This window comes from Benincasa hispida, chromosome 8, assembly GCF_027475165.1.
Source record: "Benincasa hispida cultivar pf3 chromosome 8, pf3_genome.v1.1, whole genome shotgun sequence".
Lineage (NCBI taxonomy): Eukaryota > Viridiplantae > Streptophyta > Magnoliopsida > Cucurbitales > Cucurbitaceae > Benincasa > Benincasa hispida.
Window position 1 is genome coordinate 67,865,110 of NC_143485.1, and position 72,089 is coordinate 67,937,198.

Sequence of the window (72,089 nt, forward strand, 5' to 3'; positions counted from 1 at the left end):
CTTTTTTACTGGCTCTTAAGTCATAAACATTTCACTCAAATCGGTTCTATTAGTTGGTCTTTATTGAAATATTTGTTTAGGAACCTTCCTCTAAACTTTTGCATATCTAATGTAAGTAGTTCACCACAATTTAGTCTTGTAATCTTTTCAAAGTCACTTAAACCAAACTTTACAATCTTCCCTCCAAAATTGAATGTTAGTTCTGTTGGAGTTGATGCCCTAAATCTCGTAGGGTTCTATAGTTTGTAAACATTGTATGAACAAACTCTTATGTCATTAATAATATATGATATTTTATTCACATTGTCTATAAAATATATGATATTTTAGTTACATTAACCACAAACCAATAAACTAACATCCAAGGTTATCGTTGTAACTTAAACATGTATGTGGAGACATACAGGTGAATCATATTTAAGTGATAACCTAAATGGTCTGTAGTATATGGATAAAGTTGGGTACCTTATCCTGGTGACATTACGAGTGTGGCTCGCTTTGTAGGTGTTACAATTTTTGTAAAGTGTTACAAATGATCTGATGTTGATCATTCATGATTAGACATACGAGCGGGATATTCAATACAAAGGAGTTTGTATAAGACTGGACTACGAAATGTTTAGTCTCATTATATAATACCGTTCATAATAGAGACTTACATTTCACCAGGATGACAATAGATAACACGACCTGAATCCTGAGTGATTTGTGAACTCTTACCTATGAGGGCGGTCCTTTGGTTTGTATGGGTGAGAGTGACCAGATCGTCAACTTAATAAACCTATCATTTTGAGGATTCGTCTAATTGGGGAGCAGGGAACACAGCTACACAAGATAAAATTCACTCCTTTCCCGAAATAGGGGTAAGTAGATAAATTTCTCCCTTAAGGGTTGATTCTAGGTCTTAAACAATGTGATACCACACCCTCTCCTGGCCGGAGAGGGGTTTAGTCATAGTAGGACTATGATTTATTGTTCATTAGAGGAATCAGTGGTACTTAAGCAGTTAGATGTAACTATAGGGGCAAAACAATAATTTGGCCCAACTGTACTTATGAGCAATTTGTGAAGGGTCATCGTACTATTGATTGATTATATCCAATGAACATAGAAATATATTTGTAGTGTCAGTCTTTAGTGGAGTGCCCGATAGTTAACGAATGATGGATAATATAATTAAAGAGTTTAATTAATTATTCATGTACCGTTGGAGCTTCAAATTACAAGTCCATAAGGTCCCCTTGGTAGCTCAAAAGAATTTAGTTGAGAATCTGTTTTTGAGTTAATTTGAATTGTTCAAATTAATAAGAGTGATTTAATTATATATGATATAATTAAACTGTTTCAATTATATATTATATAATTGTTATAATGTATTTGATATATTATAGTTTAATGGGAGGAAATAAATATTTGAATGAGATTCAAATATATTTTCTATGAATGTGATTCATAGAGGTTAATTTAATATAAATATGATTTATATTAAATGCCAAAAAATAGAAAAAAGAAACTATAGTTTATATTGTATATGATCCAATATTAAAACTATAGGTTATATATTATATTTGATATAACATATAGTTTAAAATAAATATAATATGATAAGTTAGTTATCATATTTATTTATATGATTCTATTATTTTGAATAATAACTTCCCTAGTTATCATATTTATTTATATGATTCTATTATTTTGAATAATAACTTCCCTCTTTTTTCTCCTATCACCTTAGTGGGTGGTTATTATTTTTGTGGCAAGAGGAATAAAAAAAAAATTGTTTTCTCTTCTTCCTACACGATTACGCATTGGCTGAACGATTGAGTTTACAGAAAAGTTCTGTGTGTTCCTCAATCTTCTTCCTCCACACTAAAATTATCCCTCCTAACCAAAATAGTCAGAGCCCACCACTCCTGGGTTCTCACCCCGAGAATACCAAAGTTTCATTGCAGTAGTGTCCTCTTTGTTTGGTTGTTGTGTTCGAGGCTTGTGATTGTTCTATGGATACATGAAGAGAAAGGTTCTTCAAGGGTAATGTATCTTAAACCCTTTTTCTTGTATCAAGCATGCTGTAATTTATTTTGAATGCATATCTTGTATGTTTACCATAAATTTAGTTCTCAATAACTAATGGAATTTGGACGATCCACTTCCGCTCAAGGATCTCCTTCAAAACATGTTCCTTCAATTGGTATCAGAGCCAAGTTGTTGGTTTCTTATTCTAAATTCCATTCTTGTATTGAATTCATTTACAATACTGGTGGGTTTTACAATTCTGTATTGCGTTTATATGATAAATCTTATTGGATGGTTTGTTGATGGATGTTTCGGGATAGAAATATTTTTTTTGGCTTTCAGTTTATTTTAAAAAATTAATTTGTAAGGGCCCCTGCGTTTTTTGGCAATAAATTACAATCGAGTTTGTATTTGTTTAAGTTTTGAATGGCTCGTGAGGCTTCAGAAGAAGGGTTGTAGTATGTTTCGATGGAGAAGACGAAACGGCGAAACGAAGGTTGTCGCATCATGTAGCTAGAGCTAAACGATCGTTTAGATTTTGTTATGTGATCGTGTAAAGTTTACTATATGATTGTGTAGCATTTGCTAACAATCACATAGCTAATGTTACGCGATTGTGTAGAGTTTGCTACACGATCGTGTTGCATTGGTTGCATGATTGCATAGGCACTTGATGGGTAGACAATCGCGTAGTATATGATCCTTGACGCGAGCTTGCATACTAAACGATCATGTAGATATCATGCTCATCGCATTGTCATTAGCTACACGATCGCATGGTATGTGATACCCGATGCGCGCATGCTAACTACACAATCGCATGGGCTTTCAGGTTCATCGCATAGTTGTAAGCTACGTGATCGCATATAAACGATCGCTTATACTCGACGCCTCGCTGCTCGACGATCATGAGTTTTCTACACAATCAACTGCAAGGGTTCTTAGTGGAACGGTTTGAGGTGAGCGGTTCAAGACCCGGTTCACTTCTTCCGAATCGATAGACTCAATTTTGTAATAAGTTAGCCTTTAATTTCCGGTTTTAGAGATGTTCTATACCGGTCCATCAACTTTAGTTTAAATATACATGTGATATATGTTTATTTGTATACCATAATGTATGTCATATAGTTTTAAAATCCACCATAGTTTATGCATTTATTTTCATGCATCATATTATATTAAAAGTGTTATAATATATATGCATGATTTAAATTATATAAAGCATGCTCATGCATCATATAATATAAGAGTTATAATATATGTATGCATGCATTATAACATATCCATACATCATTTATATTATAAGTGTTGTAATAGGAGATTGAATAGTTGTATGAAATGTATGCTATAGCATAGTTCATTACTTAGTTATATAAATGTTATATATTAGTAATGAATGAACACTGCATGAAGCATGACACTACCTTAGGTTAATTTATAAATGTTATAATTAACTTATGTATGTTATTCATGTGATGATTAGTTTTAATTGTTTTATTTACTTATAATGTTATAATAAATGAAATTAGAATTAAAATCAATAATAAAGAGTTACATCAAAACCTTAGGCTATAATCATTTTTTAAAAGTGTTTTAAAAGACCTAAGATCACATTTCTAATGAGATTAGAAATCTAAGTTTAATCTTTTAAATCGGTTTAATATGATTAAATTGATTCCTAATAAAATATTAAATGTGCAACAAATGTATCTATAAGGGACCTTTTGTCTAAGGCTGGCTTTGGCTAGGTTGGGGTACTTAAGTCGATGGAAACGTCGCACCCTTACCTGGGAACCTACCTGGAAAGGTGATTTAGATAGATTTGTTACATGCATGCAAATTTGATGAAAGTCTGTTAAAGAGTTTAATAAGACTTGAATCAAAGTTGTTTAATCATCAAAGACAAAAGTTGTTTTTTAGCAAATTAAACAAACACTTAGATAAAATCAGTAGCTGGATTTTCTAAGTTAATTAACCCTAGGTAGAACACTCAGTGGAAGAAAAATAGGGTATATGATATTTCACTTTAATCTCTACATGTTTCTCCCTAAAAGTTCATACCATGAGATCTACTCTTGACCTCGAGGCACCATGAGTGTCCCCCTACGGGTGGCATTTGGGTAGGTCAATACTAAGGTGAATGGAGAGAGTGTTTATATTAAGTGAGAACGGGATGTGTGATATATTGGATTTTATGTCCTAAAACTCGTAGTTTGTAAATTAATAAACATATTCTGTTTTTTTTTTCGATAAAATTGTTATTGAAATTGTAATCTTGAATCCAATAAACTAAGGTCCTGGGGCTATTTAATGTAGTTTGAACTTTATGTAGTGACATAAATGGGGATTAAGTTCAAATATATAGCCAAAATGGTCTATAGTATATGAATAAGATTGGGTGCCTTATTCTGGGGACACTATGGATGTGGCCCATTTTGTAATTAGTACAAACGATGTGATCCTAAATCGTTCATGTGGAGACATGAAAGTAGAGGCATTCTATGTAAAGAGTTTACATAAGACTGAACCATGAAATAGTCATTGCTTACGTTCTAAATGTCGTTTTATGTATAAAATTGACTATTTTGTTAATTGATGACCTAGGTAACTTAATCTTAATCCTGAGTTAACTATGAACTAATGTTCACTCGGAATTATCCTTAGATCTGCATAGGTGAGGGCAGCTCATTATTGCCGGCCCAATAAGTCTCCCATTTTAGGGGTAAGATCAGGTGGATAGCTGTGAACATAGGGTGCAAGATGGAATTCACTCCTACCCATTATAGGGATAGTAGAAAGGTTGTTTCCTTTAGTACTGAATCCAGGTCTTGAACAAGGGGCCCCACCCTCTCCTTGGCCCGATAGGGGTTCGGTTTATAGGTTGGACCTTAAACCAATTGTTCATTAAATGATCAGTGGAACTTAAGGAACAAGATGTAGTCTTGGAGGTAAAATGGTTTTTATGACCCAGTCGAGATTACGAACAACCTGTGAAGGATTAGCTTACTAATCATGGTTATATCAAATGGACACAAATATATCTATAGTGAGGGGAATGCAACTACGGAACTATGGTGGAATGATCTGTTAGTTAACGAATATTGATTAGCTCCGTCTAAAAGAGTTTTAGCCAGCTAATCTCAGATCGTTGGAGCCCATGATCTATAGGTCCATTAGGTTCCCCTATTAGCTCATATGGAATAAACTTAGAACAGTATGATAGAATGATTGAAATTGTTCGAATTAGATGAAGAGAGAGAAACCGACAAGATATAGTAGTCAGTTTTCAGTTTAGAGATACAGCTTTAATATTTAAATGTGATTTAAATATCAAGAATATGAATACGTTCATATTCGGAAGCTCGAAAATAATGGAAATGGTTAAAGATGTAAAAAGTCAAAGAGTTGACTTTTGACTTTGAAAAGTTAAACTTTGACCGATCTTATATTCAAATGTGATTTAAATTTCGAGAAAATGAATGCGAATTCATGCTCGGGAGTCAAAATTAGTCAACACGGAAAAAATCATAAAAAGTAAAAATGTTGACTTTTTGGTCAAAGTTTGACTTTGACAAAATGACTATTTTGCCCTTTGACTAAAGTTAGTGGGAAAATCCAAAATTTTGTTAGATAATTCTACTAACAAAATAGTGGGCTAGATGTTAGCTTATAGTGGAGACATTAAGCTCACTTAGATAGTGGATTCTAGGTGTTGGGTTTTTATGAATTTGTTTCATGCAATTTTGCATTGCCTTTTTCTATAAATATGGACTTTTCAATTTGGATTAAAAACTTTTGCCACTTTTGCCAAAATAGTTTTCAAAATTGGGCTGAAAAATAAAAACCCAAACCCAACCCAAAATCTATCTTCTAATTCTATCTCTTTCTCTCTCTCGGGTTCTTCATCCATCTGGTCCCACAACCCGGTTCTGAGTCTAGAGGATAGTAGGTCAGCTCTAGTGGTGGTCCGGAAGAGTTTGTGTCGAGATTCAGCAAGGAAAAACGTTGTTCGGGAGTTACAAATGTTGTATTCTATCCCTCGGTCTCTCTCATTAGGTTGGATAAAATTCCATGCATCGCCTCGTGGCATCGTGGGTGTCCCCCTAAAGGATGATAGTTTTGCATTACACTTTATTTGATCTCCATAAATGGATAGGATTGCTTTAGTCTCTTGTTCTAATCGACTTTTCTCCAAGGTTGGCTCATTAGGGCAGGACTCTAGAACTTAAAATGAGGGGTTACACTTACACAGAATTGATAAGGATGTTAACAAATTCTAGACCGAACAATGGTGACTATTAGCTACATTTACAAGGAGTCATTTATGTCTAATGGTTGAGAATGTCTCATTTCAATGAAAGAGCACTTGATCACCCTACGATGAATTTTTTCCTACCTCACTGAAGCATCATTGCAAAATAGATGACACTTAGGATACATTAGACTATTTTGTTAAAACTTGATTGGTTTTCTAAAAGTGGTTTAATGCAAGTAGACTAAATTAAGTTTGTTCTTATTTTAGCAATTTAATATGGCTACCGCAACTCTTAGTTTACTTTTCATCAATAAATTAACTGGTGAAAATTACGCTAGTTGAAAAAATACCATAAACATGATTTTAATCGTCGATGACTTATGTTACTCCTGATAGAGGAGTGTCCTCCCATTCCACCCCCTACTACTCCTCAAAATGTTCAGGAATCTTATGAGAGCTGAATAAGGGCAAAAGAGAAGGCCCGAATGTAGATCTTGGCAAGCCTTAACAAAGTCTTGGCCAAGAAGTATGAGCCCAAGCTCACTGCCCGTAAGATCATGGAGTCCCTGAGGGGAATATTTGGACAACTGTCTACACAGCTCAGGCACGGTGCTCTCAAATACATCTTCAATGCCCGTATGCAAAAGAGGGCATCTGTTCGGGAACATGTTCTCAACATGATGATCCACTTCAACGTGGCGGAGATGAATGGGTCAAGCATCGATGAGGCCAACCAGGTTAGCATCATTCTGGAATCTTTACCAGAAAGCTTCCGTAGGAATGTTGTTCTGAATAGGATTGACTATAATCTGACTACTCTGCTCAACGAGCAGCAGACTCTCTAATCCTTGTTGAAAAGCAAGGAGAAGAAGGGTGAAGCAAATGGTGCTTCATCATTTAAAAATTCCATAAAAGTTCAACCTCTGGAACTAAGTTTGTATCTTCTTTCTCTGGCACCAAAAAGTGGAAGAATAGGAGGGGGGAAGGCTGGTGTTAACCTAGGAGTTGCTGCTCTAAGGGGTAGATAACAAATGAGGGTTGACATGGGAAAATGTTTCCATTGCAATCAGAACGAACACTGGAAGAGGAACTACCCCCAGATATTTGGCAGAAAAGAAGAAGGCCAAACAAGTAAACAAGGTAAATGTGATTTGCTTGTTTTGGAAACTTGTTTAGTGGAGAATGATGATTCTGCCTGGTTTATTGACCCTGGGGTCACGGGGTCACTAACCATGTTTTTTCTTCATTTCAATGAATTAGTTCCTAAAGGCAACTTAATGCTGGTGAGATGACGATGCGAGTTGGAACTAGGCACGTCGTTTCAGTTGTAGCAGTGGGAGGTCTCCGGTTATCTTTACAGAACAAATTTCTCATTTTGAATGATGTATTTGTTTTTCCAGATTTAAAAAGAAACTTAATTTATGTAAAGTGTCTTTTAGAACAATGTTATCAAATCAACTTTTCTTATAATAAAGTGTTTATTACTAATAATGGTATTGATATATGTTCTGCTAAACTGGAAAACAATTTGTATGTGCTAAGGTCGTTAGCAACAAATTCCCTCCATAACATAGAGATATTTAAATCTGTCGTAGTTCAACATAAGAGGCCTAAAATTTCTCTTAAGAAAAATGCCCAACTTTGGTACCTAAGACTAGGACATATTAATCTCAATAGGATTGAGAGGTTGGTGAATAATGGACTTCTAAGCGAGTTGGAAGAAAATTCTTTACCTGTTTGTGAGTCATGCCTTGAAGGCAAGATGACTAAAAGGCCTTTTACTGGAAAAGTTCATAGGGCCAAAGAACCTCTAGAGCTAGTGCATTCAGACCTTTGTGGTCTGGTGAATGTAAAAGCTACAAGAGGTTATTAATATTTCATCACTTTTACTGAAGACTATTCAAGATATGGGTACGTTTATTTAATGCAACATAAGTTTGAGTCTTTTGAAATGTTCAAAAAATTTAAGGCTGAAGTTGAAAATGCGTTAAATAGAATGATTAAAACATTTCGATTTGATCGAGGTAGAGAGTTTATGGATTTGACATTTGATAAATGACAGATGCCAGTTATTATAAACCTTTTATTTAGAATTATAAGGGCTAACAGGTAGAAAACGCAGTGATAATACTTAGAATTTGTGAAAAAAATGAGTTTTGTGTCGATTAGCACCTAAATCTTCACTGACTCAATATTATGCGTTATTCCGTGCCAAAGTGTCTATATTTGTAGCTATCGCAGGAATCACATGCACGCATTTGAAGCTAACAATCACAGACAAACGCATACGCTGAAGCCAGTCCACCGTAAAGATGACGCAAACAACAATCACATGTGTCTAATGCATGAAAGTTGCGGTAAACCCATGCGTCTAATGCATGGAGAAAGCAATGAACAAATAGAGAATGTGGCCACGGATTGACAACCATAATAGAAGATCGCAAGATGGGTAGAACACGTTGATAACTTCAGCTGAATTCAGCTCGGACGCATACCTTGGGAGTATCAACAAGATAAGGCGATGTGACAATGCCCATACCGCGACAAAAGCACCAGTGAGTCATACCTTCATCATTACAGTTGTCGGAATCCAAACTCTATAAATAGCCCTTGAGACCCTCATTTTAAGACATCCGAGCTTCTGCCTCAAGGCAGAAGTTTGTGATCACAGATGAGAGCCTGAAAGAGATTTCCAGTGAGAATTCTTCATCTCCACAACCCAGACCGAGTGACGATCAGAGTATTCGCTGGAGATAGAGCTTGAGAGAGACATCTCCACCATTCAACCATGGCACTACCGGCAGCCTTGACGCAGAGTCCTTCATCACCCTTCTAATCTCTGTATTATATTACATTTTCGCTTGGGATATTAAGATATTTTGTGATAAATGAAAATCTTAATTCCTTCATTACCGTCTTCTTCATCATCTTCATCTCCATCATAAGTTTATCTTTAGTGTTTATTTATCAAAGTCAATCGCATGCTTAATCGTGTAGCCTAGAGATAGGACGCATGTAGCAACCCACTAAGAGGTGTGTGTTGTGTGAGTATAGTGAGTTAATCATCTTTGCTTGGTGAAAGGCTATAGCAATGCTTGTCTATGGGACGTTACATTACTTGTCTTAAGTTAAATCACCGCGTCTAACTGCCTGAGAAGGTAAGAGAAGGAACGCACTAAGCAAGGTTCGCATTGTTCCTAGAGATAGGCACAATCTTATGCTCAACGCAACCATGCACTATAGATATATAGTCATACGGCTAACCACCGAGAGGTGTGATACGTTAATGCAATGAGCTGGGATTACTCAAGCGATTTAAGATAGTAAACATTACTATGCGTTATTGGTTATTGTGTTTCTACTTATTCTCATTGCAAGTCTTCTATTGCTCAATCTGTTTAGTTAGGAGTAGGAGTAGTGTGTAAAACATTTAAACCTTCTTCGCTTTATTTTTATTCTTATTCATCGCCTCAAGCGCACCACTTCACAAATATTATTGAGTGACAAGTCCCCGTGTTCGACCTCGAATTACTCGAGAAGCTTGCGTTTGTGTTATACTTGGCGCAAGCGTAAGAAAACTTGTGATAGGAACGCGTGGTCATTGCATGCTAAGATTAACGCATCATCATTCCGACGCATGACCTCAGACGCATGGGAGAAAATGCATCAGTTATGTCTAACGCATGATTTCACGTTCAAACCCATCCATCTTTAAATGATAAAAATAAAACAAAACAAAACTCGTTCCTAAAATATCCCAACAACATTCCATAATTATTTGATAGAACATGGAATAGTATCCTGACTCTTAGTACCTGGTACACCTCAGCAAACTGGTGTATCAGAGAGGAGAAATCGAACCTTGTTGGACATGGTTTGGTCTATGATGAGTTACGCTTCCTTACCTGACTCGTTTTGGGGTTATGTAGTGGAGAGTGCAGTGTACGTCTTGAATTGTTCCCTCCAATAGTGTTGCTAAAACACCTCTGGAGTTATGAAATGACCGTAAAGCTAGTTTACATCATTTTAGAATTTGGGGTTGCTCAACACATGTGCTTAAGGCCAATCCTAAGAAATTGGAACCACGTTCGAGGTTATGCCTATTTGTAGGCTACCCCAAGGAAACGAGAGGTGGTTATCTCTTTGATCCTAAAGAAAACAAAGTATTTGTATCGACAAATGCTTCTTTTTTTTAGGAAGACCACATAAGAGAGCACAAACTCATAAATAAAATCGTGTTAAATGAGATTTCTAAAGAAATTACTGAATCTTCAACAAAAGTTGTTGGAGAACCTAGTATCTCAACAAGAGTTGTTGAAGTTGATTCATGTAGTAGGTCAAATCCACCTCAAATGTTGAGGGAACCTCGACGTAGTGGGAAGGTTGCGAACCCACCTATTTTCTATATGATTTTAACTAAAATCCTAGCTATGGTAGCTGATAACGAGATTGAGGATCCATTGTCTTACAAGAAGGTAATGGAAGATGTTGACAGAGATAAATAGATCAAAGCCATGGATCTCGAAATGGAGTTTATGTACTTCACTTTAGTATGGGATCTTGTAGATCAACCTGATGGGGTTAGATCTATAGGTTGTAAATGGATCTACAAGAGGAAACAAGCTGCTGATAGAAAGGTGCAAACCTTGAGACTAGATTGGTGGTAAAAGGTTATACCCAGGTAGAGGGAGTTGACTATGAGGAGACTTTCTTGCCTGTTGCCTCATATTATGTTGAAGTATATCCGGATCCTCCTATCCATTGCCTCATATTATGACTATGAGATATGGCAAATGGATGTCAAGACTGCTTTTCTAAATGATAATCTTAAGGTCAAGATTCATAATCCAAGGTCAAGAGCAAAAGGTTTACAAACTTAATCGGTCAATTTATGGAATGAAACAAGCATCTCGATCTTGGAATATAAGGTTTGATACTGTGATCAAATCTTATGGCTTTGATCAAAATGTTGATGAGCCTTGTGTCTACAAGAAGATCATCAACAGTTCAGTAGTTTTTCTAATGTTGTATGTAGATGATATCCTACTTATTAGAAATGATGTAGGCTTACTGACTACAGTTAAGAACTAGCTAGCGACCCAATTCCAAATGAAAGATTTGGGAGAGACTCGGTTTGTTCTAGGTATTTAGATCTTTCGAGATCGAAAGAATAAAATGCTAGCACTGTCTCAGGCGTCATTTAAACAAAATGTTAGAACTTCAATTTGAACAAGATTTCATCAATTTTTACCTTTTACCACACTGTGGTTAATCTATCAATAGTTATTTTTGTGGATGGTGTGAAGGTAAGGTGTGGCGATGGGGTGTAGAGGAATCAATATAGAGGAGGGGCGATGGTGATGTGCGACCGTTATTCAAAACATGTAGAAACCCTAGGTTTTTTACGGCGACGGTCAGAAGATCCAAAATCGTTGAAAATTTTTTCCTCATTCCGCGAACAAAATGCTAGTCAATTGCAATGAGATGGTAGTTTATTTCTTTGTATGAATGTTTGAAAATGTTTAAAAATCATTAAGGAGGCGTTTGGAGCAAGGGTTATAATTAAAATATAATAACCATCTCTTGCTACAGTAAAAATTATTTCAAAACCTCCAATTAACTATCATCAACACTATTTCAAAACCTCTATTTGCCTATATAGTATTTACTATTTACTACAGTTTTTACTATTTTACATTCATCATTCTTTTATTATTTGCTACAATGTTTATTATTTTCTTCTCAAACTAAAATAGTTTACACCTCAAACACATACTATTATAATCGAAATTAAAATAATCTACACCCCAAACACAAACTATCCTAACCCAACTATAATAACTTAGTACTATAATAATAAACTTCCCTAAATGGGCGTGTGGGAATAGGAAGTCAAACAATTCCCTTTTTTATTTTTTAATTGGTAGAAGGATTAAAAGGTAAAAGCCCAATAACTTTCTTGAAAATAAGAAGCCCAAAAGAATTTTTTTTTCTGAACATTTTAGGATGAAGTAGACATAAGTATAATATTCGGCTATTTAGAAGGCTGTCTACGTGGAAAGCCCTTGAAAAAAATAAAAGAAAAAGGAGTTTGGGCCGGATAATTGAGTGGGCCGAAGCCCATAATTAGAAGAGAGAAGGAGAAGAAAGCAAGAAGTGGTAATCAGCGGTTCCCGGAGTTGAAAGGAAACGGCTGCTGACATATCGCAAACCGACCACGCATGAGAATGTTTTCAAGTTCGTTATTTTGATTTTCTCTTGAGGAGAGGGTGATGAATTTTATGAGAGCAGCTTAGTTACGTCTTCAATTTGGGATTCTAGGGTTTTAATGGGTAGGGTTTTTCTCGTTGAATTGGAAGGCAGGTCTTACCGATGCCGATTCTGTAACAACAATGTTGCTCTTGCCGATGACGTTCTCTCTCGGGTACTTTCACTCTTCACCTTTTCCCTTTTATTTCCCCTCCCGATTCTCCCATACATGCTTCAGTTTTGTTTCTTGAATTTGGGGGATTGAATTTCTCAACAATTATGACCGAAAACGGGGGTTTATTTACTCCTCGAATTATAGGTTTGGATTGATTTGCCTTGTATTGGCATTATGTTTTCTTTTTTCTATCATGGGTTGCTGCTTTAATTGATGTTTCGTTCGTATTTGCTTCGAATTGTGCTCTGAGTCAAGTATTGATCATGAAACATCAAGCGTATTTTGGTTGCATGGTTAAAATTTGTCTGTTGTCACCACTTGGCGGTAAACTGATGCTACTGAGTCTCAAATGCTAAGTTGGAATTATAATTTCTACGATCAATTTCCTACTAAATCCTTGAGGATGGTTAATCTTAATGCTGTTTACATAATGTTATTTGCGTAGCTCTGTTTTTCCATTTCCTATCAACTTGCCGATTTTGATGAACTTTTATGGTTCGGTTTTTGTCCCAGACTTTCAATTGCAGTCAAGGGAAGGCATATCTTTTCAGCAATGTGTGAGTGGCCCTGTTCTTATTTTTATTTTATTTTCATGTGCAGCTTCAGATCCAAAAATGTTTAGATTATTTGTGAGGCGCCATTTGATGATAATTTCTGTAAGAGGGGGAGGGATTTGATTGATTTCCCTTTAAAATATGTTTTCTGTAATTGAAAAAATTTATATGTAGATATATGTGGTATTGGTTCGGGATTTTACTAGTATTTTTTAAGCAGTCTTCATAATTCAAAAATTGAGTTTAAATTACCTTACTTTGATCAGTTTTTGGCCTCACGTCTATAATTTAACATAAATTGAAATACTTTTACCTTTTGCCAGAGTGAATATAACATCTGGACCCAAGGAGGAGAGGCTGATGCTTTCTGGTATGCACACTGTGGAAGATATCTTTTGTTGCTGTTGTGGACAAATTCTTGGATGGAAATATGTAAGCTTTCTCCTCTCACTATCTATGCGAAGTGATCAGTTTTACACCTTCTGTAATAGAACTGATGACTGTTCAGTAGTTAGAATCGTAAGAACTGGCTCAACTGTCAAAGGAGCGATCTATAACTTGTATATTTAAGTTTGTGGTTCTGTTATCAACTCTGTCTCTAGCATATTTCAACTTTCAAAATTAGAAGATGAAGACAATCCACCGGAACAAGATGAGGTGAGCAGAAGTTGGTTGATGCCCTCAAGTATCAAACATATTATTATTAGTAATAATTATAAAGAATGGACATAGATTCATGGATATCATAACATGTTATTCTATTTCAAATGAGGAAACTTCGAGAAAATATATTGGAATATCATGAGTTCTGACCAGTTAGAATAAACCAAAAACAGAGAGAGAGAGAGAGAGAGAGAGAAATCTCTTGGAAGGAGCCAGCACAGGCATACCTCAGCTTTAAATCTGCTTTTAATATAATTTTAGCCTAAGACGAGCTGGGGGGGGCATCTTCAACCAACTTCTATTTCTAAATATGAATAATGAAAAATATAACAGACAAACTACTTCATTCGTGCTTAGTGCACATGTAATATTCATTTCTAAGGACAGATAGAAAACAACAATATGCTTAATAAGTCATCACAAATAGATGTAAATGCAATACGGAAGGTAAGGTGCAACACTCATGTCTGCCTGGCTGGTTGGCTGTCTGTCTGCTGGGCCTGTCTCAACTTGAGCAGCTAAATAGGCAGGTTTGCATTTAAGCAGCAGTTAATATGCTGAGTTTGAAAAAAAAAAAAAAAAAAAAAAAATTATCTTTTCGTTATTACCTCTACCAGAAAGGATGGGTTGATTTTAATATATGCATGTGTATGTATGTGATACCACCTTTCGTCTGCCTGAAATTCTGAAAACATTAAGCTAGAGTTTAGAATGGCATAATTTACGGTGTGTATCTGAAAATATCTGTGGGTTTTTGTTTTTATGAAAGAATTTTCTGTTGACTTGTTGACTGGAGTATTAGTTTGCTAGATTGATATTGCTGCACTTCAATAGGTAACTACACACGACAAATACCAAAGGTACAAGGAAGGGAAGTTTGTTCTTGAGAGGTACACGGAATTTTCCTCATATTTCCTAATAACCAAAAGTTTTCTGTAAATATATTATTAGTCATGAATTTATTTATACCTCTAACAGATGGACAATAGTTGAAGAGATGATGGAAGACTTAAATGGAGATGCTCATACTGGTCCAAGCGATATGGAAAATCCTTAGTGAGTTTCAACCATATTCTCTCAGAATAAGGAAATTAAAGCGTACATGTCAAAAGTGTTGTATCTAAAAATAATTCTAGCGGCTGTAGAACTACTATTGTAAGTGCATGACCATAATCTATAATATCATAAGCTTTTTCTAGAATCGCGTTTTGAATGCTCGATTCTCCCCTTGACAATCCCTTTTCATACGGTAAGTACATCTTTGTAGATTGCTCATGGAACCATCAAAGATAACTTTGTTTCTAGTTTATTGAAAACGTGTTCTCTATGTAGACATGAAACCAGAGGAATGCGTTTCACAATCCCATTTGTAAAAAGACAGTATATGAACTTGTTCTTATATACCAAACATCGTGTTAATCGTTCTGAACTGGTTGATGGACACTAGTTGACACAAATTTAAGTCTACTTTCTTTTCATGTTGTGTCATCTGTAAGACTGTAATGTTGATAAAAGGAGAAAAAGCAAAAAGAAGGAAGAATTATAATATTTTGTTGATTGTATGGTTAGAAAATGAGTGGGAAACCAAAAGGCAGCCATTGGAAAAGGAAAAGGCCACTGCCATAAGTTGTTTTTGCTGTAGAAGCTGATGATTAGCTTTCTGAAGGAACAGAGATGGCCCACAGGATGAATGGTTGAGGCTGTGACTGCTTCGAATTTATCTGCAGAGCCGTGGTATTGAGTAATATATAATAAGGACAAAGAAGAGGCAAAGTGGCCGCATTGAGCCGTCTTGGTTGCTTGGCTGTTCGGCAAAACCCCGCCCGTACACGACGAGTGGGACATTGGCCGGCTTCTCATTTAAAGCGGTATTGGTAGAAAGGGAAAACGAATTATGGTATGAATGAATCTTCAATGTTGTTCACTTCTGTCCTCCCTCTTTCCTTTGACAGTAAAGCAAATTTAAATGATTTTAGACTACTTTAAAGTGAGATGATTAAAATCTTTCCATATTATAGAATTGAATACATGATTGTTAGAACTAAAGACAGTCTCTAATAGAACCCAAACATATTGAAAGATAAAGGAAAACGGAATTACTAGATAAACTAAGTGTTTGAGATATTTGGATTCTCAAAGTCTTGAGAATACTCTCGAGCCTTAATATATTTCATTAAATATTGCCTTACCTACCTCATTCTCTTTCCTCTGTTTATAATCAAATTCCATACACAAACTCCTGTAACTATCCTTAATAATATTCCTATCAGTCTCATGTACCCAAAGGAAAACTTCTAAAGGATATAAGTGAGGATAATGAGATCTTTTTAAATATCATATTATTGTAGAGTTGTGTCAAAGAAATCATTTTTTATAATCATACAAAATTGTGGAAGAAATTCTAGATTGAACAAAAAGTGCTGAGTGGTAAGCAAAGTATAACTCTATCAATCTACATGTGGAGTAGGACTATTAAGTCGGGAAGACTAATAGGCAAACTATATCTTGGGTTTATGATCCCAAAATATGTTTAAAGTGGACGATATTACGATAATATGTCGAGTAGTAGAATCGAACTGGATACCGAAGAATTTTGAGAAGGAGGGGAGGTGGCTAATTGAGGTTTGGGTGGGGTTCAATGTATTAGGATTATGAGTCAGAGTTAGCAGCAATATGTAATTGTAAAGCCTTGTGATGTCACCATCTTACACCAATTTCACTTCTTTATTCCACAAAAAACGTGGTCTCCCCATTCTCTCTCTCTTTCGATTAACTTCATTTAGCACATTACCATGGAACAGGTCTCCAAATTTTCTTAACATTCGGTGGCTCCAATCCTCCTAATCCACCTCAACAATTTCGGCCCACTCATAATTATATTGTTTTTGGTTTTTTATTTTAAAATTTAAGTCTATTTTCTCTCATTATCTTTCTCGATTTTTAAATATGTTGATAAAAAATAGATAACAAAACAAAAAATTTAGAGATGGATATGATGTATATAGATTTGATTTTCTAAAACTAAAAACAAAAATTCAAATAGTTACTAAATGAGATCTTCGTTTTTTTATTTTTTTTATTTTTTTTTATTTTTTTTTTATTTTTTTTAATTTTTTTTTATGAAATGTATATCTGTTTTCTTTCATTTTTTTTTTTCATTATGGTTTGTGCATATTTTGTTTAGAAACACTTGCACTTCTATATATATATTTTTTAAGTTTTTGGTAACTACTTTTCTTTAGTTTTTAAATTTTAGTTTGATTATTTAAAATGTTGATAGAAATTAAAACTAATTTCTATAAATTTAATTTTATAAAAAAATTATAAAATAGAACCTTAATATTTTTTATTCAACTTTCAAAGGGGTAATCATTTCGAGAAAACTTTAATTTTATTTCTTTAATTTTAGAAATTTTAATTTAATTCTATGTGCATTTATAGCTTTGTTTCAATTTGATAGTTATGATTCAATCAAATTTTTAAAATCATCATGATTATTATTATGTTTGACCGTGATAATATGGTTGTAATTGGTATTAGATTTTCTATTTAAATAGTTGTGTGAGAAAATAAGTGGGTGTTTCGATAAATAAAACACAATTTAAAAAAAATCGTAAAATTTAATTCACAAATTGAAACATTCAAAACTATATATATAAAAAGGAACAGAGTGAAATTGATATCAAACCATGGGGATTGAATATCTAATTTTGTATCAATAAATTCTAACAAATTAATTTTTGCAACAAAGTCAAAGTTTAGAAAAATAAATACTCACGAGGAAATCAAAGTAAGATTTGGTTATTTTTCATTTTAACAAAAAATTCAAAACAAACGTATTGTTTTTAAGGGTAATTAAACATAATATATAACATATAATTACAGAAAATAGAAAGACGTTAGCGGCAAGATCACGGAGTTTAAGCGGGAAGTGTCTCAGAAACAAAAAAACATTTTTTTGCATTTAAAGCGGCGTGTTTGGTTGTGTGGCGACGTTAAGCCGCCGTGACGTCTCTGCTACCGACAGCCTCACTCGTGAGTAGGGTAGGGACCACTCTGCACTCCTACTGGACCCCCACTTACCCCTCACTAATTCCTTTTTTTTTTAATATATTTAAAATTATTTATGTTTTATTTTCCTCCCCTTAAAAGGAAAAATAAAAAACGCTACTTTGGGAGAGAAAAATAAAAACCCCAATAATAGATTATAATATAAAGTACTCTCTAAATTAAAAAATTAAGAAGAAATCTTTGGATTGGCCATTGGGTGACTTGTTGATTTTTTGGTTGATGTGCTGTGTAAAAGCTTTACGATATAATTATAATAATAATAATAATTAAAAAAGACATGATTTTATTAAAAGAAAAAAGAAGAGAGAGATAAATAAATAAATAAAAGGAGGGGGAATAGAATAGAATGAGGGACCACGTGGCGGATTGAAGTAGGGAAAAAAAAAAGAGAGGTTGAAATGACGGCTGGGCAAAGTGCAGGTGGTCAGTTTTTTATGATGACGCCATTTTTTAAAGATATATTTATTTATTATTATTATTCTTATTTTTTGGGGAGATGAGATTTATTTATTTATAGGCCTTTGCGTCTGCACCGCACTTTCTCTGTTCTTAGACTGCTTTCCAGTCCTTTTATTTCTTCTTTTTTTAACACACGCCCCTCAATTCTCCTTTTTATTCAACTCCCCCAGATTCTTAAAATGTTGTTGAAATCAAATGTCTTGTATTCCTCTTAGAAAAAAGTGGTATTTTTTTTAGGAACGACCAACTACTTCAAAATTTCATCTATGATGATCAAATGAAGCATAGTTCAATTGATATACAATTGTATTAGAAATCATAAGATTCGTGATTCAAATATCTCTACCTTCAAATTGTATTTAAAAAAATCATTAGCAATAAGAGAATAATTCTCTCTAGAAAAATAATTTTTAAGATCAAAGAACACTCTTGAGAAGATGTCAAATTACCAAAAATGTGATTAACTTCGTTTTCCTCACGAGTAGAGTGATAGAAAGACACAATATTATTATAGTCATTTACAAAAAGAATATACTCAATAAGACATCTTTCTTGTCGAAAAGCTCAACGACCTCCAAAATGTCAAACTCAATCTAAAGTAGGGGATTGTTTCTAGACAATTCCAGTTTGACTACTTTCGACCTCTTTATCGTGACTTCAACTTCAAGCAAACTTACATTTCAACCGTGCTCTTTTAAAGTTTATTCAATTTTAATCTTTCTATTTTTAAATGTTTAACTCAATAAAAGTTTGAGGTTAAAGTTTTTGGAAAGTAGTTAAATAATTAAATAATAATTTCAATACAGGGAAATAAATATGTGAATTGGTTTTGAAAATATAAAAGGAAATTTTCAATAGATAATAAAAAAAAGTTATTGGAATAATAGTGATGAAGTGTATTTAATTGTAAAATGTGTTTGATGTGCTTTGGAATTGGAGCCACTGAGACTCATTAGTATATATCATTAAGTTACGTGGTTTATTTAATGTAATTGTTGTTTTAATTAATGAGACGGTCGATTCATTTAACCAATTGAGTAATTGGGAATTCGATGTTGATTATTCAATGAACGTGTTATATAACAGCGAAAAGCCGCCATCCAGGAGGGGGCCCTTTTGCTTTTTTAATTAGTTGGAATATTTTGTTTAATTTTACATATCAAATCCATGATTTCAAACACAAATTTTTTAACAAGCGGCCTATTTGTTTTTACAGGATTTCATTCTTTTAAATCAGGATATTATTATTAGCTTTAAAATCCCTTACTTTTTAGTACTCTCCTTGTGAGATTTTCATACATGAATAAAACCTATTTAATTAATAAATTGATATCAATTCATCCTTGGATTTTAATTAATTATTAAATATAAATAGTATCTAGAGTTCATAAATTTCAAATAAATACATTTATTGATATTTCAAGTTATTAAATAATCAATCAATATAAAAATATATTAAACAATTCGATTTTATTTGTGACTACATTATTTATTCTCTTATATTTGACTAAACAATTGTCTAGCTTTGGTTTTTATGTACAAGATTGGTAAATCAAATACATTCATTTGATTTCCAGACAATAGTTATTCTACATATCCAAACACAAACGTTAATTATCCCAGACATTTAAAACTCATACATTTAAATTCCATATCCATGAAAAAATATTTTTGATCCAAATGGCTCCTAATGAGAAATGATGCTCGATTTTGGATAGATTTTTTTCGGTAGCGTGTTAATTAACTATATTGCTTCTCGCACACCGTTATTTTAATGAGAGTCCAGAACGACGAGTGCAAGGAGATGTGTTAGTGATATGATATTAAAATTACCTTTATCCATTAATTTAATTTTTTTGCCAATTGGTAATTTAAGATATATCAAAGTAGGTGGTTCAGGAAAGTCATGCGTTTACCTTCATTCATCAACTTAAACTTTTTTTTTTTTTTTTTTATCAATTAGTGATTTAAGAAGATGCATTAATGTGAGGATTGAATAAAGAAAAACCTAACATGTGAGAGTATTATTGCACTAATGACCCTTAATTTCGCACTCACTAAAACTACGAGTGACATTATGGATATTTGACATGTTCTTATTATGTTCTTCCAGTGATAAAGGGCTATCCTTCATTGTTTTTAAGTTTTGGGCATGATCACAAAATTAGTAGTGATCTATAAAAGAAAAAAACAAAAAAAAAAAAAGGAAAAAAACCTTGTTTTTAGTCCAAAATAGGTTAAAATCAACCAAGATTTTGGTGCAGTTTTCTTTGCCTCAATCTCCTTTTCCTTTTTTTTTTCTTTTTCTTTTTTCTTTTTTCCTGTTGAATTTTACACAAATAATGCAAATTAATAGAAGTGCACGTGATTAGTATTTAAGAAAGTGAAATAAACTAGGTAGGCAAGGTAACCCAACTGCCCATTACAAATTTTGTTGACTTTTTCTTAAAGAAATAATAATAATAAATATACACATATTTCTTTTATACATATATATATAATAAATTTACACAAATGATATATATTGTATACAGAATTCCATTTTTCTCTCGTTTTTGTGATGGGTGTTTTATTTTTTTCGGGTTGCCGCCTTCTTTTTTATTGGTTAATTAAATGTAGTGGGTCCCATCCTAGATAAGCATTCTTTATATAAATATCCTGGTTACCAATGGTTTTCTTCCTTTCTTTTTTTTCCTTGACGACCCATAAAGTTGGGATTGTTACAGCTCTCGTGCCGATATTACAATTTTATATCAATAATAATATATGAAAAATTTAGAAGGTTTAAATTTCATATCTATCACAATAATTGATATATATTATTTTTTAAAATTAAATATTTGTATTTCCATACATCTATTTGTTGTACTTAGTAAATAAAATCTCAATGTATGTATGTATATATATATATGGACAAAAGACCAAGGAACAATAAATCAAAGATAATGTAGATTTGATACATAATAAGTTTAGGTGGCAACTAATTATTGTCAAGATCTAATAATCCTAATTTTGGTATAGTAAAATCTATCTCATCTTAATCTTATATAGAAAATATAAATTTTGGTCATTTTTTTTTTCTAGAAATACATTATTAAAACTTCATATGAGACAACTTCACATTGATCTTAACATGGAACTTGAACTTTTGGATTCTTCTATATTTTAAAGTTCTTCATATCTAATTTTAGCATTGAAGTCATTTTTCTTTGTTGCACTCCTTCCCGACAGAGAAAGTCCCCACTCTCTATTTTAATTCCCATCCCATGAGAAAATTCTTTTGTTAAATTTTTCCTTAATTTATTTTTTATTTAAAAAAATTAAAATTTAATCTCAACCATATAGAATTATTTAAAATTTCTAAATTAAATGAGAATTTTTCAATACAATTTTATTTAATTTAAACACGGGGAGAAAATTCTCCCCACTCCCACTCCACTTACTACTATCTAATTGAGAGTAAATAGACATCTCTACCCTTATTTTTTTGACAAAGTACAAATATACATTTATCAACATGAAGACTAGACGCATTTTGGTGTCAACAAAAGCCCCATGATATTAGAAGAGAGGAAAAAGTAAGAAATTTGTACATTCATATTGCTTTGATCTCAAGCTCATTGTCATCCATAGTTTATGGTACCCATATATTGACAAAACAAAAAGAAAGAGAAAAAGAACCTTAGCCAAGAATGGAATGTTCCCACTTTCATACAATCATACTACACACCATTCTCACTTTTTAGTACCACCAATATTTGACTCTTCAAAATACACCAATATATTCCAAACATTATTCTTCTACATGCCATTTCTTTCTCTTCTTTTTTTTCTTGTGTTTTTTCTCCATCTAAATAGTCAGAAATTTCAATTAAAATATATATATATAAAAAAACAAACAAACGTATAATTAAATTTAAAAGTACTAAAAAAATCAGCATTTTAATTACAAGCTACACAAATTATATACATTCAAACACGAGCTATATATTTATGACTAATTAAAGAAATACAGAAAGGATATTTATAGTTCAATTATTATCTCTAATTAATACAAAAAATAAAAAATAAAAAAAGGAGGATATTTTTCAACAGTATAACAAAAATTGAAAGCTTCGTACGGAAAAGTTAAACCAGTCCCAAACACAGTACGTGAATATTAAATTTAATTAAAAAGTGCAGCAGCCAAAAAATATTTAAGAAAAGAATTAGTCAAATTGGCCAAAACTTGAAGTAAATATATTAATGATTATTGAGAAAAAGAAAATGGTAAACGGCGGGCGTGGGGCCAGTTTAGCCGGAGATTAACAAGGAGTTGGAACAAACGCGCGGAGGAAGGGCGCGTGGAAGAAGAAAGAGAAGGCTAAAAATGGAAGAATAAATGGGGTGCTGAAATTGCCGAAACCGCAAAAGCAGACGTACGAAGCAAAGGAAACCAAGAAAGGAATGCAATTATTATAAAGTGCACACGCTTGCCCTTCCTTTTTCATTCCCTTCCTATACGACGTCGTTTCTTGTTAACTCCTTGACCATTTTTAATTACAATACAAATAATTCACTTTTCATAATGTTTCGCCTCATAAAAACTTAAAACAAAATCTCACGCTTTTGGCGCGTGACTAAAAATACCTCGAAAGAAAACACCCTTATTATTATTATTATTATAAGTCCGATGGAAGCAATATTTTCCGCGGGCGGCGGCCGGCATCATTTTAGGATTTTCGATAAATAATATATAAAAAAGAAAATGTGGAATAGACCAATCAATGTCCACCAAAAACTTGTATTTACATTTTTTTTTTAATTTTTTTTTTTTTTTTTTTTTTTTTTTTAAAATCTAGGGGGGGTGAAAAGTGGATACATAAGACTGTTAAAAATAAAAATAAATAAAAGAGAAAGACAAAAAGAAGGAAATGAGAAAGTGATGTCCGTAAAAAACGCCGGTAAAAAGCCGTGGGGTGGTTTTGTTGAATGAATCATAGCCACACCGGGGGAGGTTCATTTAGATCAAAAGGGAGGCCGCGCCGCACGTGACCAATAAACGACGTCGTAGCTGTGGCTGTTGAAGCAGCGCTCGAGTCCAGCAGTACCGGGGAGGCTTCCGCATTGAGATTACACATATCGTTTCTGGCGCCATGGCGGAGGAAATCGCCGAGGAGAAAGCGAGCGGAAGAGGAAGGGGCAGCGGCCGCGGAGGTGACGGTTGGCCAGGGACTGGAGACGTTGAGGTCGAGAGAGAGACCAGGGACGGGAGGAGGGAAGTTGGTTTTAGCTTTGGAGCCGCGGAGGGATCTGGCGGCGCCGTCGTAAGCAAGGGCGGCTTCTTCAGGAGTATCGAAAGTGCCTAACCAGACGCGGGTTTTCTTCCAAGGATCGCGTATTTCAGCGGCGTAACGACCCCATGGCCTCTTACGAACGCCTCTGTAGTGGCCTTCGCGAGTGGAAGCCATGGAAGAATCAAGGAAAGAGGAAAAGGGGGAAAAGAGAGAGAGAGAAGGAAGAAGAAAAGGGGAATTGGTTGTGTGAAATTGAGAAGAGGTGGGTGGAGGGGGGGGGGGGGGGGAAATGAAATGAGTATAGAGAGAAGTTTGAAGTGGAAGGGAAGAGGGAGGGACCCACTAAATCACCCGTAATCGTCGGGTAGACGGCGTAAATACACACAAATATTTATATAATAATTATAAAAAAAAAAAAAAAAGATTTTATGATTTAGGGGAATTAGTAAAAATAATAAAAAGAGAAAGGGATTAAGAGAGAAATATAGGGATGGGGCCAGGAAAGAGAAGAGGAGCCGCCGCCTGATTAGACGTGAGGGGGATGACGTAAGCCCTACGAATGGGGGCTGAGCGGCGCCTGCCAAAATATGAGGGGACTGTCAGACAAAAGGCCACACGTGGAGCCTTTACAAGTGGTGTCTCAGTTCTAGGGAACACCCTCCAATTGGGCCGGGCTGGGCCTTCTTTTCTTTCCTATTTTAATCTCCCTCACCCTTTTTCTTTTCTGTCATTTCAATTTTTGGAATTATTCATACACGACGTAGTTTTGTAGAAACCGTAAAAATATGTTGAATCTACTTGGACAGGTAGATGATTGAATCTACATTTAACAGATCAATAAAATCACTACAATTTGATTACCTTATAATAATAGTTCGATATGGATTCTCAAATTTACATACCTCTAATAACCACTAAATATAAACGGTTAATTGTATTTATACATATCATGGTTGGTTATTTAGTGAGCTATTTTTTTTAGTATAACAACTGTAGTAACGAAGGATTGAACCTTTAATCTCTAATCAGTAAGCTCACTTTGATATTCAGTGAGTTCTTATGTAACTCCTTTATTTGTTTGATATCGGACTATTTATAGCAACCTTTCATTTCTAGAAAGTTCATGCAATATTAATTTACACTAAGAGTTAATAAACTACTATGATATTATGTTAATCATTGATTGACCCAAAAATTTAAGTTGATAGGTGAAAATAAATTTAATTTAGTATCTAATAGGTTAATTTATATTAAGTGTTAATAAGTCATAAGATGAAAATTTATGTCGTTTTCTCCAAGTGTAAATCTCTCTCAAGTTTTCCTCTTGCATTTTTGTCTCTTCAATGGTTGATATTGAGATTGGAACTGAAACTATTATTTCTTCTTTGTTTGCTTCAACTATTTAACCACGGTCTAAATTCGTCATTGATCAATATGTTAATCCATATATGTTAAATGACATATTATTAGATTTTTCATCACTCATCAACTTAAGGTTTTAGATTAATTGGCGATTTAAGATTTTCTTCATCAATTTGGATAGTACAAGTCTCATGCTTGTCTCTAATCCACCATGCAAAACTGTTAACCAAAAGTTGTAACAAACTACTCGAATAATATCTCATTTGCACCAGGTAGATGCCTCTTGCCTCGTATTACATACACAACATGCTTTATTAATCTTGTTTTGTTTTGTTTGTTTTTTTTTGTTTTCTTAAGTCATGGCCTTGTGGGTTGTTATATATATATATTTATTTGGGGTCATTTTGTGTGGGGGGGGGCGGGGGGTGGTGTTGTTGGTGAGGGCCTGATAGGTTGTAGAAGAAAAGAAAGAAAAGGGGAGAGTCTGACAATGGCTGAACATGGAGGTCTCAATTTTCACTGGAATAGTAATTTACTTTGAAATGAATATTGTAATTGCGTAGTTACTGCCAATGGGAGGGTTTCTCTGTACTATTTTTTTGGCTGCTTTTATTTCTTTCCAGACAAAAAAGTAAGGTTATATCACCATTTCATGACGTCTCGATTCCCTTTTTTTAAAACTTCCATACAAAAACTTTAAAAAGTTTTTTCTTTTTTTTTTGGTCAGTTAATCAATTTACATGGAGGTTAAATGGTAAAAATGTTTTTGTCCGTAAGCAGTTAAAAACTACTTGTCAGATTGAAGTCCATCTGCTCTTCCCCCCCTTCTGTTTACCTGCATTGGTAATTTCTTTTCTCATAACAAATTAATTTTGACGTGAGACAACATTATTGCGTGAACAAGTGAAGAACACTTTCAGAGCTATTCTAAGAAAAATTCACCCTAAAACAAAACTTTCAAATCCACCATCTAATTATATATTTATATTAAATAAACAAAGATATGTAATCTTCCTCAGCAATTATACAGTCTAGCAGCCAAGGACAATAACAAGGCCAAAAAATATAATATAACTACTCAGAGACGCATTTCTTGAATTAATTTATATAGATCAGAAATAATGTACATAATTGTAAACAATGGACAAAAAGAACATAGCTCAATTGACATTAAGTATATACTATTAATTTCAAGGTTAGAGGTTCAATCCCTCACCTCTAAAAAAAATGCGAACAATATTGGAACAGTAAATCAAATTGCACTCAGTGAGGTATAGGTTCAATTCAACAAGTAAAATGCAAAATTGGGATAATAAAGTTACAATTGGGGACTGGGGAGTTTTAAAAAGAAAGCGGTTTCTCTTCCTCAAACTTTGCTACATAGGAAAGGTTTCTTTTTTCCTTTTTCTTTTTTCTTGGTGGGGTTAGGGGATTAAAATACCCTCTGAGAGTCTGAGATTGAATCCTAGAGAAATCTTTAGTAACTATATTCACTTGTGTATGCAAACACTTTTCACTACTGTTCTACAAAATTCTTTAGCACTCACCTCCCGTCTCCTGTTCAAGTTGTATCAATGTAAAAGAATTAGCTTTCAAGGGAGTTAAAGATCTTTACCATTGTCGATACAATTGGATCCATAACCCCCAATCTTCAGTAAAAATCAGGTGCAGTCACATCAAGGAAGGATCTAGCTTTGACGAGACAAGAAGGCTCAGTTTTAATAGTTGAATCATGAAATCAAGCGTCCATTTTCAGTGGGAGTTCTTGTATGGCCTTGATTGTGATGCATTGTCATTTGGATATCACGAGATAATTGGGTCCTAGCTTTTGCATACGGAGCATCTCTTGCTGTTACAGTGACAATAATGCATAATTAGATTTCAATGACTTAAGCTTCTCATTAGGAATGTCTTTGCTGGTTAGTGATGCAAATCTTGAATGGCATTTCAATAACTTGTTACGGATCTGAGTGCCATATTTAACAGAGATGAGAAAATAAACTTATCGAGTCACCAACTATATCACTATCTAGGAAAAGAACCTATGCATATCATGAGGATATCCCCAACACAAAGAAACAGTGGGGTGTTACTTCTAGATTTACCAGTTCATCAACAAGGTTCTTACCAGCGTTCTGGGTTCGGAGAATATTCTGCCGCCTTTTCCAACAGCAAACCGCAAAAGTAATTATGAGCAAGAATATAATTAAAGCTCCAAATGCAATTCCTATTTTAGCACCAGCAGAAAGGTGTGGTCCACATGCAGGTAGCCCAGGTATACCACAGACACCGGCATTATCAGTAAAGCTGTAATGTGCACGGTTAGAATATCACGTTATCTTGTAAAGTGAACTGTAGTAATTTCATCTGCCACATATAATTAACAATAAAGCAACTACTTACTTGAAGCTGACCCTGTGCAAAAGCCTTGCACCTAAAGCAGCAGGCACTCTCCCGGACAAAGAGTTTCCATTAAGATTCCTGTGAATCAGGAGTAAAAATGAAGTCTTGATTTGATGATCATTAAGTTCAATTTTTTGGAGATAGTCTGAAGTATCTTACAGTACTCGTAATGATGTCAACTGTCCAAAACTTTCAGGAATTGATCCATTGAAGAAATTGTAGGAGAGATCCCTAATAGAGAAAATATATGTCAAACATTGCACTACCACAGTTGTGTAGATCGAGAGACAACAGTCTTAAAAACAATTAACAATAAGCACCTTACTTATTCATCAAAATTATTGTTGTACACTTTTTTGACATTTAAAAAGATTGATCTCCTTATAAATATTGCAGCAAAATTTCATTAGCCAGCTTCATTCCATAGAATAGAGTAGAACAGGATTTCAATTCATAATTCACAACATCACAAAGACGCCATTGATTAGCTTTCCTACATGTTTTCATTATACATTTTTTATTAGATACGATCTCTGTTATAAACGGCTCCATGACACACACTGACAACAGAAGAGAGACTCTCATGGGGAATGATATAGGATTGTTGGGAATTTATTGCAATATATAAATAAAATACGGAATAAACTAAATTATATCTCAAACTCCCATTTCTACAAGTTAGAATCAAATAAGTAATCGATCATAAAATAACACAAATAAAGAGGATAAGGGAAAAAGGAGAACCACACATAAAAATATATTGATTCGCCCTAAACTTGGGACTACGTCCAGTTTTCTGCAACTGTGCAAGTTCTACTATGATAGAGATTGTAAAAAACCCCTCAAACACACGCTACAAATCTCTCCTCAAATAGCCCAATAAGAATTATTTGAATCAAAGTACCACAACTCGATAATGTGAAGTAAACAATAAAAGAAACCCACAAGCCAAGAAGAATACGCAGTGTCCACAAATAAAAAATAACACATTGGAATTTGAAGAATCCTTCTTCAAATTTCCGTCTGCAAAAATAGCCCACGGCCTTCTGCATCTCACGGCACACCTCTGTGCCTCACGGGGCACCTCTGGTGCAATTTTTCTTCATATGCAAACACACACATAGCTAATGTGTTTAGCCACCTTTCCTACCAATGGGCCAAGCCCATTAACATCGAAGAAAAAAATCTCACCCATGTAAGTCTGCTTGAGTATTTCCACCGCCTCTTGATTTCTTCCTTCAATGAAAGCCTCCAAATTAATCAATTAGAATACTTGCTTATAGAGATTAATTATTAGAGAAATGGGCCAACTTCACTTCTGCACTATATCTTTTTAATTTTGATATCTTTATAGATGATCCGTCGCCCCAATTTTTTCTTCTTTAATCATGACTTGCCTATTAAATTAGGAATTACAAACTTGTATCTCACCTTCTATTCTAACCAATTAACAGTAAGAATATGGGTTAAGTAAGACTAAAGAATTGGGCCTCGAGTTTTGTCTCCAAATTTTCTAATAATCTTCCACTTGGAGACAAAACGACAATTTTACCTCCCACTGCAACGAAACTTCAAGACTCAACTCCCACTACAACTGTTATTTCTGATCTTCTTGGTAAACTCCAAGGATCAACAAAAAAACCCTGTAAAATTAACAAAGTAAGAAAACAGGAAACTATCAGAAAAATAACTGTAGCTCATCTGTGCTTGTCCTGAAGTCTGAACAAGCTACGAGGAACTATCCCCCAGACATAAAGAACAGTCACGTACTCCCACGTCAGCTAAGTGGTACCAACTGACATCTTCAACCTTGAACATATGTTCTTAAAGAAGATACATTTTGCAAGTGGCTTGACTCCATTCTTCAAGCTTGCTGCCAAGCTGGAGACTAACTTTAGCAACTGCTTTGGCCTTCCAATCTAATGCCCTCACTTGCATTTGTGACTTCATCAATCCATTAGAATATCTGACAACTGGGAGTTTGTGATAGCCATCAACTTTCTCTCAGGCTTCCCAATTGTTTCTAAATTGATGGATCTTGATCTGACTGATTGAAATTGGCTATCATTATTGCCGGCGCAACTGTACCTCCACACCTGCCATCAGCAGCTTTGATTGGCATCCATCGTCCCTTTGATCATTTGGCAACATCAAATCGACACATGTTTGCAATGTGAAATCTCTGTGGCTAACTGTCACTATTTGGGATCCTGACATGGTTTCTCGTACTTGTTTGTAGGCGCTTCCATAAACTTTGCTCCACTAGTCTCATAGGTGACAAGACTTTCAACATTCATTGATAAACACGTCCTGAGGATAGCAACTGCTTCATCTATGTTCTCCCAATCTTCATCTGACATCCTTTTCAATATCTCTAATATGCAAAATTTTCCCGTTAAATTTTATGATATCCTCGAAACTTTTTTGGCTTTGTTGATCCAATGATTCCTAAACCAACAGCTCTGATACCACTTTTTAGGAATTCATTGCGAGATATAAATAAAATGCGAAACAAATTAAATTATATATCAAACTCCCACTTCCCTAGGTTAGAGCTAAATAACACAAATAAAGAAGATAAAGGAAAAAGGAGAACGACACCGAAAATATACAAGTTCGCCCCAAACTCGGGACTATGTCCAGTCTTCTACAACTGCAAGTTCTACTATGATGAAGATTGCAAAGAAACCTTCAAACTCACGCTACAAATCTCTCCTCAAATAATCCAACACGAACTATTTGAATCCAAATACCACAGCTTGGTTACTTAAAATAAATGATAAGAGAAACCCTCAACCCAGAATATGCACTGCCCACACATAAAAAAAATAACACACTGGACTTTAAAGAAATCTTCTCCAAATTTTCGTCAGGTGTAATTTTCCTCTTCTTGCAAAAATAGCCCACAGCCTTCTGCACCTCACGGCACCTCTGCAATTTTTTCTTTATATGCAGTGTTCTCACCCATGAAAATTATTGGTTACACTGAATTTTGGTGTGAGTAACATGCATTTTTTCTTTTTCTTTTTCTTTTCTTTCTTTTTTTTTTTTTTTAATTTTATTTTAGGGCAAATATCAATTTATATCCCTAAAGTTTGAGTGTTATATCAATTTAAATCCTAAACTAATGATTGTACCAATTTAAACCCTAAACTTTGGAGATTGTATCAATTTAAACCCTGAACTTTTATAAGTGTATCAATTTAAACCTTGAACTTTCATAATTGTATCAACTTAAACCCTCCATTATGTTTTATTTGGATATACTTAAGAATGTTCAGTATTTAAATTGATATATTTATGAAAGTTTAAAATTTAAATTGATACACTAATGAAAGTTTAGGGTTTAAATTGATGTAACTATAAGATTGGAGTTCAAATTGATACAAATCCCAAAGTTTAGGATTTAAATTAATACAATTCCAAAGTTTAAGGTTTAAATTGATATAGTTCTAGTTTAGGGTTTAAATTGATTTAGGGATATAAATTGATGTGTACCTTTATTTTATTATTATTAGTAGTATTATTATTATGAGTGTATAGTTCTGAATTTTTTAAGCTATATCCAGGCACACAATTTACGAACGAGACTTCTTAGCCTTCACAAATGGATAGCCATAACTATAGCTAGCCATGCATATAACTCCTTTCACATTCCTCATACCATCACTAAAATCATGTTGCTTGATCATGTACACCAACGCCAACAAAAATACATGTTTACTCATTTAAATGGTATGACTCCCTATCATGGTCAAGACTTCAACCGAGCAAGGTTATATATCCCTTGCTTTGTAACTCAACAATGAGTCCTTCAATAAAAAAACCGCATCATGAATTTTCAACTCAATTGGAATGTTGGAACATCGACATTAGATGGTATCACTCCTTGACTACCATCAATCAAGGACAACATTCAAGATGAAAAACCTGTCTTCAGAAGCATTCCCATCCCCTGACTTGCGGCCTGATGGGAGAAAATGTAATATCGAAGAGTCCAGCTAAACTTCCTTGGGAGTTCTTGCTTCCGTAGAAATATGTGGAGCTTTATTTTCACTTGATGACTCATCAAACAGAACTCATCATGTGATGACTAAAGACTTGGGGTAGAGTAATTAACACCATGTTCCTCCCATGGCGTATTGTAAGATATCCTTACATTTAAGAAGGTGAGGAGTCAACCACCCTTGTGGGACCCCAAGTTTGCCCCATGATGCCACTAGCATGCTGCCCCGTGCTCACTTGACACCTTTTGTTCATATTGCTTGCTTCTTATAATTTACAGTTCGACGTTCAATTCTAAGGATAGGGACATCCTACACCTATCATGTCACAACGCCTCATCAATGGCCTGCTCTTGGATACCATACCTCAGATAGGTTACAATATGTTACAATATATTTTAAATACTGCTCCATCACTCCATTATAGGTTACAATATATTTTTCTCTTCTTCATGCTGGGAAACTTTTCTCTTGGATACCATACCTCAGATGAATATATTTGAATTCTGCCCATTTAGATAGAAGGTTATCCCTTCCATAGCCTACCTATTCCCTATTAGACTTGACCTATATCTGCTTCACAAAAGCATATTTTGATTTCACGTCTACATATGACGTATCCCATTTGGACTTGGACTAAATATACTCTTGTAATTGCTATACAAGTTGCACTCCACGAGGTATGGCTCCAAGCCAACCATTAGATCTCATGTCGTGGCATATTTCTCAGGATTCCCATTGGAAGAAAATTAGTTCTTCTTGAAGATTTTTAGTTCCCTTTCATATAGCTATTTTACACAAACCACTCTCCATGGTAGTCATGTTGAACCACATCTTCTACACAAGAATCCACTACTCGTCCGCAGCTTTCCCATTACGTTCTGCTCTGACAAAGGTATAACTTCATTTGAAATTCACCACTATGTCCATTGAACAAAGATGACTTAACTGGCATGTACCCTCACACAACTTGATACATGGAGTTGCCCACTCCCTCTACAACAGAGGTTCTTCTAGAAACAACTCACATCACATGATGTGACTTAAGAAACTGAATGTTCTCTCAAACGGTCAACCTGTAAGCACTTCACCATGCACACAACCAACTTGCTGTGATCAACTTTTTCATCTGCATCTCTACTAATACCGACTTGTCAGGATTTCTGGCCCAGTTAGGAAGCATGGTGAACCCTCCACAGTGGGTGTTAAAAGTTCTAAGTTACAACTACTACATGTAACGATTAATATTGAGCTCAAAATAGATCGAACCTATACATTACCTAGTGAATATTCTTGTTACCATGGATTCTAGCTAATCAACTAAGCTATCGTACTAAGCTCAAATTCTAATGTTGCATTGATTCAATTAAATGGCTCTTTCAAAATATGTATCAAGAGTGTAGATTAGATTACAAAAATTAGAAACGTAAAAGAATATCAAGAGAAGTTTATAAGCAACACTCACAAAACTTCTAACTTGGCTATTGTTCCGAGTGAAGCTGGAATGGGCCCATGGATGCTGTTTCCACTTAAATTTCTGGAAAACATATATGAACGGGTAAGTGTATGAAGCAACCAATGGGCATCATATAAAAAAAGTTTTCACTTTCTAAATACTAGGAACAATTTTATCTCATCAGGTCCAAGATTAAGAATCTTCTGTACTAGTTAAAAACCTTTGGAAGGGACCAAATTTTAAATTATTTAACGAAAATCACTCCAGAAAATCTAAACCAATAGAAAATACAAAGATGAAGTGCTTCAAACAATAACTTACATGCTTTGTAGATGACGCAGTTGAGATGTTTCATTTGGCAAGAATCCCATTAGACCTTGGTTGTCAAGACCCCTGGCCATGCAAAGTAGAAGTTAGTGCTTGTAAAAATTCGGGAAAAAAAAAAAAAAAAAACCTATAGAAGCCATCAGCACACAAATTGATTGAAACATTGTCAATGGTTGCATGATAACTAGAAAATTTTCATATTTTTCTTAGAAGGAACAAGATAAGGAAAGTACAGTCCATCAATGACCCATTTGTTTTCAGCTTTATCGTATTGGCAGTCTGCTCCACTCCAAGGATGTTGTTGAGGAACACATGGATCACCATTCCACCCTAAACGAACAGGAAGTGCTAATGCCTTCTTCAGGCTCCGCAAAGCCCTAACTACAGTAATGTGACAAAATCAGTGACAAGTACGTCACCAGGATTTAAAAGACAGAAATGCAATAAATCACATATTGATCTTTCTTTCCTTCTTTCTTTCTTTTTTAGAAAAAAAAAAAAAGAAAAAAAAAGAAACAGAATAGACTGAAAAGATATTAACGCTCAAAATTATAAGGAAACAAAAATAAAGAAGAAAAAGAAAAAACAACAAAAGCACTATAAGCATCCACAACCCAATACAAATCAAAGATCAACCATGAAAGAAAAAGATCCCAATACAAACAAAAATCTTGAAAAGAAAAATAAGAAAAAGACATGGAAAGATAACACCAAGCATCCTTTCAAACCAAAAATCCGGCTGGTAATACTTTGACAGCAAAAATCCACAAGTGATGATGCATAGCCTTCAAAGATGCTCCAAAAAATAATAATAATAAAATAAAATAAAATAAAATAACTTCAAAGATGCTTGATCAACTCAAAAAGAAGCTGCTGGAAATCAACTTGAAGCAATCTCCTAAAAAAGACAGCCCATGCCAAAGAGAAGCTGCTGGAAATCACATATTCATCTTACGCACTCCATAATTGTGAAAGTTAAAAAAAAAAATCTTTCAATCAGGAATAGGATGGACGAACATGGTACACAAAAAAGAAGCAGGGGAGGCATCAACGGCCTACCTTCATCTGGAGATGTTTTTACTTCAGCTGAAACAACTTCAAATACCTCAATAGCATTGATTATGGCATGACTGCCTTCTTTAGGCTGCAAGGTGATAGTCAAAGTCCTCCCATTGACAGCAACAGTCCTGTTAAGCACAAGAGCAGTATAGTGACCACCAGTGAGTTTCAAAATGTCCACATCTGGGAATGCAACATCGCCATTTATCAAGATGTCAAAAATTCTTTGTCCAACATTTCTGATTGAACTATCAATCTCAGCGAAGTGAAACCATATCGAGTAGTTTCTATTGGGATCCACATCCATTACATATGTCAATTCAGGTTGACTATTGGTGCTTACAAGTGCAGACCGATATAGAGCTTCTGGGTAAAAGTTTGGCGAAATTGAAGCTTGTTTGATGTTGGTTTCGACAGAGATGGTACGATCAGACTGCTGACCAAAAGTTTTAATAGGACTCCAAAATCTATCCCCACCCCAGTGGTTCCCATTACTATCTGCATCAAAGTTGGGCTTTCCAGCACCACAGCTCAGTCTTGTAGCCGTCCTAAGGATCACTCCTTCCCCCCAATTGGGTCCAAAATAATATGATTTCTCGTCAACTTGAAGGATTTCAATCGCAAGAATAGCTGGATCTCCATGACCTGTGCTATGAAAGCAGAGAGAGGCAGAGCCATCCCTTAAAAATACAAGGGCTTCAGCAAAAGTTTGTTCATCGTTGTTGCTCCACCCCGATTTAAGAGAACAAAATTGTGTGCCTTCAACAGAAACGTCGAATAGTGGTTCAGTGTCAAAATTAGGTTGGTTAACAAGTCCAAAGAAGATCCTCACAGAGTAGTGTCCCTTTGGCACTCTGTTGATAATGTAGCAATTTTGAGGACCCGTATACAAGGGGAAATAGCGGAGGGTTTTAAGAGGAGGAGAAATGTAACTCGGGCGTGTTGCATTAGCTGGTATCCCTCCTGTATATGCAAAGTCCTTGAACCATGGTGTATTAGTTGGAGGTGTGTGAACGTCATTCCGAGCTCCACAACTTATGCGCATAGCAAATGGTTCTACAATAGTAGGACACATGAAATAATATCAATCAAACAATGAGCATGAGATGAATGTCTTCGTTTTAATTAGTCTTTCTTTGCAGAAATGAAGTAATTTAACTCAGATTCTATTAGACATAGAACATCCTGCTTCTCCTAGCTTATTTATTATTTGCAACCTTCTCTATTCCTAAAAATGGTAGCAATCGTGAAAGCAACATCATCAAACAACGTAACAAATTAAAGATGCCATTTACAATTATCATTGAATTCAAAGGCACATAAGTCAATTCACACTCAAAGCAAAAAAATCTAAACAGTGTTCGCAACTTAGAGATCTAGTCGCCGATGAGTCCAGTCCAACTCAAATTGTATGCCTCTAGACTCAAATTCAGAGCAATTGAATTAACATGAAGTAGTGAGAATTTGAATCCTAATTCAATACAGCAATAAAAAGAGGAGATTCAAACGAAGAAACCGGCAATGAGAGAGAGAGAGAGGAATAGTAGCGGAAGCTCACGAGGGCGAGCTGAGGAAAGAGAGAAAACGAAGCAGTTAATTAGAAGCCATAGAAGTATAAATCTGAGCATCTTTGGCAGCTGCGATGAATCCTTGAAATCGCCTTTTTACACTGATTGATAAATCAGAACTTCATTTCAACAACGTTCTCGACCATTGATCTCTTCTTCTTCTTCTTCTTCTTCTCTTCTTCCTCTTCTTCTTCTTCTTAGCTTTGAGGAAAGAGTGAGCTCGGACGTGTACGCGGCTTATCTTTTACAGGTGGGAATTGATTATGCCTTTATTTGGTTGACCCGTGAAATAAGGCTCTAATAATGTGCTCCCAACCTTATCAATGCTCATGCGGCCTCACTACACTACTACTAGTTGCCTTATTAATTGCCTATAATTTTAAAATTATTTTGGTTGGTTTAGAATTTACAATTTTAGTCTTAATTGGGTAGATTTTGGTTATGTATTGTATTCCCAACTTTAGTTAAAGTTTGGATTTTGATTAAAGTATATGAACCAAAATGAATATTTAACAAATATAAGGATCAAAATAAACTAAAATCAAAATAGTATTAAAATCCTTAAACTTTTAAGTTTTTGTCTATTTACTTTTTAAACTTTAAGTATAGTTGATACCTTTCTTTGAACTCTTTTTTTAAAAAGAGTTTTTAAAAAATTATTAGACATGAAATCAAAACCTCATACGTTTATTAAATATATATTCAATTTTATATATAATAAATTTGTTACTTTTTAACAATTTCAAATATATTAGGAGCTTATTAGATAAATGATGATGATGATAATAATAAGAAGGTCCCGTTTAATTACCATCTCATGGTTTGTTTTTCGTTTTTGAAAAATTAAATCTATTTTTTCTCATGTTCTTGTGGTTATTTACATAATTTTAAAGTAAAATAGTTGAATTATTAGTCAAATTCTAAAAAACAATAAAGTTTTTTTGTTTTTCTAATTTGACTTGGCTTTTTGAAACAATATTGAAAAGTAGATAATAAAGTAAAAAAATTAAAACGGAATGAGTGTTTATATGTTTAATTTTCAAAGATTAAAAACAAAAAGAAAAATTAAAAGGGTAGAAGTCTATCAACAATAAAATATATTACTCATATATTTGATTATATTGGAAATTTTGAGAAAATGTTACTATACCCTCCGTTATTAATTTTAAAAGAGTTGTCCACTACTCATAATCAAATTGTTAAAAAGAGCTAAAAGTTAAGGACCAAACAAACCCTTCTTAAAGTCGAGATATAAATTTAATGAACGTTGACGGATGTGCGATATATGGAACGTAGCGTGTGCAACACCGGAGAGGAATGAAATTGGGTATTTCCTTTAATTCCACGTAGATATATATGTAAATACCTTTGGTTGAAAAAAACCAAAGGCGTGGTGGTGGTAGGGAAATTTGAAATGACCAAAATGCCCTAGTGGTGAGCGGTACATTTACGATCGGACGGTGGAGGATGCTACTTGGTTTAGTGGAAATGGATTTTTGGGTTTTGACTTTTGACCTCCAATTACTGCATAATCATCGGGTATTTATATGGTCTTGATTTGAAAGGGATAGAAACGAAACCACTTTCTTGGGAATTGTATATTCAAATTTAATTAATTGTTAACTAATTTTGACCTCAAATTTTCTCTCTTCCTTTTATGTTGCTTAAAGTGTTGGTCATCTAATGGTATATATTGATATTTTTTTTAAGACAACAGTTTGTTTATATATGTATATTAAAAACAAATATATATTATTATTATTATTATTATTATTATTATTATTACTCAATTATATTTTATTTTATGGAAAATCTCTTTCCATTCTTGATTGGGACTTTAATTATTTCCTTAATGTCCATCATAAAAAGGTTATATAAATAAGACACATCAATCATATTAAAGACAGATTAGTTATTTGGTTATTTTCTGTTTAGTTGTTAGTTGTTGTCATTGTGAAACCTTTTAACATCAACATAACAAATTTAATTATAGCAATATAGCCATTTTGTCTAGTTGTTAGTTGCTTAAATGTATGTTTTAGCCTTTGATGCATATTTCAAAGAAAAAGAAAAATATTATTTACTCAATTGTCTGTGATATTTTTATTTATTATTACTGGCACAACTACCCAACGAAAATAGTAATTTAATTTTCCATGTAATACAACCAAATAGATTTCAAATAATGACTTCAATGATTAAGTTAATTTTTCGTCAATATATTCTTTATAGTCTTATGATCCGTTTGGATTGACTTAAGAAATTTTTTTTTTAAAAAAAATCATTTTTATTTAAACACTTTTGATAAAAAATTGATTAATATATACTTGAAAAGCTGTTGTAAATGGTAGTTAAATACTCTAATTTCTTCCAAAATAACTTATTTTTTAAATTAAACACTTGAATATTCTAAACACACCCCTCGACCTTTTTGATCTTTTGCTTTCCTTTTTAACAAGTGTGAATTACGAAGGTCAAATATAGATCACTTGCTAGGGTGATCTTAACAAAAGGGATCTCTATACACTATGAACAATTTGGAATATAAGGGAACTCAAGGATGATCTTAACAAACTTGAGAGCAATGTTTCAATGATTCGGGCTACGCTTATTGATGCACAAAACTAGCCAACTAGCTTAAACACTATAGCAAATTAAATTGACTAGAAAACTTGAGACGTATTCTTTATGATACAGAAGATGTGGTTGATAAATTCTCTATTGACGTTCGCTATCAAGAAGTGATGACATGGGAAAAATTGCAAAACAGGTTAGGATCTTCTTCTCCAACTATAACACAAAAATTATAGCCTAACAATAAATTCAATGGTTTAAAACAAAAAAGCAGCTATACAATCAACGATGAAATTCATTCCGCGCATGATTCTAATACTTCTAATTATCAAATTTATTCATTTTTTATTTGTTGGGAAATCTTATAAAACAAATTTCATTTTTGGGATTATTAAGAAGGACAGTAATGAAGATTGGAATAAGGTGTGAAAAATGCTAAGTTATCGCACTGAATTTTGTTATATTTTCAACCCACTTAACCCATAAAAAGTGGATAGTAAGAAGTAAGAACAAAGCAACATACATACACAAACACATATATAAAGTCACTCACTTCAATCTTGTATGCACGCTTGTTTTTAAAGAGGAGAGATTAATTTATGCTCAAAATTTTCCCAAGCCTCAAAAAATTGGTACCAAATATATATAATAGTCAAGAATATCCACGTGAAATATTGTAGTCTTTGTTAATTTTTTTTTTTAAAATGTAGTGATTTTTTAGCCGGTAATAAATATTCTTTTAATTACTATAAACTTTTGACAGCTAGAAAATGTACAATTTTTATTTTTGTATCTTTTATATTATAGTTTTTTTTCATAAACAAATTATTCTATTTCGTGGAGTACCAAACAAATTTTCTTTTTGTTAGTAACTACCAAAAAGAATGACCAAAGAAGAGTTTATGAGAAAAATTAAGAATTAAATAGTAAGACAAATATTCTCTTCTATAGCCCTACAAAATCTTGTAGTTTTAATTTAAAGTAACTAAAAGATGTTTAGTTTTTGTTTAAAGATCATTTTTTTATAATTAAATATTATTTGAAATTTGTTTTAATCTCCATAAAATTTATGAAAAAATTTAATACAATATAATTTTTAAAAAATAAAGATTATATACTAATTTTAAAAAACCAATGCAATACATGTAAGATTTTAATTTTGTTAATTGTTTTGAAATTTTTATTCTAATTTTTAAGTATAAATTCAAGATTCTTAACTAACTCATGCATATATGTACAATTTAAGTCTCCAAACTTTTTTATATTTAACTTTGCTTTATTTACTTTTAGACTTGTCTCTTTAAAAGATCTTGTATTTTTTTTTTTGTTTTTTCTAAATTTTAGGTATATGAAATATATATTTTTTAATTAAGAGCATAATCAAACACTCTACTTATTTTTATATATACATTTCACACCTACATGAAAAGAAGCACTTGTTCGATGTGTAACCACTACCCTCGGAATAGTCACATCCCATTGGCATCATTTGCATCATCGGTGCTCATCAAATACATATACTCGAGGAGTTGTATCCCGTCAACATCAATTATACTTATTCTACATAAAACTTTAATTTTGAAATATCGATGACAGCAGAAATGCAAGTTATTATAGGCCTTTTATTTAGAATTATGAGGGCTGTTAAGTAGAATATGCGATGATTGTACTAAGAATTTATGAGAAAATGAGCTTGCGTCGATCAGCAATAAGAATCACGGCTAACCCACTATTATGCATTATTTTGCATCCAATTGTCTATTTTTGTAGCTAACACAGGAATCGATTGCATGCGGTGAATCTCGCCATCACAGAGGCGTCGCATATGCGATCGCATACATTCGACGTAAGGATGTTGTGGCCGTTAACTGCATGCGTTCATCGCATAGAGGTTGCGGCTATGGAATAATAACCATAATAGAGGGATGAATGCAAGGGTGGTGGAATGCATTGGTACTTCGGAAACTAAGCATGAACGCATACTTCGAGAGTATCAAAAGGCGATGTTGACATTTCACCTACCACGCCGTTAGCAGCAGAGATTCAGAGTAGGTCCATCACGCCATTAGTTGCAGAATTTCAGAGGAGGACCATTAATGCTGCCGATGATTGAGCTCTATAAATAGAAGCCTTAGAGCTTAACTTCAATCATCCGAGCTTCTGCCTTAGGGCAAACCCTTGTGATCCAGATGAAAGCGTGAGAAGATATTCTTGAGAGTTCTTCATTCCTCCTACCATTCCGAGTGACGACCGGAGCCTCGCCGGAGATAGATCCCAAGAGAGACTACTCCATCGCCCATCCATGGCACCACCGGCAGCCTTGACACACATCTGATGGACGCAAGACATTGCCCATCTAGCCTTCCATATCTCTTTTACCTCTGTATTGTGTTACATTGTGGTTTAAGAGATTAATACATTTTATGATCAATACATTTCTTTATTTCTTTCGATTCCATCTTCATTTTCTTATCATCCTTTACTTTGATCGCAAAGACTAAGTAAGATTGCTAGAGTATCGCATACTTAACCATGCAGCATAGACATATGAAGCATGTAGCAAACCATCGAGAGGCGTGCATTGCGTGAGTGTTGTGAGAAAATCCTATTTGCTTAATGTGATGCTATAGCAATGCTTGTCTATGAGTTGATCAACGGTAGCTAACTGCCTGGAAGGGTAAGTGGTGGAACACATTAAGCAAAATAAGCAGTGTTCCTAGAGATAGGAATAATCTTATGTCAACCATGTTTATGTGATTACCTTATCGTATGAGTGCATCATTCATCATTTAGGCATACTTGAGAGAGTAGTCTAAAAACCAAATCTAGGCTTGAGAGAGTTAGATTGGATTGCATAGGCAAGAATAGAGGCTTAGAGATAAGCTTTGTTTGCTATTACACAATATATGCACCCTACAGATAGGATATGAAAGTATGTGATCACATCGCATGTGTCTAGAAGTAGGATACAGTGGTATGCGGTCATCTTGTTTATGTGTGAGAGCACGTGAGCAAGCATAGAGACTTAGACATAAGGCTTCTTGACACTATCGCATATACATCACATGCGTCTTTGTCAAGTGTGTGTAGCATAATCGCATAACTTGCGTTGGCTGGGGTTACCTTTGCGATTAAACTTATTGATGCGGTAAAGTCATCCCCACCATTTTATCTATTTTCCCATGCATCTTATTACAAGTTAACATTGGCTGTGTCTCTATCTCTCACAGTCACACTTCCACTGCTTAATCTGTTAGTTAGGAGTAGGAGTAGCGCATAACCCTTAACTTCAATATTCTTTTATTCTTCACCGCAAACACTTTACTTCATAACATTTAGCTACAAGTCCCTGAGTTCAACCTCGGATCACCTGAGAAACTTGCGATCTCGTTATACTTGGTGAGAGAACAAGAAAACTTGTGGCAGGAACGCATGGTCATCAAACGCATATTGCATATTCCTTAGTCCAACGCATGACCTGTGACGCATGGAGAGCGAACAATGAATGCATATTTATTTACCTCCATTTTCTAGCCCATCAAATATATAAATATATTTTGTGAATTAAAAATTAGAAAGACCAAGTCCATTGTATTTTGAATGGCACCTACACTTGAGAAAACTTCTACTGTCGACAAAGGGAAACATAGGAATTTACTAAAAATAAAAGGACAAAATAAGTATATAAAAATTATCCCCTTATAGCCTCTTTTATATATAGAATATATTTTAAAAATAAGTAAATATGAATCTTAACAAAATAATGCAGATACCTTGTTGTAGTGCCTTGAGAATGCTAGAAAATCTTATCCAAATATATTGATTCTACATAGAATCAAATGAAAATGAAAATTATTTCTCAAAAAATATAATCAAATGAAAATTTCTAAACAAAAAACACAAAAACGTGCATCTAAAACAAACAAACAACAACAACAATCACTTCATTACCCCAACACTTTCTAAAACATTCACAATGTCATAGATCATTGTCTTTCTACACCTATACTGTTGGGGTTGGTGTCCTAATTCTCCCGGAGTTTCGTAGTTTGTAATACATATACATTGTTAGGAATAAAATAAGAGTTATTTTATCTGGCATTTACTCACTAATAAATAAAGCTCCATGGTCATCGTATGTAAACTTAAGCATGTATATGAGATATACAAGTTGGTCATGCCTTAAGTGATAACCTAATAGGTCTGTAGTATAAGGATTAAGGAGGGATACCTCATCCTAGTGACACAACAGATATGAACTACTTTGTAGAGATTTACAAGTGTTGTGAACTACTACAAATGGTAAATCCTAACCATTCATGTGGAGACATGCGAGCGGGGGTGTCCTATACAAAGAGTTCATATAAGACGGACCACGAGATGATTTGTCTCTGTATATAACACTGTTGATACTGGAGACTTACATCTCACCTAAACGACCATAGGTGACATGACCTTAATCCTAAGTGTTTTGAGAACTCCTGCCTTTGAGGGCCACTTTGATTAGTATGGGTGAGAGTGGCTAGATTGCCAACTTAACATGCCTTCCTTTTTGGGGACTTGTATGATTTGGGAGTTGGGAACTCAGTTACACAAGATGGAATTCAATCATTCCCCGAAGTAGGGGTAAGTAGATAGATTGCTCCCTTAAGGGCTGATTCCGAGGCTTAAACATAATGGCCATAACTTCTCTTTGAAAGAGAGGAATCAGTCATAGTAGAACTATGACCTATGTTCATTAGAGGGATCAGTGGTACTTAAGGAGTTAGATGTAACTACAGGGGCATAACGATTATTGGCCGAGCTGTACTTACTTGCGATCTGTGAAGAGTTGTTGCACTGTTGATTGGTTGATATGGACACATAATATATCTGTGGTAAGGAGAGTTCAGTTGTCGGTCTTTAGTGGAGTTTCTGACAGTTAACGGATGGTGGATCTTGTGACTAAAGAGTTTAGTCAGTTATTCACGTACCGTTTGAGCTTCAAGCTACAGGTCCATAAGGTCCCCTTGGTAGCTCAATGGATTCAAGTTGAGGATCAATTCTTGGTGTTAATTTGAAATATTCAAATTGACAAGAGGTAATTCGATTATATATGATATGATTGGTGTGATGTATGAGATACATCAAGTGGAAGATTAATGTAAATGAGATTTACATTAAGTGCCATGAATTAGAAAAAGAGCTATGGTTTATGTGTCTCATGAGATGAAATATTAAAACTATAGGTTATAAATATAGTATGGTAAGTTGGTTATCATGTATATTTATAATAATATTAATTATTGGATAACTATCTCTTTTTCTCTAATAACCAATGAGTGGGAGGTTATTGGTGGTTTCATGGTAACCGTGAGATAAAAAGAAAAATGTTTTCCTATTTTTAGTTATGTTTTTGTGAGAGATTCTATTCTCGGAAAGTTTTCACAGTGGTTGTCAAGTAAATGAGATTTACTAAAACACAACTGAAGAGAGACTAGACAATCGTGAAGTGTTTCTATACGATAGTCACTCAGTTGGCCGATTACCTAAAAAATCATGGACCTTTTGCTAAACGATTGTAGTGCTTTTGTTAAATGATTGGGCATCGTTTATACAATAGACCTTGTCATCTCCCACTTGCTTAATCATTTACACGATTTTTCTTCCTCCGGTCTCGTCATCTAACCAAGTCCATACAGAGCCCATGCTTCTAGATTCTCACACCGAGAATACCAAGATAGCCATTGTAGTGGTGTCGTACTCAACTCGACATTTTCGAGGTTTATTGGAGACTGTTCGCTATGTTCGTGGTCTTGGAGTTTTTTGTGTTCGTGATCTTGGAGATCGCTAAGTTCGTGGTCGCTGTGATCTTGCAGTGTAGCGGTCGTATTGTTCGAGCATTTGGGTTTGCAGTCTTGTTGATTGTTCGAGTGTTTGTGAGCAAGGGTGTTGAAGATGAGTCTTCAAAGGTATGTGTAATCCTTCCTTTGATCGTAGTAAAACATGCTATAATTTCGTTGTATGCATGACCAGTATGTTTCCGTTTCTTGATGGTAATTGTTAATTTCAAATACAATTGAAATTTGGAACGATCATTCCGCTGCTCATGAAAATCCTCATGTCCGATTTCCTTTAATTGGTATCAGAGCTAGGTTGTTCTGATATTCCAAATTTCATTTATGTTTTGAACTTCTTTTACAGTCGTGGTGGACTTTTTGCATTACGTTTAGTAGTTAAATGCATTTGTGGATGGTGTTGATGAATGTTTATGGGTTTAATTGCCTCTATTCAAAGCTTTCTTTCAATTACAAAAGTATTAATTTTTAAGGGCCCCTGTTTTAGGCATAATTAACATGCAATCAAGTCTGTAATTCAAAGTTTTTGAGTTCGTCGAGTTGTTCATGATGAAGTTTCGAAGCATGGAGATGCGGTTCTCAGTGAAGAAGAAGACCAAGGGTTGGTCGTTGTCGTGTAGCCTCAGGTAAACAATCGTTGGGATTTGGCTAAACGATCGTGTAGATTTTTCTTTACAATCGTGTAGTATTTACTAAACGATCACTGGGGTAAATCGTCTAATCTATCGCGTAGCGTTGGTTGCCCGATTGCGTAGACGCTGAAGGTAAAAAATCGAGTGGCAGCATTTGATGCTCATCATTTAAAAGAAGGCGCGCTCTAAACGATCGTGTAGTTAGCATGCCTCATCGCATAGTTACTGACTACACGATCATGCGGTATACAATACGAAGGTGCTCGCTCAGCGATTGTTTAGACGATATTGCTTCACCACATCATTGTTGTTTAGATGATCGTATAAGGTTTGCGTTGCGGAGCGCGCTGCACAATCACGTACCTCGTGCTTCATTGCATAGTAAAAGGTACATGATCATTACTAAGCGATCGTTTAGCTCTAGAAGCATAGGTAAATGATTGAGTAAAGCGTTTTCTCTTTCGTGTAGACGATCGGGGGGGAAGTTTGGTACACGATCAGTGGAGACGCGGACTTCGACAGAATGGTTCAAGACCCGGTTCGCCTATTTAAATCGGAGATTCTTTGCATTTGTAATAGATAGCTTTTTTATTTCAAGGATTTGAGGCAATTTTTCCCGGTCATTAAAATTTGTTTATATACATGAGATGTATGTGGTTTATATGACAAAGTATTTGACATATAGATTTGAAACCCACCTTAGGTTGTGCAATTATTCATGCATCATGTATTATAAGTGTTATAATATGGCATGAAGAAATTACATGAAAGCATGTGCATGCATCATGAAACTATAAGAGTTATATTTGTGCATGCAGTAAGCATATTCATGCATCATCTTTATATTATAAGTGTTATAGTATAAGGGTGAATGGAAGCATGTTTTGCTTGATTCATTGCTTGTTTGTATAAGTGTTATATAAAAAGGTAGCAATGAATGAACAATGCATGGAGCATGACATTTAGGCTGTGTATAAACATTTTGAATGCCTTGTATGTGTTTATTATGCGTTGTGGTTGATTTTGGTTGTTTCTGTTATAAGTGTTATAATAGAAGTTAGAATTAAAATTGATAAGAAAGAGTTGCATACAGACTTAGGGTGAACTCATGTTTTAAAAGGGGTTTAAAATTGGATTGAGATAGACTAAGTTCAAAGGTTCTAATGGGATTAGCAACCTAGTTTAATCTTTTTAAATCGGTTTAATAGGATTAAGTTGATTGGTATAAAAGATTAAAATTGTATTAAATTTATCTATAAGGGACCTTTTGTCTAAGGCGGGTTCTGTCTAGGCTAGGGTACTTAAGATGATGGAAACGAAACACCCCTACCTGGGAACCTATCTGGAAAGGTGAAATAGATAGATTTTCTGCAAGCATGCAACAGTTAGTCAAAGACTCCGTTAAAGAGTTTAATGGATGATGGTCAAAAGTTATTTCAACTATCCAAGGTCAAAGTTACTCTTGGGCAAATCTAATCAGTCACTTAGTTAAAATCCTTACCCGTGTTTTTTCTAAGTAAACTAAACCCAAGGTTATAAAATACTCAGTGGGAGGAAGAAATGTATCTGATATGTCAATGATTCCACTCACGTTTCTCCATATATGTTCACGCTGTGAGATTCATGCTTAGCCTCGTGGCCCTAGGAGCATCCCTCTTCGGATGGTGTTTGCATAAATCAATATCAAGATGGACGGAAAGAGTGTTTAAAGTAAGTGGGTGAAAGGTGTGTGTCAACACGTCCTACAATCTCTGTCATTGGTTCGCACCATGAGATCATTTTGTACTCCTTAATGGCACCCTGGGAGTGTCCCTCTTCGGATGGGTTTTGTGCAGTTGGTCAAGATCAAGGTGAACTCTAGAAATGGATAGGGTCGCTTTAGGTTTTGCCCCAATCAGATTTTTTCCTTCGGATTGGCTGCTTGGGGTAGATCTCTAGGGCCTAAAATGGCAGGTCACACTTACGGGAGATTGTTAAGTAAGTTAACGATCTCTTGACCAAATCAATGATGGCTAGTCATTATAGAAGCAAGAGTTATTATGGTATTAATGACTGGTTAAGAATTTCTCGATTTAGAGGAGGAATAATTGACCTCCCTTCGGCGGCTTTTGTCTTAAACCTTTAAAGCATCATTGCGAAACTAGATGTCACATGGGGTTCATGTTAGTTTTGTTAAACCTTATTGGATGTTGTATATTTTTTCAACGAGTATTTGCTTAAAACCTAACGTAGGTCAATGTGTTTTTGTTTTCAATAACGTGTTAGTATTTTCGTTTAATGCCTCTAATTTGACCAATTACATTCAATGGAAAGAGTTTTGTAAAACGTATTTCATGGCAAACGACCTTGAATTTGTCATGGTTGAGGAATGTCCTCAAGTTTTGACCCTTGGTGCACTGCGAAGTGTTCGTAATGCATATGAGGTGTGGATGAAGGCTAATTCATTGGCCAGAATTCACATATTGGCTAGCATACCTTATGTTTTTGCCAAAAGGGTTGAGAAAATGGTCATTGCACGCGAGATCATGAACTCGTTGAAAGATTTGTTTGAACGTCAGTTCTTACTTTTCGAGCACAGAGGGATGGATGACAAAACTAGTAGTGTCAGTTCCCAAGTTAAACTCCATAAAGAGAAAGCAAATGTTGCTAAATCTGTTGAGGTTCATAGAAGAGAAATGTTCTCTGACATGGAACTTGGAGCTTATTTAGGTTTTGATACAGATCCCACTACTCTCTAAAAGAGGAAGATGTCTAAAAACTGTAAATCTGATTTATTGGTCTTGGAGACGTGTTTGGTAGAGAATGATGATTCTGCCTGGATCCTTGATTTAGATGCTACTAATCATGTCAGTTCCTCTTACCAAGGATTTAGTTCCTGGCAAGCGTTGCCACAGAGAGAGATGACTATTAGAGTCGATACTGGTGAGGTTGTTTTAGCTGTTGCTATAGGCAAGCTAATGTTATTTTTGGATAAGAAACGTTATCTGCTATTGGATAATGTTTTCATAATTCCTTATATCAAGAACTTAATTTTGGTTTCTTGTCTCATTGAACAAGGTTATACCATTTTCTTTTTTGAGAATAAAGTGTTTATTTTCAAGACTTGTTGATAAAAATTGGGGTGAACACAATTATGTGCGTTGCATGTCTTAAGCTATGTGTTTAAGCCCATGCGTCGGAGGTCATGCGTTGGAATGGAAAGTATGCGTTAATCTAGTATGCAATGATCATGCGTTCCTATCACAAGTTTTCTTGTCTTCTCGCCAAGTATAACAAGAACGCAAGTTTCTCGGGTAATCTGAGGTCGAACATAGGGACTTGTCACTCGATAATGCTTGTTAGCCCTCATAATCCGAGGTCGAACATAGGGACTTGTCAATCGATGCAAAAGTTAAATTTTCACAAATTCTAAGTATTATCACCACATTTTCTACTTGTTAGCCCTCATAATTCTAAATAAAAGGCTTTAATAACTAGCATTTCTACCAGTTATCAAATGGAATGGAGATTATTTTTGGTTCGATGGAAAGTAACTTAAATGTACTAAGGTCGTAAGTCATAAAAGCCTTGTTTAACATTGAAATGTTCAGTACAACGACAACAGCTAAAAGACCAAAGGTTTCTTCTAAGGAAAACGCCCATCTATGACATCTAAGGTTAGGTCACATCAACCTCAATAAGATTGAGCAGTTGGTGAAAAGTAGACTTCTAAAGAGTTTAGAAGAAAACTCCCTGTTGTTATGTGAATTGACCAAACGACCTTTTACTAGAAAATGTTACAGAGCCAAGGAAGCCTTAGAGCTTGTACATTTTGACCTTTGTGGTCCGATGAGTGTTAGGACTCGAGGTGGGCATGAATATTTCATCTCTTTCATAGATGATTATTCAAGGTACGGGTATCTCTATCTAATGCAATGTAAGTCTGAAGTCCTTGACAAGTTCAAGGAGTATATGGCTGAAGTTGAAAACTTGTTAGGTAAGAAGATAAAAACACTACGATCTGATCGTGGTGGATAATATATGGACCTCTAATTCCAGAACTATTTGATAGAACATGGGATTGCATCTCAACTCTTGGCCCCAGATACACCTCAGTAGAATGATGTATCAGAAAGGAGAAACAGAACCTTGTTGGACATGGTTCGGTCTATGATGAGTTATGCTCATCCTTCAGACTCGCTTTGGGGTTTTGCAGTGGAGACTGCATGTTATATTTTGAACAACGTTCCCTCAAAAAATGCTTCTGAAATACCTTTTGAGCTATGGAGAGGCCATAAAGGTAGTTTACGCCATTTTAGAATTTGGGGGTGTTTAGCACATGTGCTTATGACTAACCTGAAGAAGTTGGAACTACGTTCGAAAGTTTGCCTCTTTGTAGGTTACCCCAGGGAAACGAGGGGTGGATACTTCTATGATCCGAGTGAGAAAAAAGTGTTTGTTTTTACAAATGCTATCTTCTTGGAAGAAGACCACATAAGGGATCATAAGCCATGAAGTAAGCTTGTTTTACGTGAGATTTTTAGGGAGACTGAGACTACTGAGAGTTCATCAAGAGTTATTGAACAGTCTGACAGATCAACAAGGGTTGTTGAGGTCGGTACATCTAGTCAACCAGCTTAAGAGTTAAGACTGCCTCAACGTAGTGGGAGGGTTATGAACCCACCGGGTCGCTACATGAGTTTGACTGAAGCCCAGAACTGAAGGAAATCGAACATGAGGATTTCCATGAGCAGCGGAATGATCTTTCCAAATTTCAATCATATATGAACTTTACAATTACAATCCCAAACTAAAACATGTGGTTGTGCATAAAATAGAAATTACAACATGCTTTACTACAGATCAAGGAAAGAATCAACAAACCTTTACAGACTCATCTTCAAGTTCCTTGATCACGAACGCTCGATAGTAGCTACACAGCAACACACGTACGTTCGTCCAACATGACTGCTCCACTGCACGAACACTGTACACTCGAACTAAACGATCACCAAAGTCACGAACACCTCGAACATCTTGAACGACCTTCATAGAACCTCGACTGTGTCAAGTTGAGTATGACACCACCAAGAAGGTTACCTTGGTATTCTCGGTGTGAGAATCCAGAGGGTGGGCTCTGTGTAGACTTGGTTTGAGGCAGAAAACTGGAGGAACCACAATCGTGTAAACGATTGAGAAAGTGGGAGATGGAACAATCTATTGTATAGGTCGATGCCCAATCGTTTAGGAAAAGATTAATCCTCCACTTGATGTATCTCATACACCATACCGATCATATCATATATAATTGAATTACCTCTTGTCAATTTGAAAATTTCAAATCAACACCAAGAACTGATCCTCAACTTGAATCCATTGAGCTACCAAGGGGACCTTATGAACCTGTAACTCGAAGCTCCAACGGTACATGAATAACTGACTAAACTCTTTAGTCACGAGGTCCACCATCCGTTAACTACCAGGAACTCCACTAAAGACTGACAACTGAACTATCCTCACCACATATATATTATGTATCCATCTTAACCAATCAACAGTGCAACAACCCTTCACAGATCGCTCGTAAGTACAGCTTGGTCAATAACCATTATGCCCATGTAGTTACATCTAACTCCTTAAGTACCACTGAATACTCTAATGAACATAAGTCATAGTCCTACTATGACTTAGTCCTCTCTTCCAAAGAGAAGCTATGGCCACTATGTTCAAGCCCCGGAATCAACCCTTAAGGGAGCAATCTCTCTACTTATCCCTGCTTCGGGGAAGGAGTGAATTCCATCTTGTGTAAGTGAGTTCCCAGCTCCCAATTCAGACAAGTCCCCAAAAAAGTAGGCATGTTGAATTGGCAATCTAGCCACTCCCACCCATACTAATCAAAGGACCGCCATAAAAGGTAGAAGTTTCCAAAACACCCAGGATTGAGGTTGTGTCACCTATGGTCGTTTAGGTGAGATGTAAGTCTCTTGTATCAACGACGTTATATATAAAGTCTAGTCATCTCGTGGTCCGGTCTTATACAAACTCTTTGTATAGGACACCCCCATTCGTATGTCTCCACATGAATGGTCAAGATCTACCATCTGTAGTAGTTTACAATACTTGCAAACCTCTACAAAGCGAGCCGTATCCGTAGTGTCACCAGGATCAGGTATCCCACCTCAATCCTTATACTATAGACCTATTTAGGTTATCACTTAAGTCATGATCCACTTGTATATCTCATATATATGCTTAAGTTTATATAAGATAACCATGGAGCTTCATTTATTGGATATGAGAAAATTCTAGAAGGAAACAACAATTATTTTATTCATAAAACAATGTGTATAATTACAAACAACGAGACTCTGGGAGAATTAGGACACTAATCCCAACAAGCTTTGTATTCGTCGACATTGTTTGAGCAAAATTCAACAAGCACAAAGCTATCAAGCAACATGTGTTTTCATGGAGTAAACTAACATGCAGCAGAAAAAATCAGAATCAATAAGCACATTAATTACACTTAATTTGAGTTTAAAACATGCTTTAGAAAAACTATTTCACATGAAGGTTTGTTGAATACAATACCTTTGATGAATCCTCTTTAAAACCAGCTGAGTTCCATGAAATGATGCTTCAATCTTCAAGTAGACCACAAAGATCTTCTCCACAATTCTTTTGCAAGGATTGTGTGATGGAAACACTAAATTGAGTTGAATTTGAAAGACTTGAAGAAGGTGACTTGAGGGTTTCAAATTTTGCAGAATTTTGGTAGAAATTCTAAATGCATGGCTAATCATTCAACCTCATACTCTAATTTATAAAGCTTTTAACATGCAATCACAGAGCTTGCATGAAGGTCAGCTCCTTCTTCATGAAATTAATGGAAATTGAGTGGAATTGGATGAATAAGGTGCTTGCACCTTTAGTGGAGATTTCCAACTTTTGGAATTTCCCTTTTGTTTTTCAAATTGATTTCTAAAATCAATTTAATAAATAAACCGATTTATTTTTTTATTAGTTTTATAAAAATTAATTCAATTAATTAATTTTTGGATAAAACTAATTAATTAAACTTTTTAATTAATCTTGTTAATTTAATATCTAATATTAAATTAATAAAACACCAATTTCACTACAATGAATTGAATTCCATGTAATTAATATTTAAGTCATAATTTAAACATTAATTGATTCTCCAATTTTGTTTAATTTCGATAAAATTAAACATTTCAATTGTATTAAATACAATTAATAGAAACCCTAATTGAATTTGAACATTTCAAATTCTAAACCATAATTTCAAATCTCATCAAAATTACTCAATTTACTAATCCAATTTACGAGCTAGTAGAGGGAGCTTATGGACCTACAGATCATGAGCTCCAACGATTTGCAATTAATCGGTTAAACTCTTTAAGCTGGATTAATCACTATCCGTTAACTATCAAGACATACCACTATAGCTCGATAGTTGCACTCTTCTCAATGTAGATGTATTTCTGTCCATTTTAACCATAATCAGTAAGTCAATCCTTCACAAGTCGTTCGTATTTACAGTTGGGTCAAAGATTACCATTTTACCTCTGTAAATACATCTTGCTCCTTAAGCTCTCACTGATCATCCATTGAACAATTGATTTATAGTCCAACTTATAAATCATAACCCTGTCTATCATGAGAGAGTAGGGCCCCGTTGTTCAAGACTAGGCATCAACGCTTAAGAGAACAACCTATCTACTAACCCTAAGGCAGGTAGGAGTTAATTCCATATTGCAAAGCTATGTCTCCAGCTATCTATCTTGTCTTATCCCCAAATTGGGAGGCTTATTGAGTAGTGCTATTAGACTACTCTCACCTATGCAGATCAAAGGATAATCCCGAATAAACAGGAGTTCATAATTAGCTTAGGATTAAGATCGAGTTACCCTAGGTCATTGAGTTTGAAACAGTCAGTTTTAACAGTAAACGGTTGTTATAAAGAAAAGTGACTATTTCGAGGTCTGGTCTGATGCAAACTCATTGCACAGGATGCCCCCACTCAATGTCTTCACATGAATGATTTTTGGATCACATCATTTGTATCAGTATACAAAATGGGTCACGTCTAATAGTGTCACCAAGATAAGGTACCCAATCTCATCCATATACTTATAGACCATTTTTGGCTATATATTAAAACTTGATCCTCTTTTATGTCGCCACATAAAGTTAAAGTATTCATATTATAGCCATAGATTTGTTTATTGGATTTTCATAAAAGAATGCAATATCAACAATAATTTATTGAATAAAATACTCAAAAATATTTTTATCGATAAATAGAATATGTTAACAATATTTACAAACTATGAGTTTAGGACATTGCCAAAAATCTCCCACTTGGACTAATACTCCAGTGAGACAAACATATAAATATATAATGTTTACAATGTTAAGAAATATAGAGAGAAAATACAATAAACTAGGGCATCTAAAATACCCTTTGACGTTCTCCAACTTGCCCTAGATAATGATGCTTGTAGTTCTAGTCCAACCAAGTGGCCCTCGAACACTTTAACTAAGAGGGCCTTCGTAAAAGGATCAACAAGGTTGTCTTCTGAGGCTATCTGCGTGACTATCACATCTCCTTGGTGTATGCTCTCTATGATGAGATGGTACTTTCTTTCGATGTGTTTTCCACGTTTGTGACTCCTTAGTTCCTTGGAATTAGCAACTTCACTGCTGTTTTCATAGTATGGGTATAGTCCCTCATAGTATGTTTTTGAAAATTATCCAATGATAGTGTCCTGGGTTAAATTGGAACCTGTTGACGATTCCAACTGCGAAGCATATGTCAGAACATGTACACAACATAGAGTACATCAGACTCCCAACTATCGATACATATGGAATTCTTTTCATTTCCTCAATTTCTTGAGGTGTCTTAGGACACTGTTCCTTTGATAGATGAATTCCATGTCTAAAAGGCAACATACCCTTTTTGGAATTTAGCATATTATATCTCGACAACATTTTGTCAATATAAGATGCCTGAGATAGTGCTAGGGTTCTGTTCTTTCAATTTCGAAAAATTTGAATTCCAAGAACATATTGAGCATTTCCTAAATCTTTCATTTGAAACTGTGATACTAACCATCTCTTTACATCAACAAGGAAACTTGTCTCATTCCTAATGAGCAAGATATCATCAACATACAGTACCAAGAATGCTACAGTTTTGTGACTATTTTCTTGCATACACAAGGTTCGTTAACATTCTGTTAAAAAACATAAGATTTGATCGCAGTGTCAAATCTTATATTCTAGGATCTAAAAGCTTGCTTCAATCAATAAATGGATCTCTTAAGCTTACAAACCTTTTGTTCCTGACCCTGTTCAATGAACCCTTCTAGTTGAGACATAAAAATACTTTCATCAAGATAGTCATTCAAGAAAGTCATCTTGAAATTCATTTTCCATATTTCATAGTCATAATATGCGGCAACGGATAGAAGTATTCTTATTGATTTTATCATGGCAACAGGGGAGAAGGTTTCTTAATAATCAACCCCCTCTTTTTGGGTAAATCCTTTTGCCATGAGCCTGGCTTTATAAGTTTGCACCTTGTCAGTTTGGTCTCTTTTTCTCTTGTAGATCCATTTACAACCTATAGGTTTAACCTTATGTGGTTGATCTACAAGTTCCCTGACAGAATTGAAGTACATTGACTCCATTTCTATGTCCATGGCTTTTATCCATTATTCCCTATCGACATCTTCCATTGCCTATTTAAAGGTCAATGGATCCTCTAGTCCATCATCAAGTATGATGTCTTGAGTTTTGTTAAACCCATGTAGCGTTCAAATTGATTAACAACCCTCCCACTACATCGAGGCATTCTTAACTCTTGAGAAGGATATGATGGGGTAACAACTGTTGTTGATGGACCAGCTTAATCAACAACTTTTGTTGATTTGTCTGTAGTATCTTTAGTCATTTCTTTCAATATTAGTTTACTATGAGGTTGATGATTTTTAATATGATCTTCTTCCAAGAATGTAGCATTTTTTGAAACAAATATTTTATCTTCTTGGGGTTCATAGAACAATCCGTCTTTTGTTTCCTTAGGGTATCCAATAAAGAGACATAATTTTTTGATCGTTGTTCCAGTTTCTTAGGGTTTTGTACCAACACGTGTGCCCGACATCCCCAGACTCAGAAGTTATGTAAACTACCTTCACGTCCTTTCCACAAATCATACAGTGTTTTAGAAACACTTTTTGAGAGAACCATACTCAGAATATATACTGTAATCTATACTGCATACCCCCAAAAGGATTGAGGTAATTGAGCAAAACTCATAGTTGATCGAATCATGTCTAACAAAGTTCGATTTCTCCTTTCTGCAACACCATTTTGTTGTAGTGCTCCAGTGTTGTGAGTTGGGATTGAATTCCATGATATACCAAATAGTTTTGGAATTGTAAATCCATATACTCACTACCTCGATCTGGTCGAAGTGTTTTAATTCTTTTACCTAATAAGTTTTCTGTTTCGGTCTTAAATTCCCTAAACTTTTCAAGAGTTTCAAACTTGTGACTTAATAAATAAATATAGCCATATCTATAATAGTCATCAATGAAACTAACAAAATATTCATATCCACCTCGTGCTCTTATATTCATTGAACCACAAAGGTCTGAATGTATAAGTTCGTGGGGTTCTTTGTGTTGGGGTTGATGCCTTAAACTCTCATTAGGTTCTATAGTTTGTAACCACCTGTATTGAACAAATGCTTGTGATGTAATAATATGAGATATTTTCTTCACTGTTATCTATGAAACATGAGATGTTTTATTTGCTTTACCACAAACCAATAAACTAAGATCACTGGTTGTCGTTGTAACTTAAGCATGTATGTGGAGACATACAGGTGGATCATGCCTTAAGTGATAACCAAAATGGTCTGTAGTATATGGATATAGGAAGAAAGCCTTATCCTGATGACACTACAGATGCGGCCCACTTTGTAGATTGTTACAAGTGTTGTGACGTGCTACAGATGATCTGATCCTGATCATTCATGTGGAGACATGCGAATGGGGGCATCCTATATAAAAGAGTTTGTATAAGACCTGACCACGAAGTGTTTAGTCTTGTTATATAACGTCGTTCATGATAGAGACTTTGCTTCACTAAGATGACCATAGGTAACATGACCTTAATTCTGAGTAAGTTGGGAACTTCTGCCTTTGAGGGCGGTCCTTTGATTTGCATGGGTGCGAGTGGCCAGATCACCGACTCAAACCTACCACTTTGGAGATTCGTCTGATTGAGGAGTTGGGAACTCAACTACACAAGATGGAATTCACTCCTTTCCCAAACAGGGGAAAGTAGATAGATTGCTCCCTCAAGGGCTGATTTCGGGGCTTGAACGATGTGGTGTCACACACCTTTTCATGGCTTGAAAGGTGTCCACTCATAGTAGGACTATGATGTATTGTTCAATAGAAGGATCAGTGGTACTTAAGGAGTTAGATGTAACTATAGGGGTAAAGCGGTAAATTGGCCCAATTGTACTTACGAGCATCTGTAAAAGGTTATCATATTGTTGACTGGTTATATCCGATGGGCATAGAAATATATTTGTAGTGAGAAAAGTTTAGCTGTCGATCTTTAATGGAGTGCCCGATAGTTAACAGATGGTAGATCTCATGGCTAAAGAGATTAGTTAGTGATGCGTTATTTTATGATGTGGAATTATGGAGGAAATGCGATGATGAAAATGCGTTGAGCACTCAAGTTTTCTCAGTGGAATCCAAGTGTAAACCCCACTGAGTTTCTGGTAAGTCCAAGGTCAAACTCAGGGACTTGAGAAAACAAGTTGCGGTGGTAATTTTTAGAAAACTTTGCGGTAACCAGTAACTCAAATGATTGTTGGTTTGTTTGTTGATTGTGGTAATGAAAAATAAACAAATGCAGAGGATTTGAGAAAAGTCTGATTGTGTAATAGATGTACTGAGTATGCGGATGAACGGGTTGAGAAGGTCTTTAGCTAGCGTTACTTGGAAATGCGTCAGACTATGCGATCATGCTATAACCATGTACAACAAGTCATTTTCCAATGCAAATGCGATGCTCCTAAGTCTAGGATGCATGTGTTGAATGAAAAAGTATCCATAGAGCTTATCCCTAAGTCTCTACTCTTTTCCTATGCGATGATGCAAGATGCATAAAGGCAAGGTGACCGCACACAATCATATCCTATTTCTAGGATACACGCGATGTGTTAATAGCAAACAATGCTTATTCCTAAGCTTCTATCTCTTGATTATGCATTCTAATCTGACTCTCCCGAGCCTAGATTCTAATTTGACCTTCCCAAGCCTAGATCCTATCCTTAGACTACCCTCCCGAGTATCTCTAATGGACAAATGAAGCATACATAATACAAGATAATCGAATGGAATGAAGATCCCCAATTATGCTAGCTAAGTGCTTCTCAACCCATTCAACAGATTTACTACTCATATGTAAATAACAGAGAGTGAACAGATATAGAGAAGTAAATTCCATTTTTATAAATGAGTTTGAATACAAAATAACAATAGAAGTTAAAGGTAGAGAGCTTGGTAGCAATCCCTTGCTGCCCAAGGCTTTTACACTGGCAACTCTAGTCGGTTCAAAAGATATTCTTGCTTCCACAGGAGTCGACCCTCTCTCCGATCTTGAAGCTTCTGGTGCTCTCCCAAGCTTACTGGAATGATCTACCGGCACAACCTCCTTCTCTCGCGTCCACTTTAAAATAAATGAAAATCTAAGAACAAGGCTAAAATATGAACATAACTTGTGAACTCGGAACTTTTGAATTGGTGAACCCATTTTCTGAAGGATGCCTTTGGTATTTATAGAGCTTCGGGGTGAAGGCAGTTTCTCTCTTATGATTGCACAGATGGGATGGCTTTAATTCCCTGACTGATGCACCGAATATTTTTCACCGAAAAGCTGAATGTACTTATTATCGTTAGCGACTGTTAGCTTAATTCGGATTAGACCATCATCAGTTTCTGTTCCATCGTGATTAATTATGCCTTTCACCCAGATGCGCTCACCAAGTTGCGCTGGCTCTATACGGCAATCCTTCTTGAGTAGATGTTTGCGAACACAAATCACCGCAAAAGCCTTGCGGTAATGCTGCACTTGACTAATGATTTCTTATGATCGCTCTTTTCGCTTTGCGTCAACGCATATTCTGTATAAAAATACAAAAATCAACTTTTTCTATGTGATGAACACATGTGACCACAATATTATGAATTTGATGCTTTTTTGACACAATCTAACATATTTTATCAATGCAAGCCAACATTGTTTAAGAACATAGCACTATGATAATGTGCATTTCTGCCCGTTATCACACCCCCAAATTTAAACAATACTTGTCCTCAAGCATAAGCTAAAGATTTCCTTTAGCAAGTCGACCACAATGTTCTTTTCCTAGATTTCTCAAGGATACTTTGTTCAAATCCTATATAACAAAGTTTCCTTAAGTCTTATTCAAGTCTCCTCTTAAAATATTTCTAAGACCTAGGGACCGCAAGCTTACCCTTCAAAAGAACTTTACTAAATTTCGGGACATCGCATGATTTATTTCAAAAAGAAAACTTTCCACTGGGGTGTCAAATGATTTTATCCTTGCATATTTATTGACATTATTATGCATTGATCCTGGCGACTTACTTTCATTTTTGTTTGCTCTCACGTGTGTCATGCGAACATCCAATTGCGGGTAACTGCCCTTCACAACTTAACTCTTATCAACATGGATTTCCCATTGCGTTGACAGTGGAGTTGTTATTCTCCCCCCCCTTTTTTCAAAATAGCAAGGTCGAAAATAAATACCTTACCCCCAAATTTAAAATGCGACAATGTCCTCATTGCCAAAAGATTGAAATAAATCATGCGATGTTCTTAGAAAGCTTCGTAAAGAGAGTTTGAAAGAAAGCTAGTAAACCCCTAACTTCTAGAAATATTTCATGAGGTGACTATCTTAAAGTTAAGTTGACTCTAGTATATATGAAAGAAATAGAAGCATATTTTTCATCATTGAATTCATAATTGGCAAAGAGACGGCATGCGGTAACTTACTAAATTTATCAATATTAAATGATTGCGGTAATCAAAGAGGATGCGATGATAAAACTTTTAAAGCTAAAATGCAAGTGATAGCGCAAAATTTGAAATAAAGTGAAGGAAGAATACAACCCCCAAATTTGCGTTGTCGCCCGCATTATGTATTGATGCATCCTGCTTTGTGGCGATCTATCTTCTTTGGATAACACCACCATAATTTGTACCTCGATTGTTGCAAAAAAAAAAAAAAAAACAGTGAAAAGGTCAAATAATTTTAAACAAAACAACATTCTTTTACCGCAATCTTTTTTTTTTTTTTAGAAATGAAGTAGTAATAAGTAAAATGCAGATAGATAGATGATGATTAAGGTGTCAAAGAAATGAGAGTTCAAGAACCAAACAAAGGATACTTTAGAAGACTTGTGCCCTAGATGATGTTGCTTACCAGTGTAGGGGCCACTCCATTTTTCTTTATTCCGGGTTTTTCAGATCCACAGAGGTCTTTTCTGGCTGAAAATCACCCCCGCAACTTAACTCGCTGTCCATTAACCTTAAATGTTTGACTTCCATCCTTAGTGATCAGCTCCACCGCACCATGTTAGAATATTTCTTTAATAATGAAGGGTCCGAACCAACATGACTTTAATTTTTCCGAGAAGAGCCGTAGTCGTGAGTTGAATAGTAGGACCCTCTGCCCGACTTAGAGGTTCTTACCGCATATGTGCTTGTCGTGCCAGCGCTTGGTGCGCTCCTTGTAAATCTTTGTGTTCTCATATGTGTTAATCCTCCGTTCTTTTAGCTCGACCAGATGCATTTTTCGCGCTTCTCCTGCTTTCTTCAAGTCAAAGTTTAGCTTCTTTACCGCACACAGTGCCTTATATTCCAGCTTCAGAGGCAAATGACATGCCTTACCAAATACCAACGCATATGGGGACATACCTATGGGTGTTTTAAATGCAGCCTGGTATGCCCACAACGCATCGTCGAGCTTTGTTGCCCAATCTATTCATGAAGGCCTTACTACCTTCTTGAGTATCAGCTTAATCTCTCGATTGGACACTTCAGCCTGACCATTCATTTGCGGATGGTATGTGGTGGCCACTTTATGGAGAATGTTATATTTGCACAGCAGCTCCTTGACAGTATGATTGACAAAGTGAGACCCTTCATCACTTATTATGACACGTGGGGTGCCAAAATGAGTGAAAATATTTTTCTTCAGGAATTGAGAGACTACCACCGCATCGCTTGCGGCGCACGCCACTGCCTCTACCCACTTGGATACATAGTCGACGACTAGCAAAATATAATTTTTACCATTCGAAGGAGGGAATGGTTCCATGAAGTCGATACCTCATACATCGAACAACTCAAGCTCCAAGAGGATGTTCATTGACATTGCATGTTTCCATGAAATGTTACCTATGCATTGGCAACAATCACACTTCCTGGCGTAGTCAACTGCATCCTTAAACAATGTTGGCCAAAAGATTCCACTCTGTAAAACCTTGGCTGCAGTGCGCTGTCCTCCAAAGTGCCCACCATATGGTGAGTCGTGACATTGTGATAATATGCATTGTTGAGCAGCATTTGGTATGCATAGTCGCAGAATCTGGTCTGCCCCCCTTTTGTACAGATTCGGCTCATCCCAGTAATAGTATCTGCATTCATGTTTGAGCTTCCTCTGTTGGTGGTAGGTATAATCTTCAGGAAATTGTTCACAAACCATATAGTTAACTATGTCAGCATACCAAGGCAATTCTTCAATATAGAACAACTGCTCATCCGGGAACACCGCACTCACCTCTGATTCATTGCGGTCAATTTTAGGGTTTTCCAATCTAGATAAGTGATCAACAACTTGGTTCTCCGTCCCCTTTCGATCAATTATTTCTATGTCAAATTTTGGAAGGAGAAGAACCCATCTAATCAACCTCGGCTTTGCATCCTTCTTTTTCATTAAGTACTTTATCGCCGAATGATCCGTATGGATGAGTACCTTTGTTCCCAACAGATATGCTCGAAATTTTTCCAACACAAAAATTACCATAAGAAGCTCTTTCTCTGTGGTGGTATAATTGGTTTGAGCAGGATCTAACGTCTTACTCGCATATGCGATGGGATGTAAGATTTTTTTTCTCTTCTGTGCCAAAGTTGCTCCCATCGCATACCCACTTGCATCGCACATTATTTCAAAAGGAAGTGTCCAGTCAGGTGCAATTAACACGGGTGCGGTAATTAGTGCATTCTTCAAAATTCTGAATCCGTTGAGGCAATTGTCGTCAAAATAAAATTTTCTGTCAGCCTCCAACAATGCACTCAGTGGTCGTGCTATTTTCTAAAAATCTTTGATAAAGCGTCTATAGAATCCAACATGCCCCAAGAAACTTTATACAACCTTCACGCTTATTGGAGGTGGAAGTTTTTTAATTGCTTTGATTTTTGCTTTATCCACCTCCAACCCGTCCTGAGAAACCTTGTGCCCCAACACGATGCCCTCTTTAACTATAAAATGGCATTTTTCCCAATTAAGGATCAGATTCATCTCTTCGCTGATGCTTGTATTTATGAAGTGGAAATATGGATGATATGCATTGATGGATTTGCATTGTGCACTCAAGTTTCCCCATCGAAATTCAAGTGTAAATTTCTCTGAGTTTCCTGGTAAGTCCATGGTTGAACACAGGGATTTGTGAAAATAGATTGCGTTGGTAATTTTTATGAGAACTTTGCGATAACCAAGTAAATAAATAAGTGTTGGGTTTGATGTTTGTGTTGATGAAAAAGAAATAAATAAAGGTAGTGGATTTGAGAAAAGACAGTTGCGTTGATAGATGCAATGAATATGCGATGAACGGGTTGAGAAGATCTTTAGCTAGCATTACTTGGGAATGCGTCAGACTATGAGATCATGTTATAACCATGCACAACAAGTCATTTTCCAATGTAAATGCGATGCTCCTAAATCTAGGACGCATGTGTTGAATGAAAAATGTCTATAGAGCTCATCCCTAAGTCTTTACTCTTGTCCTATGTGATGATGCAAAATGCATGAAAGCAAGGTGACCACATACAATCATATCTTATCTCTAGAATGCATGCGATGCATTGATAACGAACAGTGCTCATTTCTAAGCGCCTATCTCTTGTTTATGCGTTCTAATCTGGCTCTTCCGAGTCTAGATTCTAACCTGACCTTCCTAAGTCTAGATCCTGTCCTTAGACTACCCTCCCGAGTATCTCTAAAGGACAAATGAAGCATATATAAACAAGATAATCGTGAAGAATGAAGATTCCTTAGTTGTGCTAACTACATGTTTCTTAACCCATTCAACTAATTTAGCTACTCATGTGTGAATAACAGAGAGTGAATAGATATAGAGAAAGAAATTCCATTCTTATAAACAAGTTGAGTATAAAATGTCAATGAAAGTTAAATGTAGAGAGCCTGGTAGCAATTCCTTGTTGACTGAGGCTTTTTACACTGAAATCTCTATTCTGATCTAAAGATGATCCCGCTTCCGCAAGCATTGGCCCTCTCTCTATCCTTGGAGCTTCTGGCGCTCTCCTAAGCTTACTGGAATGATCTACCGACACAACTTCTTCCCTCGCGTCCGCCTTAAAATGAAAGAAAACTAAAAGACGTGTGAGCTTGTGGAACAAAAGATTGTAAAAATGGTGAACCCCTTCTCTGAAGAATGCCCTTGGTATTTATAGAGCATCCATGGTGAAAGGCGGCTTTTCTCTCCTGGTTGTACAAATGGGAAAACTTTAATTCCTGACTGATGCACCTAATAATTATCATCGATAAAGCTGAATGTACTTTGTGACCATTATCGATTATCAAATTTAAATTTGACTGTCATCAGCTTTCTGTCCCATCGTTCTTAATTATCCTTTCACCCAGATGCGCCCACCATGTTGCACTGATCAAGTTGTGGCAATCCTTCTCAGGTAAATGTTTGCGAGCACCACCAACACAAAGCCTTGCGATGAAGTTGTGCTCGACCAATGAATTCCTATGATCGCAATCTTTGCATTGCGTTAATGCATATTCTGCACAAAAATACAAAGATCAACTATTCCAATACGTTGGACGCATGCGACCGCAATATTAAGAAACTGATGCTTAATGGACGCAAATTAACATATTTCATCAACGCAATCCAATATTCTTTAAGAACTTAGCAGTATGATAACATGCATTTCTGCCTATTATCACACCCCCAAATTTAAACAATGCTTGTCCTCAAGCATAAGCTAAAGATTTCTTTAGCAAGTCAACCGCAAAGTTCTTCTCCTAGATTTCTCAAGAATACTTCGTTCAAATCCCATATATCAGAATTCTTTAAGTCTTATTCAAGTCTCTTCTTAAAATATTTCTAAGACCTAGGGACTGCAAGCTTACCTTTCAAAAGGCCTTTCCTAAATTCCGGAACATCGCATGATTTATTTTAAAAAGAAAATTTTCTACCGGGGTGTCAAATGATTTTTTCCTTGCATAAAAATTTTCTTCATTGATATTTTTTTTTCCTGAAATTACGCTGATCCAAATGCCTTGACTTCTTTTTGGCTTGCCCCAATGTGTGTCATGCGGACATCCAACTACAAGCAATGCACTATTTCTCAGACTAAACTCATACCGATTTGGCAGTGGAGGTGTAGTTGATTTATGCGTTGATCTTGGTGACTTACTTTCATTTTGGCTTGCCCCCACGTGTGTCATGCGGACATTCAATTACGGGTAAGTGCCTTTCACAACTTAAATCTTATCAACATGGGTTTCCCATTGTGTTGATAATGGAGTTTTTATTCTAAATTTTTTAAAGAGAAAATAGTAAGGTAAAAAATAAATACTTCGCCCCTAAATTTAAAATGCGGCAATGTCCTCATTGCCAAAAGATTAAAATAAGTCATGCGATGGTCATATAATGCGTTGTAAGGAAAGTTTGAAAGAAAGCTAGCAAACCCCTAACTTCTAGAAATATTTCATAAAGTGACTATCTTAAGACTAAGTTGACTCTAGTATATACAAAAGAAATATAAGCATATTTTTCATCATTGAAATCATACTTGACAAAGAGACAAAATGCAGTAAACTACTAAATTTATCTATGTCAAATGATTGCAGTGATCAAAGAGGATGCGGTGATAAAACTTTGAAAACTAAAATGCAATGTGTTAGCGCAAAATTTGAAATAAAGATAAGGAAGAGTACACCTCCAAATTTTGCGCTGTCGCCCACATTGTATTGACGCATCCATCTTTGCGGCAATCTCTCTTCTTTGGGTTGCGGTGATGGAGTAAGATAAGTGCTTCATCGTGTAACATCTCCGCAATCCAGCACCTTGATCATTGCAAGAAAAACAAAGAGATTGTCAAATTATTTTAAACAAAATAAAACTCGTTATCGCATTTTTTTTTGTTTGTAGAAATAGTAAAATAAGGATAGGTAAAGATTGAAAGGATAAAGTGAAAATTTCGAATAGAGGAAAAGAGTTGAAGAATTGATGTTTCCCAAACTTGCATCCTTGATAGATTCCAATCATATAATACGTAGGGACCACTTACTTCCGGCTGGTTTGTTCACGTCCATGGTGGCTTTTCTGCCTTAATCCGGAGTTTTTCCCCATGAATGCTCATTACAATTTCCCCCTTGCGCATATAAATTTGAGCGTGACCAATTGAAAGAAATGGTTGTCTCAATATGATGGGCGCATCTTCGTCCGCTTTATAATCCAAAATGAGGAAGTCTGCCGGCAGGATGAATTTATCGATTGAAATTGCGGCATTTTTCAATTCCCCTTCAGGTTGTATTCGAGATCTGTTCGCGAGCAGGAGAGTTTCGTTTGTGGGCATAAGTGAGCCGACATTCAATTGTTTGAAGATTGATAGTGGCATTAAGTTTATACTTGCCCCAAGATCGCGTAGTTCTTGGCCACTGAAGGTCCCTCCGATAGAGCATGGGATCGTGAAGATTCCTGGATTGCCCATTTTAGGTGGGATCATAGCATTTTGCACTGCAGCCACTATTGTGATATTTTCTCCCTCAGTTTGTTCCTCTTTCAATCTTTGCGTAGTCACTTGTGGTTGAACTTCTTCTGTCTCAAGATCTAGAGGCTTAAAGGTGGACGCAACTTCAGGGTCTATTTTCTTGGGCTTCTCCAAATTGTAGGTCAACGGGTCTTCGATTATCACCGCATTCAAGTTGGTCGCAATGTGCTTCTCCCTTACTTCCGTAGTCATGTTGTCACTTAGCAAGAAGACTGCTAAGCATTGTTCTTTCCCATTACCCCCAGCATTGTGAGGGAGATCAGTTGAGCTTGGCAGAGCTCCTTGCGGTCTATTTTTCAGCTCACCCACAATTTGTCCCATTTGAATTTTGAGATTTCTAATGGATGTAGCATGATTCTGAAGCACATATTCTTTTTTCTCAGTATATTGCTTCAGCAAGCTCTCTAAGAACGAAGATTGCGGTGGTTGTGAGCTGCTAATAACTTGTAGAAATACAAGTTATTTATACTGTTTTATTTAGATATTGCGTTAGAAAGAAAAAAAAGTTGCGTCGATAGTATAGAAATTGGCTAAGAAATGCGAAAATTATAAAATGTCATCAATACACCCACTAACACCATTGTGATGGTAGAATAGAATATTTTAGTTTCTGTTTTGCAGGAAATCAGTCACCGCATGCATTCATGGCTCAAAAGCAAAATAAACAACGCATCTACGTCGCATTGCGCCCATCAATCGAGAACGAAGAGATGATCAACGCAATGATGGCGCATGCGACAATCAATTGAGAGCTCTAGCGATCAACGCAATTTCAACCACATGCGGTAATAAAAAATAACACCGCATGCGGTGACAGATCGAAGATGTAAAGAGTAATGCATTTGCGGAAAATTCTGACAAATGTATAGCTTTCAGTTGTGCATTTCTGATAGATTGATTGCGTAACAGAAGGAATATTCACTCCGCCATTTCAGAAACTACCATAACCATACAGTGGGGACCACTCATTCAAAGACCCAAGCCTCACCTATAAATAGCTTCTGCAAATTCACTGAAAAACATACATGAATACATAAAGATGCATATATACCGATTTTCAGAGAGAGACTGGTCTGAAGCTACTTACAGAGTAGATCCGGGCGAACCACGAAACAAGGCCGAGAGGTGAGTCTCCGAGCAGAGAATCCTTCCAATTCTCGTAGCTGAAGCTCTGTACGAAGGTCAATTCTACCGGGAAAGCAAGCCTGAGAGGGAAGCTTTCCTCTCCATTAATTCCACACGCTGGCAAGCACAATGTCCGTTCAGGAACTGTGTCAAGACGTTGATACTCCTTCTGTATTTGTTTCTAATCTCTATTTCATCATTCGTATTCATCTTCCTTAATCTTTCATTCACACCATGTATTAAACGCTTAATTCTAGAATTAAATGTTATGATAATTACCATTGCCATCTCTCTGTCTCTTTCCATTCATCCATAACCTATTTTGTCCATGATGTTTTCCTAATTCCCTTGGTAATTAGCAAGAATTAAGCGAGTGAGTTCATTTATGTTAAGGAAATAATTAAGTTTAGCTAAAGCATGCTCGACAGCATCTTCACTTGTGAGAGCAGAAGTGAAGATGTTATTCCGCCTATCGAGAAAAGGTTGGAAGAATGCGTTAACTAAAGCGAGAAGTATTTCTAGAGATGGAAATAACCTTGCATTCAGCACGTTCATCCCTGTTTCACCATAGAGATATGGGAACACGACCGATCACCGAGAGGTGTATGCCAAGGGAAAGCAAAACCTTAGTTGCATCTTTAATGCAATGGACAAACTTGCGATGTTTTTACTATTTATTCTTTCTCTTTCTGCGTCATTCATAAAGACTTGCCATCACATACATCGAATCTTTGTACAACTTCACAGTCAGTCCTCAACCTCAGTATCATGTATCGTGTATCTTGTATCGTGTATCATATTAGTTTAGGATTTTATTTATCGCAATTTACATTCCTGTATAAACCTAATTCTTTATTCATTGTTAAACCGGTCGCATGTATCACAAAAGTAACGCATTAACGAAAACAATCCCTGTGTTCGCCCTTGGATTATTCTGAGAAACTTGCATTGGAATTATACATGGTTTCAGTGCAAGGAAACTTGTGACACACATTACTCTATCGCATACTATGAGCATACCATTAACAACATATATATTTAGACGTAGTATCGCATAAAAATATCTTTGTCGTAAAGTACTTGAGCGCATATTTAGCACATCATTCATCTCATCCATAAGCCATGCATTAGAGTAGATAAAGAGATTAACTTAGCAGTAGTGTGCATAAGCGATAACACAACATAACATTCATTTTTACCGTTACAAGTTTATGGCACCGTTGCTGGGGATTGGTAATGGTTAGTGTTGAATACGTTTGTGGTATTTTGCAGGACAGATGTCTTTGTACTGGCTGTTTATCGCGAAGAGCAGTCTGATGATTTATGAGTACTGGAATTGATCCAGAAATTCTAAGCTGACCCAGAGATTAGGTGTATTTTTCGCATAAGAGCACATTAGGACCAAGTTAGGCGAAGAAGAAACATGGCTAATAATAATGAGGGGCCCGATGGGAATCAAGGGGAAAATTGGCCAGTGCAAGACCCTGTATTTCTTGCTGCCGATCGCAACATCCCTATGAGGAATTGTGCGGTGGCGAATTTTTATAACTTCTCATTTGAAATTTTAAGACCCACGGTTGAGGAGAATTCAAGGTTTGAGATAAGGCCGATCATGCTTCAAATGATCCAAAATGTAGGACATTTCGGAGGTCTACAAGGAGAAGACTCGCATGCTCATTTGACCCGCTGCGTGAAAATATGCAATGCATTTTCCATACCTGGTGTGACTTCAGATGGAATTAGATTGTATCTCTTCCCGTATACACTGTGGGATGAGGCAAGGAGGTGGGCTCAGTCATTAGAGCCAAATGAAATCAACGCATGGGATTAGTTGGTCGAGTGGTTTATGAATAAATTCTTCCCTCCAGCCGTCAATGCAATGAAACAGAGGGATGTGTTGAATTTCGAACAGAAGGGTTATGAAACTTTAAGCACTGCCTGGGTGCAATTCAGGCAATTAGTGAACTATCCGCATATCGAGATTCCTAATTGCATTATGATGGAAATTTTTTATAATGGATTGGATCGATCAACGCAAGCAGTTATTGATGCCTCCACGGTAGGAGGATTAATGAACAAGATATATATGGAAGCAAAGGTCACCTTGGATTGCATCTCGCGAAATACAAATGAGTGGTTAGATAATGCGTATGATGAAAGAGGTTCAGAACAAATAAGAGTAGAAGATGCCATTGTACCAGTTGATACAATGAACACCCTGGTAGACCAGATGACCACAATGACCTCGCTCCTACAGACTATGGCTATTCAGCAAGGACATCTCTCTTAAGGTTCAACATAAGCCAATGCGTTGACACACGTGGCCGCAATAAATTGCGTTGAATGTGGAGAGGGACACTCAATGGAAGCCTGCCCATTAAATCAACAATCTATATACTTTATCTGCAATGAACCATACAGCAACACTTACAACCCTGGTTGGCGGAATCACCCAACTTTCAGTTGGGATGGGAATCACAACCGGGGGGGGGGGGCAAAGTAATCAACAGAACAATCATCTTGGAAATCGAGGCAATCCTCCGGTTTTCATTAATCAGCATCACAACCTAGGTAATCTTCAGAGTATACAACCCTATGACCAACCATTCTTTTCTGACGCCTCTTGTAGTACCTCGTCTTTGGTGATTATTGAAACATTATATTGAGAAGAATGAGGCAATCCAGCAATCGCAAGCTTCCTCCCTTAGAAATTTGAAGGAGCAGATTGAACAGCTTGTGATCGAGCTAAAGAATAAAACGACAGGTACGCTGCTCAATAGCTCGGGAGCATCGGGGCCACGTGGTAAAGAACAATGTCAAGCAGTGACATTGAGAAGTGGCAGAACAACGGTCCCCATGTCATCTATACCAGATTCAGTAACAAGACCAGTAGATTTAACCATCAATGATGACCAATCAACCATTACTGACAGAATTACCAGTTCAGAAGAAAGTACATCTACAAGGAATGAATCTTAGCAAGACTCCATTGCAAAGTCACCGCAACCTCCAGCTCCTAAAACACAGTGAGCAAAGGACATCAATGAACAACCAATTGAACAGGAAGTACGGTGGGATCCTCCACCTTTCCCATCCAAGCTGAGAAAGAAAGATGACAACAAACAATTTCAGAGGTTCCTGGATGTTCTCCGACAATTACGTATCAACATTCGCTTAATAGAAGCTTTGGAACAAATGTCGAGTTATGTGAAATTCCTCAAGGACATACTTGCCAACAAGAGGAAGATCGGGGAGAATGAAACAGTTGCGTTAACATATGAATGTAGTGCGCTGTTTCAAAACAACATCCCCACTAAAATGAAAGATCCTGGGAGTTTCACATTACCCTGCTCACTAGGGGGAAAAGAATTCGAAAATGCACTGTGTGATTTGGGAGCGAGTATAAACCTAATGCCCTTATCAATCTTAAAAAAGTTAAATATCGGCAATGCAAGACCAACCACGATTACGTTGTAGTTGGCCGATAAATCAATAACGCATCCCGAGGCAAAATAGAGGATGTACTTGTGCAAGTAGATAAGTTCATCTTCCCTATTGACTTTATCATATTAGACTATGAAGCTGATATTAAGGTACCTATCATCTTGGGTTGCCCATTTCTTGCAACACGGCGAGCACTGATCGATGTACAAAAAGGAGAACTTACCATCATGGTCGACGATCAACAAGTTAAGTTCAACATCCTCAATGCGTTGAAATACCCGAGTGATATGGAAAATTGTTAATATGTTAGGGAATTGTAGGAAGAACATTGGCACGATCCCCTAGAAGAATCGGAGGAAGAATACTTTGGGATCGCCGCACTGTGGGAGGAAAATTGCGCTGCAATTCAAATTGAGTCAGATTTTGAAACAATCAAGTTATCTGAACGAACAACGCAATGTACTAAGCCATCTTTAGAAGAACCACCCATGTTAGAGTTGAAGTTGTTGCAGTGCACCTCAAATATGTGTATTTAGGGGGCGATAACACTTTACCGGTTATTATATCTGCCTCGTTGAGCAAAGAGAAGGAGGAAGCTGAGCAAAGAGAAGAAGGAGGCACTTATACAGATCCTAAAAAACAATGCAAAAGCTTTGGGATGGACCTTAGCGGATATTTGAGGGATCAGTCCTTCGTATTGCATGCACAAGATTCGTCTAGAAGAAGGAAAAACCGGATCTATAGAAAGGCAACGTCGATTGAACCCTGCCATGAGGGAGGTTGTGAAGAAAGAGATAGTGAAGTGGCTTGATGCAGGCATCATTTACCCTATATCTGATAGCAGCTGGGTGAGCCCAGTTCAGTGCATTCCAAAGAAGGGGGGAATGACAGTCGTCACCAACAACAAGCATGAGTTAATTCCTACAAGGACAACTATGGGGTGGAGAATATGTATGGATTACTGCAAATTAAATCTGGCCACTAAGAAGGACCACTTTCCACTCTCGTTTATTGATCAAATGTTAGATCGACTTGCAGGGAATGAGTTATTTTGTTTTCTTGACGGCTACTCAGGGTACAACCAAACTACAATTGTGCTGGAGGATTAAGATAAGACAACCTTCACATGCCCATTCGACACATTTGAATTCTGTCGCATGCCATTTGGACTCTATAATGCACCAGGTATTTTCCAAAGATGCATGATGGCAATATTTTCATATTTCTTGGAGGAGTCAGTCGAGGTATTTATGGATGACTTTTCAGTTTTTGGCAATACTTATGAATCATGTTTATCAAATCTTGAAAAAGTCTTGAAGAGATGCGTTGAAACTAATCTTATTTTGAACTAGGAGAAATGCCAATTCATGGTTGAAGAAGGAATTGTGCTAGGTCACAAAATATCAAAGGCAGGATTGGAAGTCGATCAAGCGAAAATCGACGCAATTTCCAAGTTACCACCACCAGTCAATGTGAAAACGCTTAGGAGTTTTCTAGGACATGCGAGGTTTTATCGAAAATTTATCCGTAACTTTTCTCAGATCGAAAGGCCCCTAAGTGTGCTCCTCGAGAATAACCACGAATATGATTTTGATGACGCATGCGCTGAATCATTCCACACGCTGAAAAATGCGCTCACCACGACACTTATTCTGATTGTGCGGGATTGGACGCAACCGTTTGTGTTGATGTGTGACACTAGTGGATATACAGTGGGCGCAGTCTTGAGTCAGCACAAGGATAAGGTTTTGCATCCTATCTATTATGCTAGCAAGACGTTGAATGATGTGCAGGAAAATTATACAACCACAGAAAAAGAAATGTTCGCAGTGGTATTTGCGCTAGAGAAATTTCGGCAGTACTTAATTGGAACAAATGTTGTGGTATATATTGATCATTTTGCGATCAAATGCCTTAAGATGAAGAAGGATGCGAAACCGAGACTGATAAGGTGGGTGCTACTCTTGCAAGAATTTGACCTAATATTAAGGATCAGAAGGGCACCGAGAACCAAGTCGAAAATCATCTGTCAAGATTAGAAAATTGCGAGGTTTAGAAGAAAGAAAACAATATCGAAGAAAGATTCCCTGATGAGCAACTTATGTCGGTATGCGTTAATGTTCCATGGTATGCAGACATTGTAAACTTCATAGTTTACGGCCAAGTACCAGAAGACTACACATACCAGCAGAAGAAGAAGCTCAGACATGACGTCCAGTTTTATTTCTGGGACGATCCCTTCTTGTATCGACTTGGACCTGATCATATTTTGCATCAATGCGTTCCTGAGCATGAAGCCAAACACATTTTGGAGCTTTGTCATGAGTCCCCTTATGGAGGACATTTTGGGGGGCAGTGGACCACCGCAAAAGTCCTACAGAGTGGCTATTTTTGGCCAACACTATTCAAGGATGCCTATGCTCATGTTA

At 35.8% G+C, this 72,089-nt stretch overlaps 3 protein-coding genes across 3 annotated transcripts; 1 reads left to right on the forward strand and 2 right to left on the reverse strand.

Moving 5' to 3' along the window:
- Positions 1-12,409: 12,409 nt before the first annotated feature.
- Positions 12,410-15,113, forward strand: LOC120082432 (protein yippee-like At5g53940). Its single transcript, XM_039037596.2, has 5 exons — positions 12,410-12,695; positions 13,209-13,252; positions 13,573-13,681; positions 14,747-14,802; positions 14,891-15,113. The coding sequence occupies exons 1-5, from the start codon at positions 12,600-12,602 to the stop codon at positions 14,967-14,969; spliced, it is 384 nt and encodes a 127-aa protein (XP_038893524.1). The 5' UTR covers positions 12,410-12,599; the 3' UTR covers positions 14,970-15,113.
- Positions 15,114-23,211: 8,098 nt separating this feature from the next.
- On the reverse strand, positions 23,212-24,075 carry LOC120083421 (ethylene-responsive transcription factor 12). Its single transcript, XM_039039179.2, has one exon. It carries the CDS (start codon positions 23,890-23,892, stop codon positions 23,419-23,421), a length of 474 nt encoding a protein of 157 aa, XP_038895107.1. The 5' UTR covers positions 23,893-24,075; the 3' UTR covers positions 23,212-23,418.
- A 2,161-nt stretch (positions 24,076-26,236) lies between these two features.
- RLP4 (receptor like protein 4) lies at positions 26,237-36,228 on the reverse strand. Its single transcript, XM_039039774.2, has 9 exons — positions 35,888-36,228; positions 34,330-35,385; positions 33,504-33,651; positions 33,265-33,336; positions 32,953-33,024; positions 27,643-27,714; positions 27,484-27,561; positions 27,209-27,387; positions 26,237-26,929 (listed from the first exon to the last, which is right to left on the reverse strand). The coding sequence occupies exons 1-9, from the start codon at positions 35,955-35,957 to the stop codon at positions 26,811-26,813; spliced, it is 1,866 nt and encodes a 621-aa protein (XP_038895702.1). The 5' UTR covers positions 35,958-36,228; the 3' UTR covers positions 26,237-26,810.
- Positions 36,229-72,089: the final 35,861 nt, after the last annotated feature.

Bases quoted from the DNA above. Each gene is read 5' to 3' on its own strand.
- LOC120082432 (XM_039037596.2), top strand. From the start codon at position 12,600: ATGGGTAGGGTTTTTCTCGTTGAATTGGAAGGCAGGTCTTACCGATGC. The intron at 13,253-13,572 runs GTGAGTGGCCCT...ACCTTTTGCCAG, and splicing joins GCATATCTTTTCAGCAATGT to AGTGAATATAACATCTGGAC. The intron at 13,682-14,746 runs GTAAGCTTTCTC...GCACTTCAATAG, and splicing joins AAATTCTTGGATGGAAATAT to GTAACTACACACGACAAATA.
- LOC120083421 (XM_039039179.2), bottom strand. From the start codon at position 23,892: ATGGCTTCCACTCGCGAAGGCCACTACAGAGGCGTTCGTAAGAGGCCA.
- RLP4 (XM_039039774.2), bottom strand. From the start codon at position 35,957: ATGCTCAGATTTATACTTCTATGGCTTCTAATTAACTGCTTCGTTTTC. The intron at 27,562-27,642 runs GTAAGATACTTC...CCTGATTCACAG, and splicing joins TTGACATCATTACGAGTACT to GAATCTTAATGGAAACTCTT. The intron at 26,930-27,208 runs GTAAGAACCTTG...TCACTGTAACAG, and splicing joins TCTCCGAACCCAGAACGCTG to CAAGAGATGCTCCGTATGCA.